General features: G+C 43.1%; 1 protein-coding gene and 1 long non-coding RNA gene across 3 annotated transcripts; one reads left to right on the forward strand and one right to left on the reverse strand.

Annotated features, from left to right (window-relative positions):
• Nucleotides 1–14568: 14568 nt before the first annotated feature.
• LOC128431294 (uncharacterized) lies at nt 14569–47224 on the forward strand. The gene is made up of 4 exons (XR_008334129.1): nt 14569–14767; nt 17396–17512; nt 43308–43360; nt 44743–47224. It is a non-coding gene; the product is annotated as an uncharacterized LOC128431294 (long non-coding RNA).
• Nucleotides 47225–53753: 6529 nt separating this feature from the next.
• kynu (kynureninase) lies at nt 53754–59635 on the reverse strand. Of its 2 annotated transcripts, none has more exons than XM_053417522.1 (14): nt 59497–59635; nt 58526–58708; nt 58321–58441; nt 58146–58228; nt 57457–57518; nt 57058–57129; nt 56636–56710; nt 56243–56389; nt 55796–55894; nt 55637–55710; nt 55274–55326; nt 54961–55046; nt 54624–54854; nt 53754–54238 (listed from the first exon to the last, which is right to left on the reverse strand). In XM_053417522.1, the coding sequence occupies exons 2-14, from the start codon at nt 58692–58694 to the stop codon at nt 54119–54121; spliced, it is 1392 nt and encodes a 463-aa protein (XP_053273497.1). In that variant the 5' UTR covers nt 58695–58708; nt 59497–59635; the 3' UTR covers nt 53754–54118. The 2 variants fall into 2 exon arrangements, with proteins under 2 accessions (XP_053273497.1, XP_053273498.1); XM_053417523.1 differs by lacking the exon at nt 59497–59635 and adding an exon at nt 58876–59490.
• Between the last annotated feature and the right edge of the window lie 1313 nt (nt 59636–60948).

Genomic DNA, 60948 nt, shown 5'->3' on the forward strand with positions numbered 1-60948 from the left:
GTCTACACACTTGACCCAGAGGCTGCAAAGAGACATTTCGAGCTTCACCTGAGTTTTTCACTGGCCAGTTGTGTTTGTACAATATTTGTGTGAATGGTATATTTTCTGAATGGTATGTAAATAAAGCTTTCACTCAACATATACTTGTTCATGTTTTTCCCTGTACAATATGTTCAACATATAACATCAAGCATCACATGAGTGAATGTATAATCTTCAGTAACTGCAGTGCTTTTGGTAAAGGCTTACTAATAATAATATATATAACGATATTAATTATTATTATTATTAATATCGTGTTGAAGGGGTTTACCCACTAGTGTATAATAATTACCCAGGTTGACCAATAGCAGCAGATCTACCAGCCAATCACAAGTGACTTTTCGTTTCTGTGGTTTCATCCAATGGTGAATCGAGATAAGTTGTCACAAGCGATTGCGCTGTGATTCATATGCTAATTAGACCACACCTCCGCTCCGAGACCCCCCAGCGGCACGCCCCCCTCCCAGCCCCCACCTCTGCTCCATCGATTTGCTCCACTCGCTGGTTCACATAGTCATGTGAACCACTAGGTGGCGGCAGAGCAGGTCGTTGCCTTGGCACACACCCAGCCAACAGGAGAAGAAGAAAAACAGGGAAGTGGTGGTCCCAGCAGCTCAGGTTTGTCAAACTTTAAAGTTTTTAATGTTTTTTAAAACTACACGAGAACATTTCTGACTCTGGAGTTGATTGAATTAGTTCCTGTGACTGTTGGTTCCAGTTTGGCTGAGTCACAAACACAATGAAGTGACTAAACACTTTCCCTTCAAACATTTGTGTTGATTCACCTGCATGAAAACAGCTGTGATTTACCTACTGGTGTGTGTGACCAGAAAAGATAAACAAACACCAACAACAACAACTTTTTTAGTGTTATTGTGTGAAATGGAGCAAACTGGAGATGCATGTGTCACTGTTGTCACTGTTTGTTTGTTTTTAGACCTGATTATTATTATTTTAGACAGTTTCCTGCTTTAATATGTGTTTTTGTGTTGTTTTGAATTTTACATAAATCAGAACGTTAAAATCAAAGTGGTTTGGACCCATGTTACTCTTGTTTGAAGCAGTTTTGTCTGAATGATATTTAATTATCTTGCAGCCTGGTTGATTTCATGTGATGAACAACAGTAGATTCACTGTGGATGCAGAGTTTTTTTGCCTAATCTGGCAATTAAATTGTTAAATTAATAGTTTTGACCTAAGAAGGAAACCAAAATAATTATAGACACCATTAGTATTTAACTTCACGTCCCAAAATACAGTATTTTTTTCTATATTTGTGCAAAGTGTCAAATCATGAATCTTTTGGGCTGTACCATCTGCAGATCCTAATGAAATGTATCAGCCCCGTTTGGTCACAAGAGAAACGCATGAAACCAAAATTTCATGCATCTCAAATGCTAATTGGGTGCGATATGGTCTGTGACCCCCCCCCCCCCCCCCCCCTTCAGCAATTCAACATGCTTTTACATGAAATATAAAAAGCACCGTGACAGTTTGTCAAAGCAACATATCAACAAACAAATACAGAATCAAAAGTTACATATACAAAATATTAAAAGGATGAAATAAGAATTAGAAGAAAGTGAGAAAGTAATAGTCCGAATGCTTAACTTTAGCATCAAGCAAGGCACCAACAGTCTTCCTTGTAGCAAATATCAGAGTTTCAAGTTCAATTCCTAACAGTCAAAGTTCAGCTCCAGGTTTACAGTTTAACATCCCTAGAGCAAGGCACTACACATACAGCCAGACTTTCTCTGGTCTAACTGATTCTGATTGTGTTAAAAATACATATTTTGTGTAGAAGATTTATGATGATCTTGTCCTGTTATTACAGAGCCGAGGTTCAGGTTCACCACTGTCCACTGTCCACTAGGTAATCTCACCTACCTGAGGTCCCACCACTCAGCTGCTTAACGGTAAAATCTCTCTTTGAATACTTCATCGCATTCAGAGACTGTGGAGTTTTTACTGATCTGTGTTTTTTATGTTAAGGTTATAATTAACTTTAGCTAATGTGAGATTTTAATTCTTAAACAAAAACTTTGAGCACTTGTGAGCAAGGTTTCTACTCAAAATCATTATTATTTAATACATTAAAATATAGCACACAATTTTTATTTAAAAAAGAAAATCTATATATTGTTACTAAATCCTCCACCAACTTGTATGCATTAAATTACCTGTAAAGTGAGCAGCTCATTTCTTTTGGAGGTGGGATTTGAACCATGCAGTAACATCTGGCCTAAAATCACTTTCTATATTTTTTCAAAATATGTTGAAAATATGATTGAGTCCTAATTTGAAATGAAGAGCACCGGATCATTTTGTGGTCGAGACCAATATGCAGTTTCGATCGTGGATTAGGCTCTGGCATGTTGGTCTTCTGTGGAGCCTGCTGTGTTTAGTCTCCTCTAAACTGATCTCCTGTCAGCTCTTCACACCTCTGATCAGCCTCAGAGGTTCCACCAAGCCTCTGAGGTGCAGTTTAACACACACACACACACACACAGTGGCGTCATCTCTGTATTCTTCCTGTGTCACATCCTGCATGCTAACAGAGGGGTTATTAACATAACAAACTTAAATGTCCTATATAGATAATACGTTTGCAGAAATGCAAACCGGCTCAGCTGACACTGTTTAGGCAGCGCCTCCAACATCTGTTTATGAGCACTTTGCCTAATGATATCATCCGATATCATTAACTGTGGCAGTGCGCGCCACAGCAGCAGGTGCAGCTGTTTATGCCCCTCCGACACCTCCCCAACACACACACACACACACACACACACACACACACACACACACACACACACTAAGAGAAAAGACTTTCACAGTCTCCTCCAGCACCAACACCAGTCCTTCCCTCCCTTCCACCCTATGAATCGCCAAACCGCTCATTAGGACAATTTTCCTCAACGAAAAGAAGCAGCCCCTATGATTTCAATCTGTATATCACCTGTAATTGTAGTTTTTAGCAGGAGCCTGATTCCATACATTTATCAGGAGTAAACTGCGGCTGCGGGTGCAGGAGCTGAGAGCACGCCTCTCGCCGCTGCCGCCAGCTGCAGAGGCTGTTTTTAGATGCTAGGCGCTTTCCTCCGGGAGGCTCTCATAGGCCTCCACGTTTGTGATTGTGCGTGTTTTTTTTTCTGGGGGAGGTGGACTCGGAGCTTGGCGGCTCCCAGCTTTGTTTCATGACTTGATTCGCTCTGTTTAGATGCTTGAAATTATAGAGAATTGTTGAAATTATCATTTCTGGCAGCGGCAATGAGGCTGCCTCCTCTTCCTGACCGGAAGGCCAGGTTCGGGTCTTCACAGGTTCTGTGGAGCCTGATTCCATCGTACGCGGCTGTAATTAGTCAGATGGTCCATTCAAATGTTGTGCCACACAGAGTTATCTGTTGCATTAGCACTTTACCCGAGGCAATTACAGTATTTATAGATCCAAAACAAACAATGCATATGGCAAAATGATAACTGGCTCCTTCCTTTTCATCTCAGGGAAAGAAAGAAGGTATAAAAAGAAGAAATCAGCTCTCTGTTTTCAGGTGATTTGGCTTCAGTGTTGAATGAATACAGCAATTATTGGTCATGTTTCACCACAGTTTCCATCAGATACACAGAGTACTCACTGTGGTCGGGGAGGATTCTGCTCTTTTGCCACTGATCTCAGGTCAGCGTGTCTATTTGGTTTTGCAATCGGCTCAGATCAATTGATTTCGTAATCGTAGAAGAATTAGATTTATTTTGATTTATTATCTTAATTTACTCCCCAGCCCCTTACATGTGTTCTTTCTTTCTAGCCCAGTGAAGTGGGCTTGTCTGCTTTCACACCTACCTTGTTTTGTATTTCTGAAGCTATTATTCAAGCGTGAGACCTTTACTAAAAGCTGTGATATCAGGTGGGGAAGAGGCCAAACTTTGTTTCCAGTATGTTCCTTGACTAGATCCCAAGCAAACAAAGATCAAAAATCCTACGATATATTTTGCATTCCTTTTAATTCTCACTTCCTCTTTGATACTTTGAAACTGCTCACATCTCCGTCCGTCTCTCGCGTGTTTCATCTCCTCAAAATTTTAAATTTCTTGCTCTGACAGTTCTACCCCAAGATGAGCATATTGGCACCCAGAGGAGGAGCTTTATTTGCAGGCAAGACCCCGACACTGAACCCGCTCTGAGCACTGAGGCCCAGCAGGGAATACACACCGACCACACACACACACGCACACACACACGCACACACACACACACACACACACACACACACACACACACATATAATCATGTTGTTCACAACCTCATATCTGAGCTTGTTAATGCTATAGTAGCCGCTTACATGAACACACACCAAACAAAAACACACACACACACACGACAGATCAGATATATCTGAACGTGAGAAAACACACATGCACACAACAACCACACACACTGCTGCTCCTCCTCCCAGCTGTTCTCTAAATGTTGATTACACAAGACACCGGGGGGAGCCCCCTCCTTCCTCCCCACTCCTCCTCAATCCGGTAGCCGGGCGATTACCCCACAAGGAGGCTGTGCAGGACCGGCTGACCCGAGGTGCTCGGTGACCCGGGGTTGGGAGTCCAGAGAGGGCTGTGGCCCCGGGGCCTCTTGGCTGGGCTCCTCTTCCCCCTTTCCCTTTCCCTTCCCTCAGCTCCGTGAGCAGCACATCTCAGGATGGGAGACATGGGCAGAGACAGCAACTGCCCGGGGACAACCGGCCGTGGAGCAGAACACAGAAATAAAGAATTTAAATCATAAAACTCCTCCACTGTCGAGACGCTCGGGCAACTTTGTGTCAAGTGAAACGGAGATGAGGCGGAGGAGGAGTGTGGGGGGGGAGGGGGGAATTAAAGTGAGATGATCTTTATCCTACGTGATTTTGTTCAGAGGAAATTTGTACATTTTCAGGCATTTATCTGCGGCTTTTATCCTGCAGGAAAATAAGATTATAGTACAAGAGGCAGCATGCTTATATGAAAATACTTTTTTATCAGTCCAAATCACCATGTGCTGCTTTATCAGAGTGTAGATTCATGTGTTGGCCTCGTAATCAACTTCTGTTAGCGACCACTGGGAGCTGCGGCAACTAAATCTAAACATGAACGATCAGTAGCATCGGCGAACAAATTTCAAAGTGCAGTTTAATGCACTCATCTGAGTTTCAAGTCAATAACCTCGGCTGAGTTTGTTCTACAACAGGTTAGAAGGTCGCACTGTGAAGCAGACTCTTAGTGAGGCAGGTCTGCTTCTGTTGTTTAAATGCACATGGCCACTTTATACTAGTTTCAGCGTTTGATGTTTCTAAAGATCTGGCAGAGTTTGTCTGTTTGTAACGGCTGTGAGCTTAATTTTCACTTCACAAATTTCCTAATGGGGGAACCTAAAGAAGTGTCTGTGCTTTAGAACCCTCAGGCATGAAACAGTGGAGCCAACATTGAAGTTAATGATCAACCCGAGCGCTGTCGTCAGAGTGCACGGCGGGAAAAAAATAGAAAAGGGAAGAGAAAAAAGAAAAGCAGCCACCGGAGTGCAGAGGAAGTGTTGGTCTTTAATCCTGCAGAGAGTCTGCAACTTTGTTTTTTGGAGCTGAGACATGTGTGAGTGCGTTATTGTGGTGAAACTGAACTAATGAACAACAAGGCTGAAAACGAGTTCATTAAAAAATAGGCCAAAGTTTCAAAAGAAATTCCCGTTACAATTATTTCAAAGGAGGCATTTCTGTACCATGGTCTGTTGATTTCAGGACGATTTCACACCTGAAAGTCCAAACCAGGCTTCATGTCTTTGTTCCAGTATTACCTTGCATGGGTACATGTTGTTGTGATTACCTATGTGACCTGCCTCTACACATACTTGACATGGATTGGTTTAAAGCGTGTCTGATGTCGTGTTGTCAGTTGGGCTTGTAGTAGTTTTTGTCGTTGGACGGAAAAACGCGAATGAACCAGTTACTTGTCACAGTTTAACATCATCACCTACAATGTATAAGATCAGCAAAGACCAAAGATGGACAGTGAGAGATTCAGACAGTTCAGAAACCCGACGTCTAACAGGCAGGAATATGTTATGTAGTAATATCTCGCTTTCCCATTTTTACGCCTGGTCGTCCTCGTATGGTTAAATGATGAAACTGTTCTTCATGCTCTGCAGGAGAAGGCAAATTCACTTAACAATGCAGCGAGTATGAATATTAATACCCGCTCGATGGTGACTGTAAACCTTGGGTATGTCTGTGGCCCCCCCCCCCCCACTGCCTCCACTGTCCAGCCGACTGGACGTCAACCAGGGCCGACAAGACAAACAGGAGCCGAGACCAACACAAGCTGTGAAGAGCACGTCTGGAGTAAAGTCAACTTAATGTTCTCGATTTAAAAAAAAAAACCTGCTAAACTTGTTTTGAGTCGTTAGAATCTACATTTACAAGTGTTCAGCATTCAGGCCCCACATCAGCTGTCTCCCTCCTCAACTTCCTGCCTGTTAATGTATGCTCGCTGTGCGTTTGCCCGACCTGTCTGAAGTGATTTCTGACGGCCTTGTTTAATTAGCTGGATGTGTGTGTACTTTTATACATATTCATCGGCCGCAGATTTCAGCCCGATTGATGTTGTAATTGATTCAGAGGGTTTTTATAATTCCTGCAACAGCCGACCAAGAATTTCAATGACTTTGCAATTTGGGGGGAATGGAGACGAGGGGGAGGGAGGGATGGAGGGATGGAGGGAGGGAGGGCAGGGGGGGGGTGAGGAGATCTGAAGGTGCTGCTTGTACACCTGAGGAAACGTCGGCACGCCTCGCTCGGTGTGATCTCCCTCGTTTTACGGCGGTAAAGAGACGGCGAGGGAAACGTCGGGCGGCTTTGTTGTTCCTCTTCCACGAGTAAATTACACATTTAGGATTTATTAAGACAAGAAACAATTTTCAAATGGTGAATCTTTGGAAGCCTCCATGGAGATGTGCTCATTACTCTGTAGCCTCGGGCCGCGTTCACCGCCTCGAATGCATCCTTTTTCTTTTTTCTTTCTGCCCCCCCCCCACCCCCCCCCTCCTCTTCCTCTTCCCCTCTGTCTGTATTTTGTCGGCGCGGCGTTGCCATGCCTGACGCCGTAATGTCACAGTGGTTTGTTCAAAGCCGTGGCGATGATTTGGGCTCCCAGCAGGTGCCGCCCCGATGTCTGTTCAATTATTAAAGGGAGGGCCACATGGATGCATTACAGCTGCCGCACCCATTAGATAAAAAGACGATGGCTTTTGACACGGCGCATATTTCCTCTCTGCCTCACCAAGACGCCGCTGCTGCCACGGCCCTCTCGCGTTGCTCCTTTTTGTTTTATTCATCACCGTTGAATAAAACTGTTTTTTCTTTATGGGTATGCGTGGAAATATTAAAGAGCCATTTGTTCCCTTTTCAGTGTTGTGGGCACAAGAGCTGTTGTGATCTTTTTGATTCCCTCTCATCACACTGAGGTCATGTCAGCTCCTCGTCGTCGCCTCTACTCTTTCAAACCTCCCAGCCGCCCCCCCCCCCACCCCCCCGTCCCCCAAGTCTATCCATGAAAAACGGCTGCCTCGGCGATAAATAAATCATAAGGTGGACACAAAGTTAAGCCTTCACAGTCGCTTCCAGCAGCTTCTTTCCTTCAGCTCAGATGTTTGTGCTCTGATGACGATCTAATGACCAATCAAAGTCCTCTGCGGCGGAATCGGGCATAAGCCTGAAGCTAAAAAGATGGCACCTATAAATTCTTTATTGGTTATTTCTTCCCGCTCCTTCATTCAGAATAAAGAAACGCATAAACTTTTCCTTTTGTGTCTAAAACTGAAAAGCAGGGTCAGGGGCACATGAGAAGAGTGTTGATAAGCAGAAGGATTTGAAGTGGACGTCTATACGGGCGTGAAGGCAGCGTGTGTTCAGAGGAAGGTTGACGAGACAGAAACGCTTGAGCAGGCTTTGTGTTGTGATGATGAGGTGGGGGGGGTGGGGGGGGGTGGCAGGTTCCATGTCCAATTTCTGGATAGACTGATAAAGAGTCGCCACTGCCTGGTCAAGAGGTCAAGGTTTTAAAAAGAATTACAATTACATGCAGTTGATGCTGTGGAGCAGTTCCTAGTCATGGACCACTTGCTGTCAGGCAATTTGAAAAACTGATAAATAGATCAATATATCACTAGTTACCTTTCACATGCTTGTATGTTCTGCTTTTTTTCCTCATGAATCAGTAAATATCGTTCAACTACTGCAGCTCATGAGAATAAAGGAATATGAGATGAACTTATATACTTGTGCATGTGGCGTCTCTACCCACAGACTCATTCATTTGATTTGAATGAGCCACATGCAGTAGATGTTCAACATGTTTTTCTGGGAAAAAACTAAGTACGTTTAGTAGTTCTGTCCCTGATACTTTTACTCACTTAATACTTTATCAATAAGTACTTTTGATACTTAACCTTTTGCTTGCAATAAATACGTATATCAGAAGTGCATGTTACGACAAAACATGAAACTTAGACGAGTGAAGGGGCAGATTCTATTCAGCTGAACTTCAGTCATCGTGTTTTTTTTTAACAGTTGGATCGTGGTTAGTTTGCATAAGGCTTCATATGTGCAGTTATTTGGATTTCACTTTGTTTTCACGTGAAATCTCCAGAGACGTTCCAATATTTCATGACTCAAATCCAAACCAGGAGACAATCTGACATTGTCTCGGTTTGTTTTTGATATTCTCTTGCTTCTCTTGTATTTTTTAGTGAAAAGAAAAATAGTTGTGGAGTAGTATCAGGCCACACATGCAAACCTTAACTCCCACTCCAACGCACCCCAACCTCTCCTCCTCTTCCTCCTCCTCCTCCTCCTCCTCCTCGTTTGATTCTTCACTGTGTGTTCTGTACATGCCAACAAATCCTAATTGCACCCCGCACTCTTTTCTTCCCACCGATGCTGCGCGCTTCGTGCCACCAAATTCCTTGTGTGCTAATTAGGCACGCAACCACGGTGGATACACTCCTGACAGGTGCTGCTGGCCTGCCGAGGTCACACACACATACACTCAAAAACACACACACGGCGAAAGACAGAGAGAGAGAGAGAGAGAGAGAGTGAGAGAGACGCTCGTGCTCACAGCATTAAAAATAAATGGAGAGAGGAGAATAACGAGAGAGGCAAGACGTGTTAATTTCTAGCTTCCATCTGTTATTACATAAGCACTGCCAACAACGACGCATCCCTGGAAGAACGACGAAAGGGGAAGAGAGGAGGAGAGGAAGAAGGAGAGCTGAAAAGGCAAAACAACAGCCATCACTGAAGTCCTCCTGCATGGAAGAAGAATCCCTGGGGGAGGCCCACGGAGAGGAAATCAAATTGATCGAGCAAATGCAAACTTAAAGTTTAATCTGAAGGGTTTCGCTTCCAAAACACATAACCTGGTGTTCTTTCCTCGAAATGTGGCAGACAAAAAAAAAGCTGCGTATAAAATGTTTGTTTCATAAGTTAAGGCCTCCAGAGAGCTGGAATCTTCATAAATGTTTATAAGTGAGTTTCAACTTTTTCTCGCCTACAATTTAGTTTCTACAACGGGCTGAAAGGCAGAAGTAAAGTAAAGTTTAATTCCAGACGGATTTAGTGAGAAATGCAGAGACAAAAGAAGAGTTTCAGGGAAATGTTTTAGGAAACCCGGAAACTAAAATGGCCTTCAGGTAACTTAAACGTCAAACCTTAAGGTTGTGATGCTTGAAGAAAAAGCTCATTATTTAGGAAATATAGTAAAGTTAGATGAGATAACTGTTACCGCTCCATTATTTGATTGATTGATTGATAAGAGGATCCTACACACAGTTAGTTTCAATCTACTTCTAATCTCATCCTACTAGATGTTGACATTCTGTTCCTGTCCAAAATCTTTCATCATCTCTGGAATCATCTCCTTCAGCTGGGACTCCGTGCTGTTTTCTCAAAGCTCCGCATTTTCCAACCGCCTCTCTCCCACCGAAGCTGCCCTGGGAAAACAGTCCAGTGACTGTGAAGACATGGCGTTTGTCATCTAAGAAAAACATTTTCCCCGGCTGAGGAACAATGGGACGAGCTGAAAACAAAAGAGCTCCGAGGAGTGACGAGCGCCTCGAAGGGGCCGCTCGGGTCTCCTCTGCGTGTTTGGCTTGGGGATGGTTTTCCACCGACGAGGCACTGGAGCCCGGGACGTGTTGATGTCCTGAGGTGGCGTTTGTTTCCTGTCAGCGCCGGTGAGCGAGGTGCGGGCGGACGAGAACCCTGCCTCTGTCTTTGTGATCGGGGGGGGAAAGACACCAGGAGACAGAGGCTGTGAATGTCTCACATGTTTACAGCGGACGGTGCGGATTCTTTCCCAGGGCGGAGGGACGGTACTGTCAAGATCCTCTCTGCCAGAGTATACACAAGCCCACCATAGATCTTTGGAGCATTTCAACACTCCTATGGTGATACATTTGGACTGGAGGGAAGCTAAACAGCGCAGAAGCCTTGTAATCTGCCCTGTCTCCAACCTGCAGTGTGGGAACGCACATTATAATTGTTTGTTCAATTATTTTTCTTGGACGCTGCACCTGCACTTCAATAAGTGAACTCCTGGGACGCGAATGCAATTAAAGCCCCGCAGAGCCGCGCTGACGCCTGTTTAACCAGCGGACACGGAGTCAGATAAATACCTTTTAGTGCTCAAGGTAACAAGCCCAGGGTGACAGTGAGAAGGCTCACAGGGAGCAATTTCCTATTTATTTGTCTTCTGATCTGACCTCCCCCTTGACAAGATTCACGGGCTTATTACCGGATCTGTCCTGCGCTCTAATCGAGGCCCATTACAAAAGTTCAGTGGACTGGAAGTGCCAGATGTGGGCGAGGGATAAAGGGGAGGCCGCTTCTCGCGCTGACCGCCGCTGATGCCCTTTCAATACGTTACGTGAGCTTTTGAAATTTCACGGATAAGCAGCTCAGATGTGTGCGGAAATTTTAAATTGTGTTTTCTGACCTGCACTGGCCAATTTAATGAGATGTTTTTTTGTTGCATAGTGAAGTGCATGAGGTGGGAGAAGTAGGTTTACACACGTTCTGAGTCCTGTAAAGCTTAGAGCTCAAGAAATGGAGTACCTCACCTTCACTGTCACTGTATGTTTCAGCATGTATTGGCAAATACTTCAATAAAATTGATAATAGATAAATAGATAGATTGGAGAGAGCTTTGGAGTGAGACACCTTTTTAAAGGCTCGTCCGACAAGGGTAATTTAGACTGATCCTCACAGTCCAGTATAAAAATAGTAAGATTTCTCTGTTGTGCTCGGTCTCCTCTTGTCTTTATCGCACTTTATCGGGTACTAGCTGTCAATAGGACGGTATCTATGCACTAATGCATTCTCTGCTTTGTCATCTTTTTGACTCTCAATGGCACCGTAATTAAAAAAATGAACATCATACTATTTTTAAGAAGACTCAAAACTAGAGAGTGTGATTATCATCTCCTTAGACAAATGTTGAGACTATTTTCAAACCAGTGGAGTCGCCTTCTGCTGGTCATCAGAGAGACTGCAGGTTTCAGGTATTACCACATTGGCTTCTCGTCCTCCAGCCAAGGTCTACATCTTTGTTTGTACGCAGTCTGATTTCTTTCTATCAGTTTTCTTATGCAAGAAAACCTTTTTTCTGGTGTATCGCTACATTTCTGGCACATCACTGCCACCTGCAGTAGGTGAGTGGAATAGCAGCACTAGCATGTAGCATTAGAAACCAACTGCAGTCAGCAGGGGCTCGCATGTGTGTGATTATCAATAAATCATTAATGAGGTGCTCAATAGAATCCCAATTGGTGAAAATCGTTACTGTTTATAAATAATGCTCCGATTTGACCTTTTGACCTTTGCCTTAAAACCCAATGACATCAGGGCTGATGTCTAAACTTAGTCTCACGTGGTTGGGATCGACCATTTACATTCACAGCATATTGACTGTTGGTAGGTGGCTCACTCAGCCCAGTTGCCAGTGAGTGTTTTGCAGCTTGTTCTGCTCCACCCAGACTCACACAGCTATCATCCCAGCCATGCATACCTCTCCTGTAGCATTTCCATGCTCGCCGCCCCCCCCCCCCATGCATTATTCACAGAAACATTAAAATACCGGGCCAAGAGTGAGAGTTGCATGTTCAGGCAGCTGAATGAGGGGAGGTACTGTCACAACAGCTGAAAGTGTCTGTCACAGAGTTATAACTTTTTTTTTTCTTTTTCCCATAGTTCCCCGGCAGTGCAGCTGCCTAAATGAGAGGGATTAAGTTAACTCCCTGCTTAGAGGAAGAGCAGGCCCTGGATTAGGGCACTGGGCATGGACACAGAGAGCATTCAAGCAAGAGCCACAGCTTCTTTTCCCTTTTTTTTTTAAATACGTGGGGGAGAGAGGAGGCAGCGGTGCACAGCCCTCACAGGGACCCACGGCCGAGTCGCCTGAACAAATACATTGACAAGTGCAACGGCGCATCCGCAACATGGAAAAGTGTGTCGGAGCAGGGAGGGAGAACACTGGCGGACACGCCGACAATCACAAATGCTTTTTTTTCTCCCCTTTCCCCCTCCTTCAGTCCCACCCCTCAATCTTCTTCTATCATATCCTTAAATAACCTTGTTAGTTGTCTTCTCTCCTCGAGAGAATGGCAATCGATGATATCCAAACTGTCTCTGTCCCAGTATTTATAACATTCAAATATAGTGCAACATTTTACCTGGAATTATATTCTTTGCTATCCAAGCTTTTGTTTGAATCAACAATACATGCACATTAACATTAGAAAGTGCTAAGTGCGCCGAAGATGCACTGAGGACACATTGATATCTGATCACTTTAGTTTTACTGCCATATGGTTCAAACTATGTATACAAATGTTTCTCAAATTGTTGTATTAAATCCTTATTTCAGATGTAGAACAGATCTCTTCCTCCATCTCCTCCACTGGTTCCATGATGTCTGAACATTCCGAGGTAAACGTGTGCACACTGCGTTTCTCTTTTTTTTTTTATCCATAGCACGGAAGGGAGAAGAAAAAAACCTGGGAAGGAGTGGAGAGGAGAACAGGTGGCGAAACAGTGTGAGAAACACGAGGGAGAGAAACGACTGGCACCTGCTCATGAAACCCAACCTGGTTCCTCCATCGCATTCCAGCAGAGTTCAGCTGACTGAGCTGCTCAGACAGGAGGCATTCAATCCACTACACTAAATTATACTGCTGACAGTGTGACCGTACGAGAGAAACGGCTTTTATATCCCTGAATTGTCTGTATATCCGTTCCTATCTTCTAATTGCTTTCCGAGCAGTGTGTTTGTGGGATTAACTGAAACCTGCAGCTACTCAAACTGTTTCCAAACCTGCATTGTTCGGATCCATGTTGACCAGCTTGCAGTTGTTTTATTCCTTTTCCTTTGCCACCTTTCTCGGTCACATTCCAGCCACCAGCTGTGAACGGAACTGCATGAGCATGTAGAGGACGCTGACCTGTTTGATCCCATGCATGTGCATCCTCATGAGGATGGAAAACACTGCTCCACAGCCTACTAGTGGTCAAAACCTTCACAGATGCATTTTAACTTCATGAAATAAGCAATGGATTTACACACATATCAAGATCTAAATTGAACCCTTTAGATCCTCAAGTTTAGAATAAATAACATTTGAAATTATTTTTTATAAACTTACTGTTACAAAGCATGTGTTGGTCCTGACAATTTTAGTTATGTATGTCATTTACTTTTACTGCTATATAACTTTTTTTCCCAATTTTTTAAGGCAAGTCGATATATGGTAGAAAACAACAGGTCACACTTGTATTAATGTTTTTTAACACATGTCTTAGAATCTCCCACACTGTTACTTTAACTTGAATCACTCAACTTTATTAATAATGTTTTAGTCCTCGGACCGTCATCACCTAAACGTTATTAAATCAATCCGCACATCCACTTATTCTATAGATAAGGGGCTGGAGGCCAGAAAGCCCGGATTCCAGCAGTACCTCCCAATATCCACGTTAAATAAATAATTATTTACACAAATAAAAAACATGGAACATATTGTAAAATAGACTCATTCGTCAAAGTATGTATTAGGGCTACTTAAATAGATGAGAAATCCTGATATCATTAAGTGACACTAATATAAAACATCATCATCATAGAAAACAATGTTTCCGATATTGCCTGAAATTTGTATTTGGTTGAAAGGGGAATCAGTTTGTGTCGTGTTGAAGCTTCAAATCTCCAGTTCTCCTCGTAGGTATTAAAAATACATGTAGCATGAAATTTGTCATCAGCAGTATCACAGTCTCAAGTGGACGTGGCAGATTTCGGTGTCACTCACCTTAGAAAAGCTGACATGTTGTTTCAGCGTCATTGGGACCTGGTTATTTGAGTAAATAATTAACCACCGCTGATCTCCTCTGTCTCCTCCTCGCTGCAGGGAGAAGGAGAGAGGACCGGGCCTCAGCCACGTCAGCCCTTGAGACATCCAAGCGGCCATGACACCGCGGCAAACCGGTGATGACGGCTGCCTTTTTGTCTTGTGCAGTCAGGCCGGGTCGCAGGGACGGAGGACGACTGTAATTGCGCCGACAGGTGACACATCTGTAGAAACCAGAAGATGATGGGGAGACTACTTAGATCATGTGACCTGCACCTCACATGTCCCCTCCAAGTGCGGGTAAGTGTGTGAAGAGTTTCCCCGTGACATTAGATGACATTTAGGAAACATAGCGGTCTCCTTAAATTGATCAAAAGCCACAGTTTACATGGCAAATTCAATTTTAGGTTTAGATTAACTACCGATGAAGGACATCTTGGTTTCCTGAGACGGTTCTTCCATTTTAGAAAATTCTATTTCACTTTTTAATACAACTCCTGTTAATGCAAGACTTTCCCTTCAACACTGTGATCCAGCCTTACTATCAAATGCTCTTATCAGATCTTCAATTGCAGCAAATAGTCGATTAAAGAAATGTTGCATTAGAGTCCACAGATATAATATTACAAGTACAGTTTACCTAACATGACAGAAAACATCTTTGGACACATTTCTTTGACGTGTATCTTTACTTCTTTGTTTGGCCTGTAAAGGTGGAGTTTATGACTTGTGCTGCAGCCTGCCACCAGGGGGCAAAGAGGATGCTCTGGCTCTCTTTTATGTTTTTTACATCCCTAAGTGGGATAAATAAACATATTAAAGTAGCTTTAGTTAGTAGAATAGATAACGCAGCATGCAGTTGGTCATACAAATATGCAGACACCCATGATTGTTGAATCATGGGCATTGTCCGAAGCTGCACCAACATCTTCTGATTTCAGTTTGCACAATTGTCTAAAATATTATTGTATTGTTAAGATTTCCCTTCTTTGGAACTAAGAGGAAACTAAAACCTGCATTTCAAAATCACCTTTAAGATTGTGGAATGGGGTGTCTGCATACTTTTGGCCATATGTACACATACTGAACAGTTATCAAGATTAAATCAGTTGGGTTCAGTACATGTAGAAATAGAGGAAGTGCTGAACTCGAGGTGCATGAAGCTGTTCCGGGCATCACTACACACTCAAGCTGCTTCTGACCTCTGAGGAGAACCTCCCTTATAGCGATCAATGAACTATCACATTTTAATATGTACATTAAGCCCAAGCTTCATTCAGTGCAAACTAATTATGACCAGTTTCCCTGAAATTATTCTTTGAACCCTGACACCAGGGCGGCGCTGTGATGTGAGCGGTTTGAAGCTGCTATTTGTGTTTTTACTTGACAAACTTCAGAGAAAGTCTGGAGCTCTGGAAATCTGCGGCACAATTAGCAAACAAATTTGCTGGTGAAAAAAATATATATATTCTCACATGTGGATCATTAGCTGGAAATAAATGAAAATCCCCCTCAGTGCTGTTTTCTCACATCTCCACTGTTTCAAAGAGCAGCAGCTTGTTTTCTGCCGTCAAATCCCCTCGTCGTTTATTAGTTGAGGGCGTCTGCCACGGAACCGAATCCCGAGTCTTCGCCCCAGCTTCACGTCTCAAACACATCTAAGCCGGCGGAGCTTGTGATAGCCCTCTCCTCTGGATGGAGCGAAGAGGCCCACAGGCCCAGGAACGAGATGCAGCTCGGCCTGAGCCCAGGGGAGGCGGGATCTCGTCCTATTTGTCAGAGCTTTCCATCGTCACTTTCCATCGACGGGTGGGTGGGGAGGCGAAAGGCTCTAATGTACTCGCTGTCTTCTTCCCCGCATGAGTGTTTTCTGTTTGGCTGCTGTCACTGAGAAAAGACACATAAGTACTCGCTCTGTGTCTCTCACACACACACACTTTGTCTCTCAAACACACACTCTGCAGACGGAGCGATGTGCTCTCCAGGGCCCAGAATTCTCCCCTCTTTGTCTTTATCTGCTGGTAAATGTTGACAGACCACTGAACCTTGATGCCGGACTGTGACAGGCTTAGCTGTTTGTAAAGTGTTGGGGTGAGAAAAGAGAAAAACAAAGGGGCCTCTGGTGTGGTGGTTAGCCATCATGGCTGCTCAGCAGCTCGCAGTGAGAGGACCTCTAACTGCATCCCGGCTCCACCGCGGAGGCGAGTGCTCGGCTGCGCCCGGGTCGGCCGGCTCGCAGACCATTAGGGAAATGGCTGAAGGGTTCTCGTGTTTCAAACCCGGCTGCACCGTTCAAATTAATGAGGGGATTGTCAACATATCAGAGTTGATGGGTGTGACGAGCGAGGCCCCAGCACGGATCCTGAAAAACAAGAACGCTCAGGACGAAATTTACTTCAATGGAAACTCTCTTGTCTTTGGCCTAGTTTGTGCTGCAGCCTCCAACTTTGGTTGAAGTTTTGAAATCATTTATTCTAAATCACATCTTCTCTAAGTGATGAAACGACTTGGTTTAGCCAACAAACTCAATAAACTGGTGTTGGACTTTGGTTGGGTTATGGTAGAGGTTTCACGACTTTACAATCTAACTTAGTTTTTCAACCAATGAAGTCATTAAGAAACTTTTAAAAAGCTGATTTCAAATCAGCTTTCGACTTGCATCTAGCCTTTCCATTGTTTATTTATCAAATCCAACATAACACGACAGAAACGTCTGATTTCTTGACAGTAGGGAAAAGACTCTGAATCTTTTTATTACTGTCAATAATGTTTCACATATTTAAGAATAAAGCTGCCGATATTTTTTATTACTGAGTTGAGCCAGAAACTGCTAACAAATAGAAAACTGTCACATTTGTCAGGGATTGAAGTACGAATGATACTCTGAAAGATCCATGATATATGACACTCATTTATTTTGTCCATTAGGACCGAGGTTCTGTTTGAAATGGTGATGGTCAGAAAGCGCACAGACTGACAAGTTGGGACTGGTGATGATGCAAACTCCTGGATCATCTGGGGTCGGGCGGACCACCATCATTTACTGTGAGTAACCAAGTTTGCAGCCCACACACACACACACACACACATTAATCTGGTTACCAGACTGAGTTTATGTAATATAACAAAACATTTTATGAGGAGTTAAAAAAGATTAAAAGCTGAAGAAAACGTTGAAGCGACCGAGTCATTGATAGAGGTCGAATAATAAGTATATAAATGAAGCAGACTTCAGGTAAACACCTGAAGAAACCAAAACCTGTGAGGCTGGACGACATGCTGAGTGCAGGTGTCAAAACAAAACTGGCATACTTTAAAACTTTAACAGTGTTTATCTTACTGTACATCTAGATCTGTGTTATTATCAAGTATAACATGAAAATCCCACTTAAAACAATAAGGGACTTTTACAAATGAAAACAAATGATTTCACCTGACTTACAAATCCTGACACTAATTTTATGGTTAAATATTTATGATACTAAACGTGCAGCCCTTCTCAAAACAGTTAAGTCTAAAATAGGATAAAAACAAATGGCCCCATATTCCTCTATTCAGTTGCTCTGCTTTTTGGCGATTCAACAGAAACGTGTTGGAAAGACGTTGGACCGTTTTTTTCCTTTTACCTTTTAAACCCGCCAGCTGCAGATCTGCCCACTAAGAGTGTCACAGGCCGTCACCTCTGCTTGTTTGATATGCTTCCTCTACATTTCCTCTCCCAACTTCCTGTGGGACCCGCGCTTGTCGAGCGGCGTTTCCCCTGTCGGGAATCACGTCTGAACGACCCCGTCGACGTGACAGTTCACGAAGACACAAAGACATAAAGGTGAGGAGAGACAATGAGGTGCGGGGGATCGACCTACCGAGGGAGAGGCCACCCAGCTTTGACGATGACACCTTCTTCCGTCTAGGATGTCGCCCTGACACATCAGGGGGGAACAATGGAGGCCGGGCCCGGGAGGATGTTACTGAGCAAATCAAATCAGAGTCATCGGGGTTACTTTGAATGAAGATGAGAGTGTGTCTCACACACCTCTGTACTGCAGCTCTGTGGCTCTTACCCGTTCTGCAGGGACTGAGGAGAGACAATTGGATTTCAGCTCAGGGAAAGTGAAATGTGTCCATGAGTAAAACAGTGCCTCTCTGACCTTATGTCGTTTCTGGGGGAAATAATAAATTCGGTAGCTCAGAAGAAACTAATCTTGAAAATCGAACAAACCAAACCAACTGGAACTCTTCTCTAAATCTTCAACCAAGTTTCAAGCATCATCCACGACATTCATCTGGAAGAAAGTGCTGAAGAAAGGCCGGAAAGGAAAAGAAGACAAACGGTGGTTCTGCCTCGTTCTTGTTGGATTTCCTTGAGTTTTCTTGATCCTGGGGAGGAATCGTATGATTTACTAATCAGATCTCTCAAGTCACACTGTCGTTGAACTGTTGTTCTACTTCCGCCCTTTTGTCAGGATGCATTTATCTGGCTTCTGTCATCAACAAGTCCTACAATCAATTTCAACCATTCATTTGTCGTCTTACTTTTGTTTAAATACTCAGCTTTTTCTGCCACATCTGGATTCTATGATTGTACCTGGTGTGGTGACATCACACAAGTGCCTGATGACATCATCACATGCCTTCGAGCTGTATTTTTAGCTGAATATAATTTTGTAGTTTAAATTTTAACTTAGATAAATATAAAAATATCAACTTAAGCAAATACATAACTATGTAAATATGTTTCGGTAATAATGCTGACACGAATTTTACATGACATGCATTTTGTTTCGGATTAAACATTTTGTTCAATTTGTAACCTGCAGTACGAATAAGAGCTATTCTCACACACGTTTGAAATAAAGTGATAGATCTGTCGGGGTCGGCGGTGGTTTGCACTGTAGCCTCACAGTAAGAAGGTTTGCGGTTCGAATCCCAGCTTGTAAGTGAGTGAGTTTGCATGTTGTCTCTGTGTGAATGCACTGGCTCCATCTCCCCCTGCGACCCTCTAAAGAGAAGCGGTACAGATGGATCAATAGATGGAGATATATGGGATGCTCACAGTTTAAATTCTGCATCCGCCATCAGAGATATTATAACAGTTATATAGAAAACGTCAATGCTTTACATGTCTCTTTATCAGTTAAACGCTCTCAGGAGGAAACGAGTTGCCGTGTGTCTGTTTTTACCTCTGACTGATTAGCGACAGTGAGCCGCAGGGTTACACATACAGGAACGACCCCTCGCGCTGTTTGATCTAAACTCGGCTCCCGCTGGTGAAAACATCCAGGTCTTTAGATAACTCTCCCACCGCTGCTTTTACTGAGCTCATGGTTTCTCCTCCACATCCTAGAGGAAACTGTTTTCTCTGCACATTTCCAGGCCGGTCCACTTGTTTTCCCTTTTTTCTCTCTTTCTCTCTCCATCTCGGGGAATTCACTTCACTTTAATTGTTTGACAGTCTTTTCCTGCCTTTATGACACGGCCGCTGAAGGTGCCGAGGATTTTTTCTTTCTTTTTTTGAGGCATTAATAACATTCCGCTCGACTGATTCCCCAGGGCACAACCTCATTATGGCTTATAGGCAGAAAAAATAAACTGTCTGTACCGCCTGGCAGCTTTTTTCCCCTCCTTTTCTCCGAGAAATGAGGAGTCGGTGTAAAGTGCCTGCTTATAAAACAGTCTTCTTGTTGCTAACTAAAACACATGTCGGGGATTTTTATCTGTTTCCATGACAGGGGAGTGACTGGGTGGTGAGAGACGGCTGCTGTTGACGGCAGTCTGCACTGGGTGGCAGCACTGTGGGTGAGATCACAGAGGAGATGAGGCTCAGGGCTCAGAATATGTACAACAGACACGTCAGAAAGGGACGATCTATATTTGAGTCGTTGATAACAAGTTACTGCACCTTCTTTCCACAGTTTGCATTACAAGCACTGAATAAAAACATATTGAAAGGTTTAAAACACACTATCATCTATTTATAATCTTAGTAGAATCATTGAAATAACAATTGTCAGGTCGTTTTAATGATATCTTGGAAAAAAAATTGCATCAGTGTCAGTTAACTAATAAACCTGATTAAATAAAGCTTCCAGCGATGTACTCCAAAATTACCGAAAGCTTGATTGAGTCTTACAGATTTCAAATTTAATTGTGTTCAAAAATGTGGAGAGAGGAGGCTGAGGCGACACATTTCAGAGGCATGAAAGTAAACGAGCATGAATCATTAGTTTTATCATTAATTCACTCTGTTTCTTCGCTGGTCCTTTGAACGCTTTTGCTTATATCCCTGTTGGGATTCGCGTTGCTCAGGATCTGCCGCCTTTATCTCTGTTTTACAACGTATAGTCGCCCATTTGTGTTTGCAGGAGATGCTAAAAAAAACTCGTTGTTAGTACTGAAACTAATTGAATTGAAGAGCCAGTCTATAAAATGTCAGAAAATGGTGAAAAATAAAAGGCTTGAGATGACGCCTTCAAATGTCCTGCTCTGTCGAACCAGCAGCTTGAACTGGGTAGTTATGAAATTATAAATACTCATAAGGCATGTTATATCAAATACATACGATCATGTCCATATGACTCTATTGAGCTGCTCACAAACACGCACTCAAAACTTCCTAAATATTCCAGAGGGGCTGTATGTGGGATCTAGGGGGCTCTGCCAGAAAGTGTCTGGAGCCAATGTGATATTATAGCAGGACAATTCTAGCAAAATTCCCAGCAGGCGAGTGGGTGTGCTAATGACAATTCTAACATGAACTTCCCTGGAAAAACAAGACCTGATTTTCTGGACATTTTCTGGAGTTCATGTCTGAAAATGGCTTAAAGCACCAAAAGATAGTACAGTGTTATTTGATATGTCCAGGGTTTCAGCAGGAAGTCAAAATGTATGTCTTAAAAAGTCTTAAATATAAAATAATACATACTAGGTCTTAAATAAGTCTTAATTGCGACAACCCTCCGTATATAACTGTATTTACTACCATGAGTTGGATTTGAGGGTGTTTTTTCTCTCCAGCCACTAAGTACTTTCTCATTGTTGGGTTTGTCTTTACATTTTACGGCCTCACCTTGAGATAATGTATATTATGAATTGTCACTATACAGATAAAATTGAATCGAACATATTGTTTTGTGAAACTTGTGTTTAATACAACTAGACTATTATTTTGAAGGTCAGGGATGAACTTATGCATATCAGAACTGATACATAAATGATCTCCGGCTTCTCTCAGATGTAAATTGAATCTTAGGTTGTGTCAAATCAATAGTTTTTAAAAAGCATCGAATCAATTGTCAAAAAGTCTTTTCATCTCGTACAGTTTATTCAAACTGGAATCCGGCCAGTCCTGTGCTGCCGGACTCTCAGCAGACCGGGGGTCAAGTGCCTTGCCCGTGGGCAGCCGGGCAGCAGTGGGTTGGGTCAAAGAGTACGTCCTCATTGACAGGGAGAGGCACTAGAAAGGGCAAACGTGCGGCCGACTGACAGCTGCTATGATTTTTACAAGTGAGATATTTCAACTTTCAAACAACTTTTCGAGAACCCGTGACCTTCTGGTCAAAAACTGGCTTCTTTACAGAGTCGATTTTTTGTTCTGGCACAAAAATCCGTGAAAGGTTACGAGACGGCCTCGGCAAAAAATGTTAATTTCTTAATTAAACATTTCATATGAATGCTGTGGCCCCCAGTGAGTCTTCTCACAGAGTAACATAATGAATGTGCAGGAGATGGAGCTGTTTATTCCACCAAACTTTCAAAGCACTTTCTGATTTCTTTCTTTAGTTCAAGACGACTTGTGGCAGGAAGAACATGTTAAAGGCCCCTTTACAAATGAATAATGTTAATTAGAATCAAATAAAACGAAATATATATTAGAATCAAATTTTTTAAAGGTCGCAAAAGTTGAGTGCATGTATCGGCAGGAACTCGATTGCATGAACTCTACAGCTCAGAATCTGAGTCCAGATGACCTCTGTAGTGCAAAATGGTTTGGCTTTCTTATTCAGGATCTTTTAACATCACGTCTGGATTGTGGAAGGAAGTACAGACGCGTCGTCCATCTTTATTTACTGCCACTACTACTATTTACTTAGTACTACTACTGTTATTGTAAAATGTGGCTCAAAGGATATAAAAAAATATCAAAAGTGGAATTAATCCACCGCTAAAACATGAAACAGAGTATTTCTCTCAAATGCTGTCTTCAAGTTTCCTTGTGACAGCGCGAACAAACCGGCTGCACTCCACGAACCCTCTCCGCTCCTCCTGTTTGACAGCAGCCGGAGCCAGAGTTTGTCACTGCCTGAATGCACACAGTGATTGAATATTCAATATAAAACATATTTATCATATATATATAGATAGATGTATATGTATGCGACATGAGTCCTGTACACACTGTCTCTTTTGCTGTCTGGGCTATTTGTACTGTCACTGTTTTAGACGTCAGGATCCGTGCTTCTTCTTCACGGAGACAAATTCCTCTAAACTTAATGTCGACTCTGTTTCTAAAAGCTTTTCTTGCACTCAATTTATATTCATTCAGTGAAATTAAGGGTTTGGTTTGTCGGAGAGGAGTTAAGCGTCAATAAGACTTCAATCAACCAGCATGAATATCAGGGAGGATCCCGGCAAGGTCTGCATCAAATCCCACTAATGTGCCTCCCACCCAGTTTTTAACATTACTGTTATTGAGTGAAGGGTTGTAATTAAAGGCAGGTTCACATCGATGAATATGGGTTATTTAGCTCAAAAGATAATTTCTGCTGATGCTTTACATAATCCTTAAAATATACAAGTAAGCCCCTGCTCCTGAGGAAAAAATATAAATTAATGGAAAAGCTAATGGACATGTTGATGGCATTTCAGTAAACCTAATAAGAATTGATTCTTGGCTGTGAGAACATTTTCATTCCTCAAACCTCCCCCGTGCTTTACATGTGTAATGAACCTGCCCTAGCATTGATCAAAAACAAAAATTGGAGGAGTAAATCTGCTTAAAAAGCCCGTCTCCCCCTCGCCTGCCTGGGCTTTGTCCTGGCAGCGGGCTGGCCGGCACTTACCGAGGTGCTATATGTCTCTTAAATGACTAAATTGCCTTCTGGCCCCCGTGCTTTTTTCCCCCCCCACGATGGTTTGCGGGCATTAGCCGAAAGTTTTTCCCGCAAATATTTAATCCTCGCCGTGACTGACAATGTTGTCAGACCTCCGGACGGGTTTTACGCCGTTATTACAAGCGCTCCTCCGTCCGTGGCACTTTGGATTATTCAAGATTATGTTGTAATCCCTTTAATCCTCATTGCATTAAGATTTCAGTCAAAATACGGCAACAGTAAAGTAGCACTCAGAAGCAATGAGGTCTTAAGCGGGCGTCATGATTGGGCAGCTGCCTTCTTTTCCTCCCTTTTTTCTCTTTATTTATTCTTCCGTCTCTCTACATTGTCAATAAGCTGAGCAACAGATACGTATTTGCTTTTTCGGAAGCGACAATGATTTATTCCGGGCGGCGAAAAGCCATCTCCAATCACCGTGGAGGAAAACACATATTTACCAGCTCGCGGCGTCAAGGCGAGGCAAAGACAAACCGAGGGCGGGGGTGTGCTCACAAGAACACTGAGCATCCCGGTCTCCTCCAGTGTGAATCAGGGAACTTTTCTGATGAAATATTTGTCTCCGGCGGTGCGTCCTGTGGTTACTGTTCAACTCTTTCTCCCCCAACTGATGTTCTCCTGCTGCTCTATACAGCCCTTATCTCTCCTCGCTCGACTTCCCGCCACGCCAGAGAGCCGCCAGCAGCCTCCTGTCTCTGCATCTCGGAGCTGCATGAATAAAACAACCTCCAACTTTAAAACTATGGCTTGTTTTGCCATGTGTCTTCATGTGTGTATAAAAGACTAATCCACGCGGTGCAGCTGCGTGAGTCTTGACAGGATGCATGCAAATACGGAGCAGTTTTGGAATTTGCTCAAGCCAGTTTATTTAACTGGCTGTGGATCCTAATTTAATATTTGACCTGATGCAGCGTGAGAACCTGATCAGATGTGTCCACACATTGTCACCTCCTGGCATCAAAAATAAACACAACAAACTGGTTTGAAAACAGCTCAAAGTTTGACAGGGAGGAAACTTAACACAGTCAAAATAATGATTTTGAACTTTACGTTTTCTGTCTGTCCAAAAATCCACTTACCGTCTTTTTCACATCACAGAGGGTTTCCTCCTCAGCAAAACAGAGGAAACAAAGTGAAAGAAAGAGGACGGTTACTATTTATTAACTTTAAATTGATGTCAGGGTGCAAAGGTTTCCATAGATGCCATCTGTACCAGAGTATATGTCCATAGTCTTTTACCCCAAAAGTGTAAAGAGACAGTCCTTATATTGATAATGTAAATATATATATATATATATATCAGGTAATAACTATTCACACCGATTTTTGTATAACTATAACAACAAATAGTACAAGTGCATCTCGGACTGCTGTGTAATTTTTGTAGTTACATTTACACTCTATCTTTTTCGATGTTTAGAAAATTGTAAATCAAATTTTGAGAATCATAGTTTTCTGTCATTTTACTCCTGTATGAGTCAAAACTGTAGAAACTACAGACACTTTTAGCTTCACCACTAAAACAAGTTTAAACTTATTTATCTGATTATATCTAAAGGTCACAGTTTCTCCATTCCTGATGTATGTAGAGAACCTAGAAAAAGATTTGTCCTGTTTTTTAGTTTCTTATCTGTACTGATGTGTTTTCACCGGTGTGAAGGGAACCATCAAGTCTGGGGGAGATTTTTAACAGCATCTTCCTTAATGTGATCACTGACGCCCCACTGATCCTTACCAACCACAAAAGGAAACCGTCCTCGCCTCCTGGAGCTGTTCTGTGTTTCTCCTTCCCTTTTGCTTGATCTGGCAGATACTTGACGATTCTGCGCTGCTTTGTTTTGGGGGACAGAAATGCTCGGAGGTGAAAGGAGAAGCGGGTACTTGTCGGTGCCACGGCTCTCCCACTTCAAACCCTATAAGATCTGTTGTGCGCCTCAGAGTTAAACTTCAAACCAGCAGCGAGTGGTTGGGAGAAGATGAGCTGGATGATCCTGAGTGGAGCGGATCTTGTTGTTGGTGCTACGGGCCAGCCAGGGCTCTGTGTGTGTGCGCTCATGTTGGTGGGTTTGCATCGACTCAATACTGCAGTGAGGTTAGCAGGAGGGTCGGCAGCCTGGGGGGGGGGAACAACCAGGCTGCACGCAGAACTGAATCAGAACAACCTTGTCTCTTACAAACTGCTTTTATGCTCCACTAATGTGCTTTGGAGGACTTGTGATGGCTGCCTGGATTTTAAGGTTTCTTCCTAATCCAGGAGGTGTGACATTCTATTAAAAAGTTTGATGGAGCAGAGACAGGTCGGTGTTGCATGTGCTAAGGTCAAGACTTTGACTTTGAGAAGGAAGGGTTCATGTCCTATCTGCCACATGTAGTTTTAGACCAGTAATAGATGTGGGTAGATCATACGAGGTGCCCAGTGTTCAGCTCTCGAACAAGTTTAAATTGTTGTGGAATTCATTGTGGGTTCCCTACAAATTTGGCACAAATGTTACCTTTGACTCAAGGTCATCTAATCTGTCACCTGATCATCTGGTTTGATTCCGGCAGGACAAAACGTTATCATACTGCTGCGCCCCATGTACAGAGGCTTGAGTCCCAGTTGCCACATCCTTTATTCTGTTCTCTCTCTCCATTTCTCACTTGTAGTGTCTTGTTAATAAAGGAAGAAAATGCCCCGAAACATTAAAGAAAAAAAAAAAATCATAATCTAAGGACAAAATCTTAAGGAGACATTGTTACGACAGGACAGAAAGTGTTGGCTTTGTGTTGACCTTCACTCGACAATAAAAGTCCGGAGATCTCGGCGATAGATTAGGCCTCATTTCAAACTTAACAGTATAACACAAAAAAGTATATTTCATATACCATGTAGCACAGACACTGCAGGGCTTCAGGATTCGAGCCACCCACACTGAAACCGATGGCACGCTAAGAACACACAGGCACACAAGTAGATGCCCCAAAGTTTGGCGAACTACCTCTTCCCTCTCGTGGCCTCTTGCCTTTGCAGAACATCAGGAGCGCACTCCGTCAGGATGTCTGACTCGCTCGCTCTATGTGTGTGTGTGTGTGTATAATGTGTGTTGGGTGAAAGTAGGTTACAGTTTGCTTTTAGGACATGTATCTCACCCCCTGACCCTGGCTTGGATCCTGCTCCCAGACCCCTTCAGCAGCAGCAAACGGCCAAGGCCTCCAGGACTCAGCTACTGGTGTCAGAGTGCACGGGCACCCCGGAGAAGCCTTCACATAGTGGCAACACTCAAATAGCCGCCCGCTCCTCCCTCCAATTCTCTCAGCCCACCACCCTACAGATGTTTATTTCTCCAGCTTGTCCCCGAACTCCGCTCTCGTAACGGCCGCCGTCCTCATCGTCGTCTCGGGTGTGTCACGGCAGATGAGCGCCCAATCGCCGCCGTTTGAGGCTGAAAAGGTTTGAGTTCCATTGAGACGGCGCTCCGGCGGAGCCTCGGACGCCGCTGACATTTTGCCTTCGGACGACCCGTATCATGTTGACAAAAACAACAGCGGCGGTTGAACCTCAGAGACTCATACTGTAAGACATGCTGAGAAATGTCCCCATCGTCACGCTCAAGGGTTAAAGTGACATGAAGCCGATTATAGAGTGTGTTTGTCCCCCATGTGTCCAACTGTATACAGTGGCGGCTCGTCCTGCCAGAGAATCTGCCAGTGCAGTTACATCATCTCAACTAGTTTTCAAAAGAATTTTCCAGATTTATTAATCAAGTTCTCAGTTCTTGTATATTTTGATATACTGTGACGGTGGTCACATGGTCTGAGTGGACGCCTTCAGGGACATGGATACAGAGAGTATCATTTGGGCGTTATTAACTCTGCCAAGGAAGTTTTATTTGTTGTCTGTTTGTCTGTTACTTCGCAGGATTACACAAAAACTAACGGCTTATATAGTAACAGATGAAAAACGTTAACCTTTTTTTAACCTTTTCGGTTTGTATTGATTTTTAGATTCTTTTAAACTGCAAAAATCATATCAAGACATTTATGTTTGTGATTTAGGCTTGACATTTTCTTCAAATTTAGTGACTGGAAAGTAAAGTTGTATCAGTTTATGTGTGTGGGAAATCTTGTAAAGTGAAGGAAAAGTTAAATTTTTTCCACTGGAGACTGAGCAGACACATTCATTCTCTATAACAGATGCTTCAGGGAGACCAGGCAGAAAGTATGTACCCACTGTGACTTGGGGAGATTATAATACTCAGATTTGGAGATGGCAGTACAACTGTGACCTTGTCAACCATCAGTCTTCATGTAGAAGAAATGTACAATTATATCCAAACCTTTGCTCAACTTGCCAAACCGTTATATTATTGTCCCGATAAATTTCCAAGAAAGTTTCCTCTTACCTTCCTGAGTCTTTTTCTTCCTAACTAAACCTTAGATCCTACACATACTGCAATATAGAAGTGCAGCTTTTATTGAATGCTAGTTTCATACATCCATCTTTAAATACTACATCAATCACAACTTATTCTTTCTTGTATTTGTTTCTCCACCGGTTCAGCCAAGTTGTATCCTGTGAGCATTTAAGACCTCCGAGAGCCTAAGCCCCAAGGGTTGTTTTGGGAATCGCAGCAAAGTGAGTGCAACAGGTTTGTACAAAATGTGAAGTTTGAGTTCTCTCTGCGAGTTTGATATTTGCAGTGCAGGGAAACGCAGGTCGTCTGTTTTTTAAGCCGGTTATCCAGAGAGCTTTCCAGGGAGCACTTTTGTGAAACGGGCGAGGTGTTCCCGCCAGCGCACTCGTGTTTCTTCCCCAGTTTATACGAGTCACAGTATACACATGCCATAACACAGAAATATTTTGTCAATAGGCATATACAAAGCACTCTTTGGGCCACAGGAGAGCTATGAGAGTGTCCAATGTTTTTAAGAGGTCGATTCTGTGTTAAAAACAATGGGCAGTAAAAAAATCCCCTCGCTGGAGGAAAATAGCCACTTTTGCCGCGAGTGTTTACACATGCTCAGCTGGATCCGTCGGACCCCACCTCGCTGCCGACCTGCGCCGCCGTACAAATAAACAGGAAGGCCACAGGCACTTGGACGGAGGCCACGCTCATAATTCACCAAAAGCAGTATATTTTACAAAGGGTTAGGGCGCTTTGGTGTGGCTCCAGCAAAAGGAATAAACTGTTAATCCATAAAAAGGCACGCTGGTTATGCGATACTCCACTTAAGGTGCCATCTGAAAGCTCCATACCCTTTTAGCACCGACCCTCCGCGCGGTGCCAGTCGATTGTGATGGAAGTTAAAAGAGAACTGTTGTCAATGGGGATTGTGTAACGCGGATGTCGTAGTTGTTTGTTACAGGCGTAGTTATGTGAAAGGGAGAATGTGCAGTTTTGAAAGAAGGACACTTGAATGCAAAACTCTCCAAAAACAGCTGGATGCTAAATGAAGTTCTCTCCACAAAGTGACTGTTTCCATCAGCCACTGACTCCTACCACGTGTAATTTAGCACGACGTTGAAATGTGACACCTCTAGAGGGATCTCTGATTGACAGAAAGCGTTTATCTCGTTAGCGGGAAACAATGCCAGGAAATTGCCTCTGAAGCCGCCGTTTTCAGACGCTTCAACTCATCTCCGAGATGAGTGACTTCCTCTTTTTTATTTTTTTTATTCTTCATTCAAAAAGCCAAACTGTACCACAAAAGAGGAAAAGGCGTCCAGCTCTTCTCTCCTACACTCAGACGCTCAGATGAACGCGGAGAACATGAAAAGCAATCTTCAAACGCTATCTTTATCCCCCGCGGCAGTTTGAAGTGCTGAAATTAAAGTTGCATATGGATGCCATCGAGACGCGAGCCACTCGGGGAGATTAAGGACAACACAAGGCATCTGTGCATTCCTGCACCATGTGCGTCCTGGTCGTCTGCACAGGCAGCTGACGGCATCGAGGGCCAAACGCATCCACACAGATCAGACCCCCGATAATCTGAAATTGCCTCTTTTCAAAGATCTCTAAGTCCGGACGGAGCTACAGTGGAAAGCCACAGCAGCAGTGTCACATGGTTAATGTTACATGGAAGTTCTGAATTAACCCGCCAGTCAGCATCAAAACTAATTCCTCCTGAACGGTCAAGGCCTTCAAAAATAAATCCTCAGTATCAGTTTAATAAACTATCACTCTCTGAACCGAGTTGTTAAATTGCAATTTGTACCATATCTAATTTATTGATCATTTGTAGATCAGGATTATATATAAATAGATGATGTACATCCTGCAGCTTATGAGTATGATAACTCCAGATGCTTTACTGTAATGGAAGAGCCCTTTCTTAATGACCTGGGACTTGTATCACGGCATCGAGGCTCAATATAAATTGAGAAAACTAGATTAAACTAAATCCAGAATTAAGAAACTTCTGACTATGACAAAGCACTTTGAAGTGCCTTGTTGAAATGTGCTATACAAATAAACATGTCTTGCCTTAATGACAAAATGTTCATAGAAAAGGGAATGTGATTTTTAGTCTGACAGATTCTTTTCAACTTTAAGTTAAAAGGCCATCTCGATAAATACAAAAATACAGTTACCAAAATACCTCACTGCACCAAAGTCACTGGAATCTGTTTCATGTGATGTAAGACAAGCCCAGTGATGGCAGAAGGTTGATTTATTAGCAGATGTATATATAAATTCGCAGATGTATTCAATTTCTATGATATTTAGGTAGAAACTCTAACATGTGAAGGGTCAGAGAACAGTAGCCAATTCAGAAATGTCTGAAACCTATTTTCTCTATAATAACCAGCAGATATACAACATTTACTTCTCCATATTTCAGTTCAACAAACACAAGCAGACCTGAGAATAATTGTGCCTGATGTGTGATGCTCCGCAAGCAGCTGTGTCCAAACCAGGAAAAAACATTTCTGCCCTAACAAAATATGAGTTGTTGAGGCAAAAAATAAACTTTCAAGACTTTGCATGAAAAAAGTAAAACCTCCTTTGCAAATCAATCAAAACGTATTGCTCTCTAATAGCAAAAGTATTATAAGAATCAAACGACAACATCCTTACGTGCAAAAAGTCCGAAAGAATTAGAAGAAGTGATAAAAAGGTACAAATTGCTCCAAATGGGTTCATTCAAATAGTTTATTCCCCGTCTTGCCACAAAAGAAAGAGTTCTGGATGTTCTGACTGATAAACCCACGGCTGAAGGTGCAGGTTCTGTGCTGCATTAGGTCAACACGGCCGGGCTGCAGGAAATCTTTCACAATTAAATATACAACAGGACGGCGGAAAGGGGCTTACAAAATACACCTCTTTTGCAATATAAACAGGATTTTCATCTAAATTGTGTACACAGCCGCAATCGTTCAGCTGGAGCGCTTCAGGTCTTAGCTCACCAATATGGCAAACAGCATCGATGCGGCTATCAGTCACGCCGAGCCCAAAGTAAATACAACCCTGCGATTCATCGAAGGTAACAATTGAGGTTATGTACGATATGAAGGAATGTACAACCCCCCCCCCCCCCCACCATTAAACGCTAGTTCAAATATTTATATTTCTTTTTGGTATAAATATAACAGAAAGTTTCACAGTTCTGGCATTGTTTGGAAGGACAAGGAGCCCGCTCGCGTTATAAATGAGGGCTCGGTGACAGGTGGTGATGCAAAAATGAAGAGTGTCTGGGCCTGGAGGTAAACAGAGCCCCGTAACAATACGGCCCGACGTGTTTGGAAGCGAAGCTGTGGCATATTTCACGGGACTGAGTCACAGCTTTATGGCCTCGGTGCGGCTGGGAAGGAGAAGTCCACACACACAACAAACGGCTCTTGTGTCCTGGATGGATTTCTTCTCCGCATCCACGTATTTAAACATTTCTGAAGGGATGGATGTGTGTGTGTGAGATCCGAAAAATTCACATACAGAGTCATAAACTGTGCAAATCACATACTGTACTGAGCAGAAGCGCACACACACACTTCTCCACCATCAGCAACACAGACGCACATTTTTACTTCCTCCACCTTATCAGTTCCCAACTCGTATCTGGATCTAATCCTGTTAATTTAACTTAAAGGTCAGATGGTTCTGAACAAATAATTGTGACCACAGTTTTTTAAATACAGATGTATGTAGTCTGCAAAGAAGATTGAATATTTGTAACTGGTTTGCACCTCACTTGTTTGGATGTGAATGTAGATTAGCAGTGAGATGCTGTAGTCCACCATTGTTGATGCTGTGCTGTTGACGTTAGTGTTGCGGGTGAATCAGAGACGTAGGGAGTGATGTATACAATGACGTGGTTGTCTGGTGACTCTAGCCTGCGGGAAATCCAACTGGTTTGTTAATGGTTTGCATGGTGAACCAGCCCCAGCATCTGGTTCACCTTGGTGGAAAAGGGGTAGGTTACTCTATCTTTGTGTATCTTATTCTATGGTGCCTGGTCCCTGTCATGAACTGCAGCTCAAAAAGCCGCCCTCCTGCCGGCCGACCTGGCACAAGCCCCAGGATCAATAGGAGGTGGCTTTGATAATTGCTCAGCGCTTCATTAAAAGCGAAACGTTTTTCTTCCTCTCGCCGTAGACGGGGCCGGATCACATCAGAGGCCAGATTTGAAATCAAAAAAGCACAAACCCCCACACTCTTAGAACTTCTCCCTTTTCTCCGGCTGTGATGGTAAACATGTTCTGATTGGCTTTAGGAGGAGATGAGCGAGGTATCAAAGCCAGTTAATTTGCCCGGTTAGGAAAATCTGTCAGCGCTTAGAAAGACCTTAAGGAGGAGGCCGCTGTCGACTTAAATGTGACGTGATGTGTCCAAAAGCCATGACCGACCATCTCCATCCCATAGAGGAGCACCCGCACTGTAGAAATTGTTCTTTTGTGGCCCACGACCAACGGAATCGCTTTAATCAGCCGCAGTCTCTCGTATTCTTTATTTGCTCAAAAAGGAGAGAAACCTCCTAATACATGCTGCTCGTGAATTGAGGTTCATTAAGGTTTTGATGCGACTGGATAATCACCCTTCAAAATATAAGCAGAGCTGGTAAACATGAATTATCGGGGGAGGAGGAGGAGGAGGAGGGGTGGAGGAACCAGGCAGCAGCAGCAGCAGCAGGACCTCATTGGTAATGCAAAACTTTAATACTGGAGCCTGAGACCGAGGCTTGACGTGCCGAGGTGTAATGTCAGCTATCGATTGATCGGCGGTCGGGTGTCTCGGTGTCAGGCCTCATTGACATTCTCTCGTCTTACGATGGAGGGAACTAGTTATATCTGTTTACGGCCACATGAATATTCCAGGAATTCCTCGTCCCAGCGGCCGCGGCTCGCTCCTCTTCTCTCCGGGAAGGTATCGTAACGGATCTTTCAGCCACGTGTGAGCCACCGGCTGTGCTGTTGACTGTAAGTGCACAGGCAATTGATCACCCTCCTGTCCTCCCTCCTCCCCCCCACCCCATCTGCGACACCTCAAACATTTCCCACACTGCAACTTGTGTAGCATCCCTCACAGACCGTGCTTTGAGGGTGTCCCTCATGAGCAGCAGTGTTTATTCAGCATCTCTTTTATCATTTCACAACTCTTCGAACTTGTCTTTTGACCCCAACACATTTGTTTTCAGGATGTGATATATAAATAAAAATCTTAATCCCTCTCTGAAAATACTGACAGATTTTTCTTCGCTACCCAAACCTGCCTCCTCTCCTCTTTCCTCCTTTCCGCTTCCTCCCCACCTCCCCCCCCCCCCCCCCCCGCCCAAACGCTGACCTACAGTTTATCACATCACGTATCACACCTCCAAAACTTGCTCCTCATGCATGCACGCACGCCTGCACACGGCACATATGTATTTTCTCAAAACAAAATCGCAAACACCCGGAGCGAGTGTGTGTTGTTAGGTGACAAGTCAGCGCCACCCTCCCCTCCCCGACATCCCCCCCCCCCCCCCCCCCCCCCCCCCCTCTGTACAAAAATAAAAACACACAGTGAGGTGGCGGGGAGCGTCTACACCCCCCGGTCCATCGCTCACAGCAGGGGTTATTGATTGTGACGTGCGCTCGCAGTGCACCTTCCCAGTCGCCTGTCAGCCAGATGCATGCTGGCAGGTCCGTCCCCCCCCCCCTCCCCCCCCCCCCCTCCGCCCTTGACAGCTCTTGCACGGCAGGGAGGTTGTAGGGGTAGCTTTGGTGTTGGAGGGGTGGGGGGGGTGGGGATGGAGAAGGGAGGCGTTTGTCAGACAGAGGGAAAAAGACAGCTGGTGGGGCTTTGGCCCTCGATGGCTGCCCTCTCTGCTCTCCACGGGCCCTACAGAAGGTGAACCTCGACCCCCGCGACCCTCCTGGACCCCGCTCTTGTTTGCGTCGTTGTCAGTGTTGCTACAAGGTGAGAGTAGCTGCCTGCACTGGTTAGCCTCTGTTTGAGCAAACCCAGGTCTGTCACAGTGGATCTTTTCTGGTTTTTCACCCTGTAGGATAGTGATGAACCGTTTCAGTCTGTGCTCCACATTACTGTCGCTTTTCTCCGCCACGTTTAATACGAGAAAACCCTCCCCTTCCTCCTCCTCTCACTGAAACAGCCAACCAACCCCCCCCACCCCACCCCCACCTGCGCAGCTTGTTTAACGCCAGTGTCTCCAGAAGGTGCATCCCGTGCACACGCGGTGGCTGAGACAGGTAATGAGTTCGCTCGGGGGAGGCCGACATGACTGCACGCGTGCGAGAGTGTGAAATTACCTGACACAGCTTTCATCGACACAAGGTGCTTCCGCCGTCTGTGTGTTCGCAGCCGTGGGATTTGTACACACATGTTCACACAGAGAGAGAGAGAGAGAGAGAAAGGAGGAGGTGGGAGAATAGCATATGCCATTTGCTGAACACTTTAGTCCAAACCGCCTAATGGCACCGTGAGTGGATGATGAGACTCTTTTGGCAGCGTGAAGAAGTCCCTGTTTGCCCTCTGAGTCTAATGATAGATACAGGGTTTGGAATATTTATTTATTCAGGAATTCCCTTTTAATAAATATCAATTGGACTTCAATAAATGTAGTCTCTTCAAAGTTTTCCAGCTGCAGCATCAGAGCTAAATAAAGAGAGTACACGTGAGCCACAGTGTGCAGGTTGTTTGGTTCCTCCTCAGTCAGACTCGGGCTAAAATAAACAAAGTGATGCAGTATCAAATAATGGACAGAGCTGCACCTTTGATATCTCAGATTTGACAGATGTTGTGGATTGTAATTATTACATCTGTTTGTAAGCAGCGCTGTATCACACAGGGTTAAATCCAGTCTATAGTATCAAAGTGTTTAACAGAAAGGTGGAGCAGCCGCAGTGGACTGTGATTAATAACCAGCACGTGCTGCATGGTACAGCCCTGAAATACTAAATGGATCATAAGCAATAATCACCCCAGGGTTGCAGACAATAACACCCCCACCACCACCACCACAACCAGTATCTCCATCCATTCGTCTCGGAAAAGGAAATTACTAAATCCAATACAGTTCGATAAAAATCTGGCCTGTCTGGATCGGCTGCTGGAGGATAATGCAGCCTGATAAAGGCGCTCGTTTCCGGCCGCACGCCATCCGTCATCCGGGGGTTGCTCCCCTGGTCAAGCTGTCTGCTACTCCAACAGATGACTGCAGCAGCTCTGCAGCTCACTCCGCTGTCTGGAGGCCTCAGCAGCAGCGGTTGCAAAGTTTATTTGTTCGTAAAGGAGCACTCTGTATTGTACAAACTTTATGAATTATCCAGCTGCCTATTGCAAGTCAGTCCAGGATCATAAGATAACCAGGTTCTCTGCAGGGTTTTGATCTGAAACTTCCTCTTACTCTCTTAGTCAGAAGCCTGTATTACTATTATCAACAAACTATATTTCAGTTAAAGTTTTTAAGCAACTTTGGTAATAAAATATTAACAATTGTTACCTAAAATGTATTTTCTACATTTTGAGAACAAAATTCAATTTACTTTTGGATTCCAGTTTTATTGAACCTAGATTTTTCCATATCAGCTAAATGAATATATTGATTGATTTCCTACTGGTGCTTCACAACCACTTTGTGGGTGGGCCTTACCCCCGGGTTGACCCCCATTGGGTTATGTTAATGTATTTTCAGGCTTCGGTTTCTCCCTTGAATCACGTTTTGTTACTTTTTTGGAAACAATTTTGTCTCCAATTTGCCAGAATGAACTGCATGTGGTGATACCGTGACCTCTGACCTTTTCAGGTCTTACTGCGGATTTTTGTACGGTTCCCAGTAATGGGAGCATATTTCATTGTTGCGGCAGTTGTAAGTGCCTCAGGATGGGAGCTTCAGCGCAATAATCCAGATATAATCAACTACACTGTTTGTCCTGCAGTCTGACCTCGAGCTCCTGTGTGAGCACAAACACAGACGGGATGTACGCTCTCCAAAACAAAGTTTAACAAGGGTTTGGAGAGCCTCTTAACAAGTGAAGTTACTTAATGGATCGCTGAATGATTCCTCTAGGAAACCCGTTGTGTATTATTGAGGCTTGTCTGTTTGTACAAAAGACCTGTAAATGTTGACATTCTTTTGTTTTAAGGTCTCGAAAAACCTAAAGGGCTATGAAGTTGCATGAGGATTCAGTGTGTAGAAATAGGACACAGATGAATACTAATTACCTATTACAATGCAGATTTACTTAACAACTCTTTCCATGCGGCCTGAGGGAGAACAGGATAACGTCTTTTACTTAAGGTGCTGCCTGCCCTGTGCACGACCTGATGTTAAAGGGGAACAAATGCTGCCGTGGTTAATGAGCAAAGAGAAGCAGAGCTCATGTAAAGGTGTAAATATTAGGACTCGGAGACCAAAGGGAAATGGAAATGCAGGGTTATGAGCAAAGCAGAGTTTCACTGTGTAAAATTAAAAAGTGAAGGAACAAAAGGTTGGTAGCGTTAAGCTTATCAACAATTGAATCAGTTAAGTCCCTAAATAAAAATTACTGTTAAACATGACACCACATTTCTGTCACGTGTTCTGGAGATAGGAAATGAGCTCGAACTGTGAATCAATTTGAGGTTGGGCCTGACATGAAAACTCCACTCAGGTTCATAGTAAAGCAGTAAAAATGTCATTGCATAGTATAATTAAATGTACTAATATAGTATAATATAATTTAAAGTGTCATACTAAGTCATGAATACCATATTCTAGTGTGACATAACAATGACATTGTACACTTAAATTGTGTGGCCGAAAAAGGATTAAAAAAATATAGTGAGGAGACGGAAATGGATTAAATGTCATGGTATAGTATGGTTTCTGAAAAATTCAAAAAAATGTAATTGTATAGTATGGTGTCCAAAATTACATTTAAACCTTGTATGGCGTCCAAATCAAATAAAAAAGTTCAAGTATAGTATGCCGTCCAAAATTTCATTAAAACCTCAAAGACTGAAATAAAAATATGTACTTAATACATCTGTATAGTTTGACTTGAAGCTTTCTTAAAGCAGCATTTTGCAACTATTTTGTACTTATAAATGACTTGGAATAGAGAGTTTGGTTTGTTTGTTGCTGTGGGAATTAGTCTGGTTCAGAACGGGGATTATGGGAAATATCAGTTCAGTTGTTTTTCAGTTGAGTGAGGGGGGGGGGGGGACTGCACAGTCAGAGCTCCGCTTAACAAGGTGATCAATTCTGTTGGGCTCTGTGTACGAGAGATGAAGGGATTTTCACGTAGGAAAAATTACCCAAAATCTATCAAGGTCTGCTGCAGAGGGCGCTGTTGCTCAGTAGGCTGCATAGTGTTGCTTTAAAATGGATAATCCATTGCATAGTCTGGCATAGAAGCAGGAAATAAGTCACATGGAATTTGTCTGGAATTTTACAGATTTACACCATTTATTTTGGGCTTCAGATGGACAGTCTGTTCAAATCTGCATTTCCCCTGCAGTCCTCTTTGTTTTTCCAGCGCGGACCAACTTTGAGTGATTTGACTTGAGAGGCCACTCTGGTCACCCGCCCACCCATCTGAAGCCTGCCACCGCTGAATAATGCGAACGTCTCAATTCACTTCACGTCCCTGCCACAGCATTTCAAAAGACACTTAATTTCATACTTGTTTACGGCTCTCTCCAGAGATCTAAAGTTCAAAATCGCATGCATTTTTAATTCCAAATTAAGCCAAGGAAGGAGGAGGAGGAAAAAAATCCTGTTCACTTTGCCACATTTTGACAAACATGACCTCCCCTTGCTGGGGTGGAGGGATTATGCGGAACAAAAGTTGGCCCACTCGCCCGTACCAGGGCTTAAGGCTATTGGGGCGACAGATTAGAATATCGTTCACCCTCTGGAGGAGATAAGAGAGACACAAGCATCAGAAACCGGTGCAAGAACATAATGAACTGGTGATCTCCCACCACCAAAGAGCACGTGTGAAGTCGAGATTCATAAAGCTTCAAAACAGTAATGCAGATTTGCGGATCGTCTCTGCCCTGTTATAAAAAAAGCTCTACTTATGCGCCTGCTAATGCTTAAAACATGATCTGGGTTATCAAAGGTTGGAGGAATCTTCCTGCTCATTGTCTTTTTTCCGGAGGAGTCCACTTCCAGCCCCAACTATCACCCTCGGCTGGGCTGTTTTGTTGCCACATCTCGTTTCTTATTATCCCAGATAATTACAAATATGTCAGACGTGTCGCCGTATGACGTCTGCTGACGCCGGCGAGCCGCGCGGCTGAAACGACACGGCGATGCATCTCACCCTCTCTCGCTCTCAATTAGCTCCCAGTGCTCCAGGTTAATGGAACTTTTGATTGGGGAAAACCCCTGGTTTCCTGGACGCCCGGCTTTCCTGCGGATGGGACGTATGGGGGGGTCGACCCCGGCCTTATCTTCTGCTGCACAAAGACGAGTTGCTCTGCTGCTCCTGCTTCTCACTGTGGAGAAGTACAGCACCATGCTTCTTACTTGGCTTCCTTTGCGTTTTGCACTAAATAATTACATTCAACAGCAGTTCTCACTGTCATCCTTTACCAATCGAGAAATGGCAGCAGGCAAACTTCTGTACGTTTGAAGAATCTAATTCTGGGATCAAACCAGTTCGTCCATTGACCTGAGCACACGTGGCGGCAATGTGTGTTTTCGATATAGCACCAACCCAACTGCAGATGATAGGAGCTGAGCTGGCCTCAGGAAGCTTTCTTCCTGCTATAAATTTAGCTTTGAACATTACAGGAGCTTTATGATTCAGCATGTGAGGGACTCACTTCTATCTGTGTGTGGTTTCAGAACCAGAATCCGGTGTGTTTAGGCAAAGTTTGTTGCCAAATTTCTTTGTTGTTAAATGTAATGGCTCTTTAGGTTTGACCCAATTAATTTGATCCTTCAAAGACTCCATTCAATTCAGTTTCCTTTGTATAGCAGCAACAGTTCATATAATAATAATTATAATTGTTGTCTGAATCAGAGATACCTACAGAGAGAGAGCAATTCAAATTATATTAAAAAAGACGTAAAAAGTAAAAAGTTATTATTCATGGACTCTGAGTAATGACAGCATCGATTTTGGCCAAACTAGAAACCGAAGGTTGCAGCATTTATATGTAGTTTTAAATCTGAGCACATTAAACCAAATATCTAGGTTTTTTTTGGGAGACGTCAAACCATCGTAAATGAGTTATAAAAGTTGAAACAGCTGGAACTGTGTCCGACTCTGTCCTGGATGCAGGTGGTGTCAGTGCACACTGCAACACCCAGATTTCCAGGGTAAGACGTGGATTACAGCCGGTCCTGGCTCCTCAACGGGCAGCAGCCTCACACAGTTTCCTCCTCTGTGGCTGGGCAGCGAGGTCAGTGAGATTACTGGACACACAGTCAGCGCTCCAGTTCAGCACAAACCTCCTCTGGCCAAACAAAATCCGCTATCAGAGGATGACACGAAACCCCCGGCCCGCAGGGCATCCTCCTCCTTTTTCTTCCTCCTTCCTCCACCGCTCTGGAGGAAACGCATCACTGGGTTTCACTTTGGTTTGTTTGCGGCCATGTTGGAGGCAAGGTGACAAGAGCAATACAAGAGAAACATTCCTGTAATTTCCAAAAAGAGCTTAAGGTGGAATTGTTCTCCATGGGGGAAAGCTGCCACCTCTCTTTCTTCTGCCCCTCCTTCCCCCTCAGTTTACCTAACTCGCCAACCAAAAAAAAGGGGGAGATTTACCCACACACACACCAACAATCCTCCTGAGGAGTGGCTGGCGAGCAGCGGAGAAATGCGCCCTGACAATCTCCCCTTCCCTCCGGCGGCTGGATGCCAGAAAGGAGCGCTGTTTCTTCTGAGAGATCTTTTACCGAAGATGCCAGGGATTAAGAAAGAAAAGACTGCAGGACACTGCTGTGTCACCTAGCATTAAACAGCCCTAAACTCTCCGGTTATGAGATACTCTGTGCAAAATAGGTCAGGCCAGGCAAAATAGGGAGAGGGGGGAAAAAAAAGAGAAAAGGGGTTTTGATATCTTTTTTCTCCAGAGTTTTTAGCTTTTTCCTCTGAGCCCTGGTGTCTTGTGGACTCTTGTCTCGGTGGTTGGTGCCTGCAAACACACAAGAGGCATTAGACACAGTCGTTCACACACATGCAAATCAGATTACATGAGGAATCCAAAAGCAACGAATCAACTGTTATTTGGAGCATATAACTCTCTTTGAATCTAAACTCATGTAAGAAACAAAAATATGTCAAATTTAAAGAAAACTGTTAAATCAACAGTGAGAAAGGGATTTTTTCGAGTAGTTTGGATGTGAATTAATTTAAAGTGACATTAGTAAAATAAGTTGGATGTCTATTGGAAATTTGGTTAAGATTTTAAGATTCCCGGTTTAAGCCTGAGGTTCAGATCCCCCTGGACTCATCAAATCTCTTTCATAAGGTTATGTTTCTTATGTTATTGTGTCTTTTCTGTCAAAGTTCCTCACGTTGAGACTGGAGCCAAATATACTAAATGAAATCAAACCAGTTGTTGATTAACTTTCTGTAAAGACCTAAACTCTCTCGAGTTGAGTTTAATTTGATCTTCACAGATGTGAAGTGCATCTGGTGCGGATGACAAACTTTGAGATTATTATTTTTGCATCTCTGATATTTCACGGAGGATTTTTACAAAACTGTCGTGTAAAATCAACGTAGGGTGGAGGTGCAGCCTACGCGTCTCAACTCAAACCTCTACAATGTTTATTTGCTACTTTAATTGAGACTCCCATGATGAGTTTTGACTTTGATTGCTTTCTGAATATTTTAGCTTTTGCAAGATAGCTGTTTGTTGACATACAGACAGGAGTCATGTGGGTTGGTGGGGGGGAATAAAGAGGGTAATACGTACATAGAAACTGTCTAATTACGGCTGTTGTAGTTGTAGTTTATGCCACTTAATCACTAGGTCACCGGGATGCCCTCAAAAGAAACTTGGTTGACAAAGCCACTGCTCCTCTTTCAAGTTGCGTCTGGTCTTGCGTTTTGAAAGAAAAGCAGCCCAAAAGTTTCCCGTTGTCATCTTTGCAATCTGCTCGGCCCAGTCTGAATAATTCAGCGGCTGCCTGGTCGAATGCAAACAAACGGAATAAAACATAGATAGTTATGAGGCATAAATATGAACAAACAGCATCTCAAAGCATTAAGGAAACACGGAGCGTCGGGGGTTTGGAGCGACAGATGAGGACAGCGTGTTTGACTGGTTGGACGGAGCCGTTACCCCCCCACATCTCCTTCAGCCCCCTAATGATGTGTGGCCTGTCATAGAGACGTAGCCAAATTACATTCAGGACTACAAAGCCTTCATCCGAGGTTTGCTCTCTCTGAGCAACACCCTGCAAAACAATAACTGGGATTCAGCAGCTGCAAATTGCACTAAAATTTCCCAGTCTCTTTCTGTGAATTATTAATGAGAGCCAAACCAAAAAATACAACAAAAAAAAGAAGGAAAAAAGGAGGAGGGGGTCTATCTACAGCGTGCCCGAGCATTGGAGAATACTGTAATTATGCCAGGGAATGAGAAATGGAACAAAGTTGTTGGAGCCAGAAACTGAAACTAAGAGCTGGAAATTTGGAGAGTGTGGAGAGAAAAGTAGATTTATTACATTTGCAAAAAAAATGATCAACACACAATTAAAAATGGAGAACAGCGGCATTTGCATTTATCTCCGTCAGGTTTCGTTTCTGTGTGAAAGTGAGGAGACGTGTGACGGGAGCCGGGACGTGTTTTATGTCGACTTTTTCAAAGTGTCTTGTTTTCACAGCAGGAGTTTGAACTCGAGGAAGTTAAACTCAAGTTTTGGCACAAAAAATAATTCTCTATACAGTGACAAAATGCCACCTGATGCTTAAAACCCCCAAATCTGAAAAGATCTTCAGTGACGGTTTATACAGTCTGTAGAAAAATCATTTTCAAAAAGTTTTACCATTTGGGGTTTGAACTTGGAATGGAATGGAAATGTGCTTGGATTTTAGAGACAAAAGCAGAACCGAAATTGAATCTCAAAGTTTCCCTTATCAACTGCATTGCTTATTGATGGGAGCACTGTTATCTTCCACATTGTTGATCCATGGAATGTTGCCTGTGAATGTTGTTCCGTGTTTTTGCTGCTTATTTACCGTTAGCACTCTCACAACATGGATGCACATACTAGGACCAGGGGACAGTGATTCTGAATGGACAAAAATTAAAACGGAGACAAAACAAGTTGTTGTTTAAGGGGTAGGTCTTTGACATGACTCCTGCTGAGTCAGCGTCAGCTCGAGCTACAGTTAACTAACTCTTAGCAAAAAAACAAATTTAATCTCAGCACGATTAGAAGTCTGAACTCTGAATATGTTGTTAAATACATATGTTATGTTTCTTGAAAAGTAAGTGAGCTCACAAGACTCAAATTCTCAGGGGAACACCTTGAACACCCGTCACCTTCTGACGTCAAAATGTTCAGATCAAATTTAGGTGTGTTCCTTTAAAAATGTATCCAGTGCGACAGGAAAAGAAAAAAAAATTCAGTGTATTTGCATCCACACACAAACATACATCGTCGTCATCATGGTCGTGAGAAAATGCCAGCCAAAGTCTCTCTCTCTCTCCAACACACACACAGACGTTTCAACCGAGGGCCTGGCAAGAATCCTCTGCACACAGGAGGCAGCGTCGTCCCTCGGGGATCCATAACCAACCAAATACCTCTGAGAGAGAGAGAGAGAGAGAGAGTGAGCGAGCAGCTCGTTTACCCAGCTGGGCCACGACGCTCGCTCACTCTGTGTGTGTGTGTGTGTGTGTGTTTGGTGGGAGTAAGGGGGGGGCGAGGGTCGACCAGATGACACGGGCGACTCTCGGCATACTGTGGCTGAAATGAGGTTCACCACCTGATGAGGAGAGAGAGAGAGAGAGAAGGAGAGAGAGAGAGAGACAGAAATCTGGTCTAAAAACGAGTGTTTAGATACAAGATATGGACAAAAACATGTGGACACCCAGACATTAGACACACAAGTGAAATCTGACCAAATAAAAATAACAAATACTGTAAATAAATCATTACTGAGGTAAAAGTAGGTTGTTTTCTTTTGAGGAAATATTGACATTTTTGGGGGGTTTAAAAATAACCTTCAAATCTGACTTATTTCTTTGTCAACATTAGTCAGTAATGATATATTAATCAAACACACACAATGCTGTCTTTGTTGTATTTAGAGTTTTTGAGGCTTCTGATATTAAATTCACTCTTTTTGATTTGTGTTGCAGTCGAGACGAGTTTCACCACGTCGGAGGATTTTCATGGTTTTCACCGAACTGAGGTGAGTTTAATGTGTAGACACATTTCCTGTGAACTGCACCTGGTCGAGGTTAAAGGTCATCTTGTGTGTGTGTGTGTGTGTGTGACTCAGGATTTTAAAAAAACTTTGGTGGATGATTCTGCTTGGATTTCAGCTGTTTCCTGATGCTGTTCTGCCCTCTACTGGCTACTTGGCGGAAGTGGTTGGCTGATGGTGTTTTAAAGCATCAGATTTTACGTCATCTTTATTGCAGTACATGTTAACATTCATACTATTTAAATCATATTTCATCTATTTCAAGTCATATAAATAGATTTTGGGGGGGTATTTATTTCGATACTCAGATGTGTTGGAAGATAAAATAACAAGAACATATTTAACTTTACTCAACTGCAATTATAGAAAAAATCCAACTGACCTGAAAACAAGGCATCAATTTCAACTGTGATAGTGTACAGTCAAAAATGTATTTTGATGTGCACTAATCATTCATCAAAGAGGATTTACGATCTTAATGTTTTGATATAACCTGGCACGTAACCAGACTATAAAGCTGTTAACTAAATGTTTTGGAGTAGAACAATAAAAACTAGAATGTCCCTCAGATGAGCTCATACCTCACCAAGGCCCAACAGTGTAATTAAATCAAAAGATACTAAATTCCACCCACTCATAAATATCAGTCTCATAAACATGTCAGATTTCTTTCATCAAGACCCATGAATTATTCTCTGAGAAATCAACAAAAATGTGAGAAAATAAAGGGAGTTGCCCTTGATCTGCACCAAAATGTGTTCTTCACTGACCCACATCACATCCCTCCACGGAAATCCATCTGCTAATTTCAACATAATCACACAGGAGCGCAGTTTATTTGTTTAGCCCATATGTAGAAATCCAATTTTTTCTCATGGGGCTTAATCCTGTTTACAAGCAGACCGGGGTGAAAACATAACTACCTTGGCAGAGGTAACTAAAGCAAAGTACCTCAAAACTAACCTGAATAGCAGTATTTGAGTACAAAAGACCCAACCTACTCTATATGGAATGCAGTGCATCTATTTTACACTAAGTTCCACTATTCCAGGGTACCTGTTCCGTTTTGAACCCCATTTCATTTATCTGTCAGCTCTAAGAAAAGGTACTATGTCAGTTTCAGATCAATACAAAACATAGTTAACATGTAGCAATAAATGATTCATCAATTATGATTCATGATTCATCTCAGCAGTACAGGTTAGCTGCAGCTTTAGTGCAGCTAACATCAATGTGTCAGTCTCTATTGTAGCATCAGAAAACTTTAGATTTTGTGCTATTTTTAGTTTGATCGAGAATCTGTGAATAGTAAATATACATGTCTGTGATTTAAACCTGTCTCTCCCATCTTCTCCTCCTCGTCGCAGAGTTCAAGGTCGCCGTGCGGCTATTTCCAGCTCGTCTTTGCTCTGATCTGTGTTGCAAAATGACAAGGTAACGCAACTCGGGGGGGTCAGCTGTGTTACAGGAACGCTTCCACGGATCGGCAGAGAGGAAATCAATCCTGCCTGACAGTGTCTTCAGGATACTCTGACCTGACTGTGCCATGACAACTGCACGCACACACACACACACGTGGGGTAAGAGAAGACACGTGCATAGCTAAACACTCGAGCTCACAAACAAACACTTGTAGTATTATACACAAACATGAGCTGTAACTAAATATAGCTCCGTGCAGCTGTCTGTCTAACACACACAACCTCTGTCAGCTCGGGTTTGTCGCCCGTCTTGTCAAGGTGCATCAGAGAGACGAGGTGTCTGCTGGAAAGTCCATCACCATCAAACTGCTTGTGAAAAGTGAGGGCGATGTTCTCAGGGAGGAAGAAACCAATCGTTAAAGAACGGGGAACAACTTCGGTCCTACAGACAAATACAGTTGGCTGAGATTGGTGATAAATATCTTTCTTTACTAATCTACAGTTCAACATTACTCTGGAACTTGCTGCACCTGATTCTGACATTTTAAATGTGCAATACGTAGCTTTGGCCACTTGGGTTCTCTCAATCAAAACAATAACTTAGACCGAAAGAGAAAACATTTTCCCTGTTCCAAATTGGTAGATCATCAAACTCCTGTTCATCAAGCTGCTGTCCTAAGGTAGAAAGTGACTCGTTCCCTGCGCCTCAAGCTGCCAGGTGTCGTCCTCCAACACGGAGCGAGATGACTAACCGCCCCTGTCCCTCGGAGGTTGTAATATCTGGTGTCTCTGTGGCCAAACAATGCCTGTAAGCGCTGGCAGCCATTAGACTCACTCCCAGGTCATTGAGCATTCCCTGCTAGCTAATTACAACAGGGCCCGGAGTTGTCTGCACCCCCCCCCCCCTCCACCTCCTGTCTGGAAACACACGGGCATCTGTGGAGGACAGTGGGAGGGTCGCGCAGGGGTTGCAAAGGGGGAAGTATTTCTGACAAATGTGCCATCTTCATAATTAGCTCAGAAGCAACATATGAAACATTAAACACGCCGGGCGCCGACGACAATCAAAACATTTCATTTGTTGTCAATTATTCATTACTTTGAAGGTTCTGAAGGGGTCGTTAATATGGAAATAAGCTTGCGATGCTAACAAGGTTGTAGTATCTGATTCCAAATCATCTGAGCACAGAGCGCCCCCGTCCTCCCTTTTTTTCTTTTGGGCTAATATTTTGTCTTTCCATTTTGTGATTTGTCTGTTATTCATGAAGTCTGCTCTTCAAACAAAACCATTTTCTGACTTGAAAAACAAGCTGCTTTTATCCACTTCATCCTTCAAGTTGAGCTCAATCTAAAAATGAAGTTAAACCACCCGAGACTAATCTAATCCTTTTTGAATTTTCTAGTTTTCACCTGTCTTTTTTTGTTGTGTTTTCTTTCCCCGGTGGCTGTCGTGGCCAAAGTAAATTCTATTCCAGCTAAACTATCAAATATGAAAGTGTTGTAAAGCTAGACATTATTGCCAGGAGTGTAACCTGGTTCTTCTATCAGATCTGACAGATGTGTTACCGATACACCACAGGAGTTTAGGAATGGCTTCACCACAACGCTACTGGAACTCAATCAGTAAATTGTATGCACGTTAAAGGGACATTTGACTGAAATTCACTCGTCATGTACTTGGCACTATGCCAACGGAGGGGTTGTTAGTATTGTTTCACTCCACCAAAGACTTTTGGAGTCTCAGGGATCAACTTGAAACTGTCATTTACAACACGTTTTAGCCTTAGTTTCCTCTGATATCCTACCCTGGAACCGCGTTCACAGGCACGCAAGCTCTGCCGATGTCATATCGTGGCCCTCGTCAAGAGCATAGAGTTGCAAGTTTGTGTGTGTGTGAATGCGGCTCCAGGCAGCAGGTGGATGGCAGAGGACATTTAGGCTGAAGTCCAGTAGCATTTTTGATTTTATGGACTTTACGTCCTGCCCCTCGATCTGCATAGTGGTGAGTGGTAGGTACTGAGTGAATTATCATTATTTGGTGAAGTATCCCTTTATGCTAAAAGTTAAAGTGGATGATTGAATTAGTTCTGTAATTGTATGGTGTTGTAGAGGCTGCGGTGTTGTAATGCTTAACAGTGTTTATGTAGCCACTGATATAACAGATGGATTGGTAAATTTGTTAATTGATGAAAATCATATTGCGTTGTCCTCTTTTTACCATGTTCATCAATCTCGTTGGACAAATTGAAGATGGCGTGCAGAGACTCGAGTCCTCTCGCAGCAGCTGCAGGTTTGGATCCAGCCTGTTGCTTTGTGACTCTTACCAGGCTGGGTTAGACCTATTGCAGCACTGCTAGAACTTACTGAATTTGTTGTAGTCATTTCAAAGTATGTGATAATTTAAAGCCGCTCAAATGTACCTCACCTTTGTTTCCAGGCGTTTGGCTGGTATAGCAACGGAGAAGACCAAACAGGAACAGCTGGCCAACAGTATAAGGACAAGTACCTGGCAAAGCACAATGCAGGTAAGACGAGTGTAAGTTTGTGCATCGCGGGAAGGATAAACTCGTCACTTAACGCCGAACCACGGAAACTAGTCGCGCATGACGGTAGATGTTGCCTAAAACTCTATTCACCCCACTCTGTCTGTGCGAGTGTTCCAGCCACGATGTTTTGCTTCAACAGCTAACTTGGCATAGCGTAGACATATCTGCTTGTAAGCCAGTCCACTGAGTCCTCCCAGGGTACCAGAGAACAATGTCAAGATTAGTATTTATGATCTCAGGAGTGTGGGGCTGCCCCTGGTTGCTTTTGCTCCTTCACGGACAAAGGTGGCTTTCAGGGAATTGATTGCTATTGGTGGTGGTTCTTCTGGGTGTCGGCAAGGCTGTTTGAGGGAGGCTGTTCTGGAACAGAGGGCACATCCTGGGTCTTCACCCAGCCACTGAAGAAGATTTCGTGGTGTTGGAAGAATGTCATATTGATCTTCCTCCTCTCCACTGGCCCACCTTACTGCCTCCTTCACCATCTTTGCTCATTGTGGTGCTGTGGCTTTGTTCAAAGCCGGCAGCCTAGTTGTTGGACCGAGGCCTTGTCTTCCTTGATATCCGTATGTGCTTCCACCACTGCATTGGCTGGTCTCCATTTGTGGCCCGCTACCAAAGTTGGGTTAGGGTTAGGGAGAAATGTTGTGTATGCATGACAGTTTTATGATAGGCTGCTGGAAAGGGTTTGATGTTGAAGTTGTGTATGCCACAATAAAGTCAACTGAAGCGGTGGTCTGCGAAGAGCTAGCAATTGAGAGTAAATTCACCAATGTGAACAGTCCAGAGCTGTTGTCTTAGGTAGTTTTTATGCTTCAGTCAGATTTGACAGGCTTAGTGTTGCCACCAGTTGTAGAAAGAAAGAGCTCTTGGAACTAGGGATGGGCGTTCGATTAAATTGTCTTCGTCGATCGTCGGGAGAGTTAATGACGAATTTTCGATTAATCATTAATATTTTCAAGTTAAAAAAATTCACTATTTATAAGCTACAATAAAATGCAGTGAAGAAAAAAAAGCGTGTTTCCTCATTGAGATCTTTATTACAAGATGAACAAAATATGCGCTGCCGTAATCTTAAGCAGCGGAGCCGACAGCTAGAAGCCGGTGCTACCAAACACAACTGACCCTCGTTTTTTTTCCTCCAAAATAAAATAATAATATAAAAAAACAATGTTAAACAACAACTACAAATATATAATACTTAGTTCTGACAGGTTTTGCCAAATGTAACTCAAAACTATCAAACAAGGTACCGAGTCGAGAAAGCTTCATAAAAATAACCAGTAACTCACATACAACTTCAGCACCAGCCTACGGATTTGTGTTGAGAAAGATGAGCATGTTAAACTGCTCTGGGGTCATACGCGAACGCAGCCTGGTGACCCTCAGTCCAGCCGCCGAAAAACCCGCTCTGAGGGGACTGACGTCGCCGTGATACACAGGTAGCTCCGTGCTAACTTGGCTAGCCTAGCCGCGGCTCCGGTGTTTGCGCTGCCCTCGTCCGTGTCAGACAACGCAGGCTCCTCGTCTCCCCCAGTCTCTGGGATAGCTTCACAGTATTGGCAGTGAACCAAGTCATTTTTTAACTCAAAATGGTCCCACGCTACACTTTGCCGTGACCTCTTCATGTTTACTGTGGAAATGGAACTACACGGTAACTCGCAGCCAGTCGCAGGTAACTGAGTAGGACTGTGGCGTTTTTTTCAAACACTGCCCCCCGTGGTCAAATGTGTAATTAGCGAATTTTTCGCTGAAAAAATTATTTCGACGAAATTCTTAATGATCAATTAATCGATCGTCGATTAATTATGCCCATCCCTACTTGGAACAAAGTGTCCTGCACAATTGGGAATGTAGGTAAGCAGTGGCCTTAACACCAGGAGCCAAGTAGTTGAAGAACTGATGTAATGTGTTCAATCTTCAATGATATTAGAGTTTGTTATGTAGGAATTTATTCTTCTCTCAACTCAGTTGCCACCGTCACAACTTTTGATATTTCTACCCGTAGATGCTGTAATAGTTGGTAAACTCCAAAGCTGTTATTGCAGGATTCATGTCCCCATGTAGAATTTTGCCCCTGGTCAGCAGCAATGTATCTAATTCCCTGAATGATGTCTTTATATGAAGTTGTAACCACTATTTCAGTAAAGATTGTTAAACCAAACTGACTGTTTCATCAATGAAATGCTTATTCAGAGTATGCTGCTGCGAAAACACAACTCCGTTACAAGAGGTGCTGAACTTTAATGGATGCAGCACACTTTACATTTCATTTGGCAGAACAACAATCGGCAAGTAAGTCCAAGTTGATTCCAAAAATCCTATCAAGGAGTTTGGTATTGTCGAGGCAGGCAGACAGTTGTTGGAACCTGGGTTTGAGATTAAAGTAGGGTGTCATTTGCAACAGAGAGGTCTAGAAGGAAGGGGACATTGAGGCTGAGGTGGTTGGGAGCAGGTGAACAGCGTCAGAAGTTAATTGGGAAGTTGAAAAGGAAAGCTAATTTGACAATGAGAAGAGTGTGTTAGAAGGGTCTAAAAGAGGGACAAGTTTGATTTGACACAAAGAGCAGGTCACCAGGGTTTAGGGATTTCTGGCTTCTTTCTTTGTGAAACCGGCATAGCTCGTTTGTTGGGCTAACACAGACAAGCACATGTGCGGTGGAGTAAGACAATGGGGTTTGTGTTCAAGACAAGAAATGAATGTGTTCTCTACTTACCCGGTAAGGTAGAAGAAGGGTTTGGGCCTCCAAAGAGCTTCCCGCTGACTGCCACGGCCGACTGCGTCTTCATTCTCCGGGTCTTCATCGGAAGCTACGGCGGCCGGAAACCAGGCGCAGGGAACTCACGCTGAAGCTGACGCAAACAAAGCCTGCCTGGCCTTTGTGGCAACCGAGGTGGCTCCGGCCAATCCCGCAACTGCGGCTGACGAGGCCGCTAGGGTTGTGATTGGTTCAATCATCTATTCGCCACCTGCGCCCGATAGGGACACAAGTCAACACTGATTAACGCACATCTGCCTCATTGTCACATGACATTTATACTTTGACTATTTTCATAATAAATACTTTTCTCAAACGCAAATGTTGTCTTCATTCATGTTGCAAAAGTGTCAATTTATCACACTTCCATACTGTGACCTAATCCATATCCTTCAACTTAGGTTATTTTGCTTCATTTAATTACTAATCACAGTTCCAAATTTTGGACTAGCTACTTTAATAACCCTAACCCATCAATACAATGATGTTGTTTTTTACACTCAACTCTATTCCGATTGGTTTGAAATACTGCAGTCGCCATTCTAGGACATTCTCATCCAAATCTAAACATTCATTACACCTGGCTTCCTTCAGGGTTCACAAGAGACTCAACTCTGCTGTTCTCTAACATGAACATCCAGAGACAAGGACAGGCCCATGTGATTTTCCTTTCTCTGCCATCACTTCTCTCAGCCAATCACAGGCTTGCAGATAAAAGCATTCACATAACCCACAGGCTGTAAACATCAGTGGAGCTGACGAGACAAAGACCACAGAGAAAACAAGGATCGTCGTGTGTGGGAGCCCAGGGGAACCGATGAAACTAAAATAACACTAAACATTACTAATGAAAAAAGGACTCACTCACCTTGTGCATCCTTTTCATCAACATCATGATCAAACAGTGGTGGAGGAGATGATAGCAGGGTTACCTGGGAGACATCAGTCTGAATGAAACCACTTTTTATATAATACTTCACTTCACAGCAACTCTCATGCATCATACAAAACATTTAAGTATTTATTCAATGTTGAGAGCCACACAGAAAAAGTAGCTACTCATCATGTCATGTAAGGGAAATTTAACAATATAATCATCTTTATTTCCCCTTTGATTGAATCTCTTACAATGTGACCTTGATCATGCTGTTTCTTGGCCTGATTGCTTTACCTAAGGCATTGTTGTTGTTTTCATGTCATCAAGAAGACCACACCCTTTGACTGTGTGTGAGACAAATCCTGCATACTTGGTCTCTCACACACACCTCTCTACTGAATGTACCTTTCTTTTACTTCGTCTCAACTTCATCTTGATTTGAACTGTGTATTATCTTCATGAACTAAATACAGCTGCAAGACAAGCCTGGTGCAGTAGAAATGTAGTGTTGTGAGTTGTAACTACCTCAAAGTCGTACTGACATGCTACGTCTTGTTTCTCTCACATCCATTCCAGCTCTGGCCCTCGCACTGTAAGAAAATTTAAAACAAATACAATAAACATCTATTCCAATAACTACTGCAGTACAGTGAACAGCTTTCGTTGAGATATCCCAACTGTTCATATCTTCACACCCATCCTGTGCTTTATTAGAGCTCACACAAGATTCATTGTTTACTTTGCTGAGTTTTGGAAAAATAAAGACTAATTCTATTTCATGACAAACACCAGATTGGATGAACACAAACTTTGCCATCTTCGCTCTTCATCACAGACTTGTTTACAAGCAGGTCCTTTGCACGTGAATGAGGAGCACTCACTAATAACCACGACTCCGGCTCCAACCAAACACCTTGCAAACTGCCACAGCACTAGTATTGTACATTATTCATGTGTATTCACTTTGAGGTGTCCATCATTGTCCTCATCATCGTCCTTCACCAGCGCTCTCTCCTGCATCTGCAGCACACAACACATTGATTTAGATATGGTCAATGAATGATACATAGGTATTAATACAAAAGCATAATAGGAGTAATAGCAGCAATGATGTAGTAATAAACCACCAAAGACTAATCTACCTGTTTTTTGGTTGTTTTCTTCTGTCGCGGCCGACCTGCCAAGAGCGCGCTCCCTCAACTTCTCCCGTCTGCAGCCTTTCACGCTTTAGCTCCCCGACAATTAATTACTGGGATGAAAAGGCTACCTTCAGAGCCTGTCCACTCAGACAGACGTGGCCTGAGGCCGGGCCTGTTTGGGGTAATTACTGTGGATGCGTGCAGCTCTCAATCCCCATTACCTGCCGCCTCCACCACCATAGCCTGCCCAGGGCGCCGTTTAGTCCCCACACATGACAACTGGATAACTACACAAGTAGACAGGTGATGTGAAACGTCACAATCACTTTGTTATTTAACCTGCGAGTATCAACTGACTAAAGGTAGAGTCACGTCTAAATGCTGTCAAATATTATTATAGCACAAACACAACTGACTCAACAGTCCATTCACTGAAGTTGTATCTAGTGACACACACACACACACACACACACACACACACACACACACACACACACACACACACACACACACACACACACACACACACACACACACACACACACACACACACACACACACACTTTTGTGAGAAGGTTTCATAAAAAGCTTCAGGTGACTTAATGAAGCTTAACAAAGGACGAGGAGATAGGACTATGTTTTCTTCTCATCTTTGCACAATTAAACATTAGGTTAGGACCTAACCTGCCAAGAATTCACTGTCAATGTGTGCTACACACAACTTGTAACTATTTAAAATCCCATCTTTTGTTACAGCTGATCATAAATATATCATCTTTCAAACAAGTATTTTCATTATATTTCTGTGTCTTCACCCTATGTGTGAACTCAGAGAGCCTTTGGTCATCATCAAGAAGGTAAATCTGCATTTTGAAGCTGAAGTAGCCCGAGGAAAGACAACACACAGCCTCTCTTCAATTATTTATTCTCACATCACCAAAAATAAAAGAGGACAAATGCAAATTTTGGTCCATTCCCCAGCTGGCTAGCCAAGTGCTCATTAGTTTGAAAGAAGGTTAATCCATTTAGGTTTTTGCATATTGATATGCCAATTACGTCTGATCGTGGAATAGGCATCCGTCAAGGTAATAGTGCATAAACACTCGCGGGAACATTAGGGACAAGTCAACGTTATAATAAAGTAGCTGTTAATTGGTGAGGGGAGGACTGTCGGCTAACTCATGTGTGTAATGTACAGTCGGCTGAGTAAGGGGGGGGGGAGGGGGGGGCAGCACATTTTGTTCGACCCCAAAAAAAGATCTGTGGGTATCGAGTCCTGATGCTTCACTACAAAGATGGAGCATCACACTAGCAGGGAATTGTGTTTTAACCCAAGGCTAACTCAAGTTGTCTTTGGAGACAGAAGTCCAAATATACTCCTATTGCTGTACTCCAACAATTGATGATTTAAAATGTACATTTTATTTGAATGAAGCAAATTTGGCTTTTGGGTCTTATTTGAATCACAAATATTGTACCAAAGCAAATAGTTATGTCTAAAATCACCCACTGCATTGTGAGTTTGCCTTTTTTTATTCGCACGGAATGTTTAGTAAATAGTACAAATTAATTTCCCCCCCTTAATTTTATGTATCCCATCATGCATTGCACTCACACTGAATGAAAGAAAACTAAATACTTGAAAGTTGAAGCAAATGCTTCATATTTTTTATTTATGGATGTGTGAAAACATGCTCAATCAATTTCTATTTTGAATATGTTCCGACTGATGATGCAGAGAATGTGTCATTTTAAAAGAGTTTTTTGGTTAATTAGCCAGCAAGCTCAGTATATTGTCCTGACTAACTATGACATGTGTCCACTTCCTCTCTCCATCCACATATGGACTTTTAGACTTAAATATAGCAATTATACATTGAAATACTCATTTACAGACAACATTGTAAAATAACTCCAGTTTTCCTTCACATATTCTTCTACCTCTGTGAGTTTGCAGCAGTCCAAGTTCCTTTTCACAGTAAACTTCACTCCAGTCCTCTCTATTCAATGGCAGCTGGCGGTGAGCGCACATCCCAGTGTCTGTATGAAGGTGTGGACGTCCCTGAAGGTGTTGTAGAGCGGCACCGGAGCGATTCGCAGCACGCTGGGCTCCCTCATGTCCAACTGACAGACAGGAAGCTAGTGTTACCACAGTCTATTCCCACACATATGCAGCCATTGCATGTTCATCTGATTGAGGATTCTATTTCCTCCTCACTTCTCTTTATCATTGTTAGCTAGCATGGCACTAACACGTGGAGTGAAAAGTCACCATCTCAACGCTGTGGGTAAAGTGTTTAAGTCCACAAAACACTTTGGGAGTCTCAGGGGTAAACAACGTCTGAAGGAAGAGTCACTTTGGCTGCCACACTGTTGACCCTTGAGACTCCACACCACCATCCCATCCATCAGCATGCTGGTGAGTACCTTTGAAACTAGGGAGAGCAGGCTACATCCCCCTCCTCCCAGAGCTAAGCCTCTAAAACACATGAATAAACAAGTTACTCACTGCGATTCCTCTCTTCTCCAGCTCCTTGAAGACCTTGCCGATGGGGACCGAGAAGGACAGAGAGAGCTGGCAGCCTCTCTGCTCAGGGTCGGTGGGCGTGATGATGTGGACGTGGGGTTTCCCGGGCTGCGCGGGGTCCTCGGTGTAGTAATGCCGGATGAGGTACTCCAGGTAACCCGTCAGGAGGAGGGACTTCCTGCGTAACGCCTGCATACTGGTCTTGGCAAACACCTGCCATAAAATAAACCGCATTTCAAACTCACTTGTTTTTTGGGCTGAAGAAAATAAAGACTAACATTACAATTTCTGAGAAGAAATCAGATAGTTACTGCAGTACCCGAAGACTAGCCTGCAGGGGGCAGACCAGTAGGATGGGCTGGTTGGAGAGTCTGAAGCCGCTCACGCCGGGCATCAGCTCCAACACTGAAAACAGAAAATACACTCAAATGAGTAAACAACTGGTGCTTGATAATTAATTAAAGTGAATAAACACAATTCCTGCTGAGATATGAAAGCTTTGGTCTAAAATTCACAAATGTGTAATATCCATTGTCGCCACAGGATGGCACACAACAACTATAACATCCATGTCCTTGCTGCAGAAACATGAGATGCTGTAGCACAGTTAAGGATCACATGCAGTCATTTACCGTTACTCATCTGGAACCGCGTCTTCAGGTCGTGACCCCACCATCCCACCAGCCTGGTGGAGGCAACAGACTCAACATTTCAATATTGTAAAACCATTTTAGTACAGCCCTTGTTCACATATCAGAAAGGACATTAACATGCATGAATAAAACATCTATTGAGAAAGACTGACAATGACTCAAACCTATTCATATATTATGAAATACATCATCAATTTGTATAAGGAAAAAGTTATAAACTTAAATACACTATAAATAATGTTTACATTAAAAGCATTAAAAGCAGAGAGCTGTTGCTCAGTTATCTTGTGCTGCCTTATTAAAATCAGACCAGTGACTCGTGTTGTGTGTGTAAACACTCACGCTGGGTGGATGGTGTCTTTATGCTTCTCGTGGACAAACGCTCCTGCGAGGCCTCCGGCGCCCGAGTTCAGATACTGTGGAGACATTTCACGGTTTCAGATAACTAACCCACACTCATTCACATGATCAACACACACAGTAGAAGCATGGAGTTCCCACCTTGTAGGAGCACCAGCAGGCAAAGTCCACTCCCCAGTCGTGCAGCTTCAGCTCAGCGTTTCCAGCAGCGTGAGCGCAGTCGAAACCTACAAAACAGCCCTGACGAGCAAACAGGCCAAGGTCAATAGTTGTTTATTGTCTGACTTGCAGAAGCGCCTATAGACTGAGGTTAAAGTACATTTGCATGACCAGTTAAAATGTTACGACTCGGTTGCAATGTCTATAGGGGACAAGGCCAGGTTGATGTTATCTATGAGACACAGGCCGCATCAAACTAGACTCAACAGGATACAGCGGGAAAAGTTACTAGTAAATTAGTTTTCTGTTGGAAGATAAATAGTCACAATAAAAGTTATTTGAAAGAAACATTTATGAGAATCTCATTGAATGATTCTGTTATTACAAAAAGGTCTGGATCCTCCGGTTTGTGTGTTTGACGGGTTTTACCTTCCTCTGCCCAGCCTCTGTGATGGCGGCCATGTTGAACAGCTGACCGGTGTAGTACTGAACTCCACTGAACATCACCAGGGCGATGGAGTCGCCCTCCTTCTCGATCACCTGCAGGATGTCCTCCGTCCTCAGGGTGTCTTCTCCCTGAGCAGGAAGACGAGTCACCGTCACATTTCATCCCTGTCGGACAGAACTTATCTGCAGCCATGTTCAAAGTGTTGTCCCCATCTTCCAGCTCAGAACTAAACTTGACTTGTATTTCAAACCACTGGCTCATGTCTCTTTATTTACTTTAATTGGTGTTAATAGCCTGAGTTTGAAATACAAATTGTGATTTTAGCAACAGGGGCTCCACGTGGATGGATGTGTGCTGTGAGATCTGGAACGTACCGGTCTGGGTGAAAGCAGCAACATGCTCTGCTGAGGGTCGAATCCTCGCAGCCTGATCTGAGATTCCACAGCGTACTGGAGACACCAGAGAGAGAGAGAGAGAGAGAGAGAGAGAAAGACACCAAGGAAATCAAGACCAGACCAGTTACAGAAACATTGGGATGTACAAAACTAATGTTTTACACAACTTTACTTCTTGTCCGTGAAACTTAATTCATGACATCTTCAATCAATTATCCCACAAACTTCAAGGAAACAACACACTATGTTTGATGCATTGTTACGTGTCCCTGGAGGTTTAGCAACGTGCCTTGAAATAAAATGATATTATTATTATAATAATATTGAAGTGATGATCTTTTAGTGTGACCCTGTATAAATATCTGTCTGCACATAAGAATAAAGTTGTTGAATTTACTCACGTGGTCTGAAGGAAACGCTTTGTCCTCCAGGAGGACTTTGTGTCGAGCTGCTGTGGGTTTGTAGAAGGACAGCTGCAGAGGGACAACAAGTGTTAAACTCTAATTAATATCTACATTTAAATGATCTCTTACATTTACAACACAAGGTTTGTTTATTAAAAAATACAGACTTAACCCACAAAAGGTTGGTTTAATGTGGCTTGAAAATTGACATACAGATATTGGGGGGTCACATTTCTTCGTCACCCCTTAAGGATTATTTTAAAACAATATTTAATAGGAGCAAGTTATGGTGCTTTAAGGAAAAATGTTGCAAGCTACTTACAATATTTATAGCCTACTATGTAATATTCTAACATTTTTAAGACCCTGAAGAAACCCTGTAATGAAGTTTCTCACCATCAGAAGATGTAAATTAACCGTCAGGCCGTTCATCAGTGCCACCTCTTCAGGTTTAGCTCCTGTGAGAAACAACAGAACCCAAGTCAGTCATTTCTAGAAACCTGAGATCCACTGATGTTTGGAAAAAGTCCAGAAGTGTTATCAGAAAATAAAATAACCGAATTATGTCACAAAGGAATCACTGTCCTGCTCCTGGTGACGTTTTTACAGTTAAACAATGAATAAGTCTCCTTTTGATTGAAGTACTTGTACTTATCAAACTGATGCAAGGGAATTGGTCAGAAATCAAATCAGTCAGTGAAACCTCAACCACTGCATGTAAATAACAATCCGTTACACACACACACACACACACACACACACACACACACACACACACACACACACACACACACACACACACACACACACACACACACACACACACACACACACACACACACACACACACACACACACACACGATGGCGGGTTTGATTAAAAAAAGAAAAGAAAAAAACTTCATGTGAACTTTGGACTCCAGAAAAACAGCATCAGGTGACCTTTACGAGCGACCTCGCTTAAAACCCACAAAGTTACAAAAGGATCTCCAGTAACCATCCATTCCATAGACTGTAACTGAAGATGGATGACGTGTCTCTCTCCCCCCCCCCCCCCTAAACAGAGTCAGTTGAAGTGTCTCTTACCAACAACATTGGCCATGAGCTCCTCTAAGTGGTTTTCAGCCCACGCCCACGGTCGAGAGCCCTCTGTGTGACCATGAGTACCCCTAGAAAAAGAGGTGTTTTTTAAAGCTCCAACAAAAAAAAACACCTTGATCTCAGACCATAGGTAAATATGGAGTTAAAAGTGTCACCGTACATTTTCGCCCACTTATCCAGCTCCTCCTGCAGGTACTTCCGGGCCATTTTGGGCTGAAGGCCCAGCGAGTTCCCCACCAGGTAGATGCACTTCTTGCTGCCGTCGACCAGCGAAAGATCAGCTATAGAAACACGGAAAAAAGGGAAGGAATCTCTGAAATCCACCATTCACCTCCGTCTTCTGTAACATTCTGTCTTCTACTCACAAGGAGGCAAGTCTGCAATTTTGGGCACATGAAAGTTCCTCCTGAGATGCCTCAGCTTGTCATGCTTGTCCAGGTATGAGGCCACTCTTTCAGAGGTGGTGCTGCAGCCCAGCAAGGCCGACACCTTCTCCAGGGTTTCTCTGGGAGTGGAGCAGTTCAAGAGATCCATTGCGGGGGGGGGAACTGGGAGAGAAAATACACAACGTTTAGAATAAACCGCTTTTCTTGCTGAGAGGAGATCTTTCCTCCATTGACGGACGGTTTAGAGTGCAGGTCTGAAAGCAGTTTGACATGTTCTCTTTCTCGTCTCAGTGAGATCGAGCAAGTTTTTCATGAGATTTTAAAATCACTTTGAATTCTGAAGCTTTTTTGGAAGACTTTCTTTTGGTCCAGAACTTCACACTGGAGCCATGGTGTGATACTCTCCAGTGGTGTTGATAAAAGCTTGGTCAAAGTTCAATGTTCACACAAAATACTTGTGTAACCCCAATTTCACACACAGAAGCATTCTCTGGTTCACAAGCAGGATTCAGCAGAACTTTATTCTCTCCTATCTGCAGCACATGTCCAACTTCTGATGTCACTTTTATATCTGTCCCACCGTAAACAATGGCAGGTAGGTACCAGAATTATTCTTGAAGGAAACTTCAGTTTACAAACACAAAATGATCAAATAAAGCATCAATTACTAATACCAAAGAATTTCATAATGTGCAGGAATTAAGAATAGATTAGTAGCCAAAAGTTCAGAGAGAGACATTTTCCTGCTGCTCTTCTTCTACTTTAAACTTCAAATCCTTTCACATTAAAAGCCCCTTTCTAACTTCATGTATAAATTGATATCCTACTTAAAAACACTTTTAAAACTGTCCTAGCTCACGTCTTAATATAAAATACAACAGGTAAATAAATCAGTCTGTCAGCAGAAAGACTGGTAAGTATTTGATAGTGTGAATCCTGCAGAAACTCACGGTCAGCTTCCTCTCCAGAGACAATACTCAAACTGAGTCTGTCCTCTGTTCTGGAACTTGCCTTTAACCTCTGTATCAGTGTGTGTGTGTATGTGTGTGTGCACGCAGCTTTGAGTTAATCATTCTTCCTTTGACCTAAACCAAAGCTAGAGATAAAACCAGAGCTGTACATGTTCTTCAACTACAACCTGGAAAAGGCTAATAACTCCTGGTATTTAATGTCCTTATGTGCAACCTGCACTCAAGCTCCAGTTCCCCCTTTCTCGTGCTTTCACTTTTCAGTGTGACAATCCTAAAACACAGGCAGGGAGAAGTTCCACGCAGCTGAAGCCACAAGCATCCACCTGCACCGTCACAATAACGATAAATTGTCCCCGGAAGTGGTTGTGATGAATGATATTATTGTCGTCAGTTTCAAACCATTTCCTACCACTGATGTGACAAGTTTATAACATGGTCGTTCAACTTCACCCCGTCAAAGAGCATTGTACTTAAGAATATTCAGTCTGACATTGGAATGAGGGTTCAAAATATTGAAATATCCTTGATGAATTAAAACAAATAAGATAAACCACTCACAACCACAATAAATCAAATGGACTCTGTGGTTCTGTTGAGGGAATTTTCCCTTGAATTAATATTAAACATCTGGCACAGGATAAATGTTTCCAGCTCAGAAAACAGGATGTGCTGGTTATGATTGACATGAGCTTTTAGGTTGGTTTTATAATAGGTTCATATTACAGCGTTTCCATTATTAAGAGGAAATAGAGGAAATGCTGTTGACCGAGCTGGAAACATATGTCCTGTGCCAGATGTTTAATATTAATTCAAGAGCAAATTTTCTGAACAGAACCAGAGAGTCTATTTTAGTCCATAATTTATGTGGCTCTAGAAGGATGTTATGAGAATGAAAATCACATTTCCACTAGATGGCAGCAAAGTATTATAGTTTTTGGAGATGAGGGCCAACACATTGAATGTACTGAGCTTTAAATACACTATATGCAGTAAATACACAGATCATTGTAGACTACAGTATGAAGACTTTAGGAGAACAGGAGTATACTAGGGTATTATTCTCTTTAACCTTCTTCTGCCTCATTATTCATCTCTTTGTCACAGCTCACTAAGTCGTCTGCTTTCATTCCATCACATTAGCTGGAGCTCCCACTGAATAGTGAATATTTCCCATCCACATCGCATCAACCTCTGCTGGAACCTGAATTAAAACACACACAGTCTGAATCAACTGTGTAATTTGTTTTGAAAACACATGGGTCCAAGAACGGTGTCCTGAGGAACTCCTTCATTACACCTGACACAAGTTGTTTATTGGCTTCTTATCAGATCTACGGATTGCATTGTAGACTCTTCGATCATATAATGTGTGTAAAGATAAGACTAGAAAAATCTAGTATTATTCTTGAAATCTGGATGTTTGTGTACAGA

The sequence above is a fragment of the Pleuronectes platessa genome, chromosome 24 (assembly GCF_947347685.1).
Source record: "Pleuronectes platessa chromosome 24, fPlePla1.1, whole genome shotgun sequence".
Classification (NCBI taxonomy): Eukaryota; Metazoa; Chordata; class Actinopteri; order Pleuronectiformes; family Pleuronectidae; genus Pleuronectes; species Pleuronectes platessa.

Coding starts and splice junctions, on each gene's coding strand:
- kynu (XM_053417522.1), bottom strand. CDS start 58,694: ATGGATCTCTTGAACTGCTCCACTCCCAGAGAAACCCTGGAGAAGGTG. Junction 56,711..57,057: donor AAGCGTTTCCTTCAGACCAC/GTGAGTAAATTC, acceptor TGGTGTCTCCAG/TACGCTGTGGAATCTCAGAT. Junction 54,855..54,960: donor CCCTGCAGGCTAGTCTTCGG/GTACTGCAGTAA, acceptor ATTTTATGGCAG/GTGTTTGCCAAGACCAGTAT.